Genomic DNA, 72,089 nt, shown 5'->3' with positions numbered 1-72,089 from the left:
TAGGTTTCTCTATTCACACATGACACCTACACTTTTTCACAATCCTTTAGATGTTGGGCCCTATACCCGGGTCTGTGTGAGCCATAGGGAGTGAAGGTTGATTTGTGTTCACTCATGCATGATGCTGACACATAGTTGCTCATGCCATGCATTTTCCTAAAAAAACAAAAAAAAGAACAAAAAGAAAGTCATGAAGCGTGAAAGTTTACACCACATTCTTAGTTACATGTGTTTGGTACCATGATGATAGCTATAAACAGACCATGTTGGGATTATACTCCCATTTCTCTTGAAAAATGATTGAAAATCACGTGAACATGGTACCTAACGCATTGTTAACTGGGAAAGGATAGTTCTTCGGGTGTCTCATGTCAATCTCATAATTATATTTGTCATGCATAACATAAGTATGCCCTAATCATTCATCTCTATGATAGGTTGTCGAAGTATTGACAATCAAAATTTCTATTCCTTGGATTATGGGGTCGAACCAAGCACGTGCTTTTAAGAAAAGGTTTTCATCAAGTCAAGGTCAAATATGAAAGTAACCAGCTTGCAAAAGTTGGGGCAGAAGATATATGGATCGAGTTTACATAGCTTCTTTGGCTATTGCCAACACATGATTGAGCTAAATTATTTACAAAATTAGGGGCTGTTGATGTCCATGTTTTATTTCCAGTGGCACTTTGACTCTGACAAGTTGTAAGGAACGATGTTGTTTTAATGAAAATCTGAATTGATTCGACCCTATGTTCTATTGAAGTCCAATGTAAAATTTGCAATACTTCAACAATGTATCATTCACATACATCCGTGCTTATTTTCACATTGGTTGCATTGCTCGTTGCATTCTTTCCTTGAAGTCGAACTGCAATCATTGTAATCAAAAGGAAAGAACGCGCTTTATGGTGCCCTTATCAAATGTCTGCCAAAGCTAGAGTGATGAGTGAAATAGAGGAGGTATAGGAATAGATGAAGGCTGACATGGAGGCCATGAAAGAGCAAATGACCACAATGATGGAAGCCATGATGAGTATGAGAAGAATCATGAAGGTCAACATGGCTACAGTCGTTGCCGCAAGTACTGCCACTAAGGTGGACCTAACTCACCCATCTGGCCTTAATCAAGTAAATCGTCCAGCCTCGAATATGGTAGGTCAGGGAGGCGAAGCATTGGGAAGTACGGGCGGCCCCTATTTTGTGTAGGTCCAAAGCAACCATTCTTTCCCACCATATGGCTTGCCTCCCAACTATACATAACCCAATGTTGAACACACTTTCGATGAGAATGTCGATAACTCTGCTCCTATACCCATTGAGAGCCAACATCCCCAATCTAGTCATGCACAGGTCCCTCAACCCATGGGGGAGACACATGAAGTACCCTGATACCCCACTCTAGCCGACTTCAAGCCTCACCTCGGATATGCCACTGAGGGGCGAGCATTTGGTGGCATACCCCTGCCAAACACTTTAGGGGGCCCTCTGCCTCCTACTATAGTGGAAAGGGAGAAATTTGATCATATTGAGGAAAGGGTGAGGGTCATTGAAGGGGGCGGAAATTATGTCTTTGCTGACATGGTAGAGTTGCGCCTAGTTCCCAACGTGGTCATTCCTCCAAAGTTCAAGGTACCGGATTTTGATAAGTACAAGGGGACTACTTGCCCCAAAAATCACTTGAAGATGTATTGCAGGAAAATGGGGGCATATGCGAAAGATGAAAAATTATTGATGCATTTCTTCCAGGAAAGTCTTACTGGGGTAGTTGTTACTGGGTATACTAATCTGGAACCTTCCCGGGTCCGTTCCCGGAAGGACCTAATGGTTGCCTTCATTAGGCAATATCAGTACAATCTGATATAGCTCTGGATAGAATGTAGCTACAGAACATGTGTAAGAGGGAGCATGAATCTTTCAAAGAATACGCCCAAAGGTGGAGGCATCTGGCAGCTCAAGTAGCTCCCCCAATGATGGAGAGAGAGATGATAACAATGATAGTAGACACATTACCGGTGTTCTACTATGAGAAGATGGTGGGTTACACGCCTTCAAGCTTTGCAGATTTAGTGTTTGCTTGTGAGAGGATCGAAGTGGGTCTGAGAAGAGGAAAATTTGATCATTTTGCTTTAATGAATAGGAAGCCTGGGGCAAATAAAGAGAATAAGAAGGAGGGAGAAACCCATGTTGTGATTGTTGTTCCTACATGGCCAAATTTCTCACTAGCTCAACAATATCAATACTCAGCCAATATTAATCCTTCTCATTACCCACCACCCTATCAGCCAAGAACACCCAATCATCCACAAAGGCCACCCCTAAATCAGCCATAAAACCTGCCTGCTACACATATGAGGCTAGACACCACCCTTAATATGAACCAAAACATCAACCAGGGAAGGAATTTTCCAGAAAAGAAGCTTGTAGAATTCACCCCAATTCCGGTGTCGTATGCTAACTTACTCCCATATCTACTCAATAATGCAATGGTAGCCATAATCTCAGCAAAGATTCCTCAACCTCCATTTTCCCGAGGATACAACTCGAATGCAACATGAGCTTATCATGGAGGAGTTCCGGGGCATTCCATTGAGCATTGTATGACCCTGAAACATAAGGTGCAAAGTCTAATTGGTGCAGGCTGGCCAAAATTCAAGGAGGACGATTGCTTGTGAATTCTGACATTGTCGAGCGATACTATGCACGATACTTGGGGCAATTTGTAGGTTGTTGTTAGATGTCTCCAAGGACTCATTAGGATTTTCAAGTTTATGCCATTACTGTAAACAACAGTTACAATGTTAATAATGCAGATAAATTTGATGTCCTTGTCTCTCATTCTCTCACAACTACATCTTTTCATATTTATTGAACATTCACTGGAATGCGAATGTATGTCGTTGGCTTGTTTTCTCAAATGACTTGCACTCCTGAGTTGATCTTCAAGTCTATTCAACTAGAAATTGATCGTTCTACATGTTTGGTGGGGGTGCCATAAACGATGAGTAAAGTTCGAAAAAAAAAGAGAAAAACGTGACTATGTTTCAAATAAAAAATAAGAAGTACAAACATTCATGTGACCTCATTTTATCATTCTTAAAAGTTGTCTTTTGAGAGAAAAGTGAGTTATCAAGAGCAAGAGTCTTTCGACTTAATCTGTCAATTGAAAATCCTTTAAACATTTCAATTGATTGATTAAATGTCAAATGTTCCACTGCCGACATCCAAATTTTTCAAGTGATTAAATCAAAACATACACTCTAAGGGAGTCCCCGAAGAGATTTGCAAAAGATAGGATGAGGTTGCATGAGTTGTCACGTTTTTTAGAAAGAGACAGTCAATCTGTGTTTTTTTCACACAAAAAAAAAGAGGGGAAGAAAAAAGAAAACAAAATTAAGATCACCAAAAGAGGAAAGAATGTCAAAAACATTGCATAATTTTTCATTGCATTGCATTGTTGCATGCAAAACCTGCATTCATCTCATTTTAGGGCAAAATTTGCATGTCCATACATTCCAAAACCCATGTTTCACATCAAGCTACGAGTCCATAGATTTCTCATTATATACCAATTGCCAATATTCAATTGCATGATTCATAGGACTCAACGTCCTTTGCTTTATATTTCAAAAGACTATAATGTCTTTTGCTTTACGCTTTCAGAAACTACAATGTCTTCAGTCATTTGCGCTTTCGAAGACTACAATGTCTTTTGCATTATGACTTCAAAGACCACAATGCCTTCAGTCATTTATGCTTTCAAAGACTACAATGTCTTTAGTCATTTACACTTTCAAAGACTACAATGTCTTTAGTCATTTACGCTTTCAAAGACTACAATGTCTTTTGCTTTATGATCTCACAGACTACAATGTCTTCAGTCATTTACGCTTTCAAAGACTACAATGTCTTTTGCTTTATGATCTCAAAGACTACAATGTCTTGAGTCTTTTACGCTTTCAGAGACTACAATGTCTTCAGTCATTTACGCTTTCAAAGACTACAATGTCTTCAGTCATTTACGCTTTCAAAGACTACAATGTCTTCAATCATTTACGCTTTCAGAGACTACAATGTCTTCAGTCATTTACGCTTCCAGAGACTACAATATGTCCAGTCATTTACGCTTTCAGAGACTAAAATGTCTTCAATCATTTACGCTTTCAGAGACTACAATGTCTTCAGTCATTTACGCTTTCAAAGACTACAATGTCTTCAGTCATTTACGCTTTTAGAAACTACAATGTCTTCAGTCATTTACATTTTAAAGACTTCAATGTCTTCAGTCTTTTTACATTTTCAAAGACTTCAATGTCTTCAGTCTTTTACATTTACAATAATTCAATGTTTTTTGTCTTTTACATTTACAAGACTTCAATGTCTTTAGTCTGTTTCATTTACAAGACTTCAATGTCTTCAGTCTTTTATATTTCAAAGACTTCAATGTCTTCTTTCTTTTACTTTTATTTACAAGACTTCAATGTCTTCAGCCTTTTACAAGGACTTCAATGTCTCCAGTCACATGTTTTACAAGACTACGTCATCTTTTGCTTGATGATTTCAATGTCAATGTCCTTTTGCTTTTTTTCAGTTCCACTTCCTCTATTTCCTTTTGCATCCGGTTTCGAATAGCAAGATTGCTCAGATGAAATTAGTGTCCTTATCTTTACTTACCTTTTCATTTTCAATAAAAGATATGTAAAGAGGGGCAACTGTCAGACCCTAATTTCATCCAGGGACTATTATTCGCTGATATTGATTCTTGCTAGTCGAATTACAGTGTTTGACACTAGTTACAGCACGAAGCAAGGGATCACTCAGTGTTTTAATCAAGAAAACAAAAGGATACCACGGAAGGGGGCAAAAGGGTCTTTTTTTTGGATTTTTCTAGACCTTAGCTCGCCCAAGCTAGGATCTGGCTCACCTAGGCCATGAAATTGCTTCATGCCTAAGCAACTAGCTCGCCTGGGCGAGCTCATTCCTTCAAGGCTAAGCATCAGCTCGCCTGGGTGAGCTTCAACTACCCCTAAATGGCCTTTTCCCTATAAATAGCCATGTTGGGGGGGTTTAAGGGGTTCCAATGTTCAGAAGTGGGAAAAAGAAAAGAAAAGAGAGAAAGAAGAAGAAGAAAATAAGAAAAGTGAAGCCGAGGCGCTACCGAATCGCAACCGTGATCATTCCCTACATCGTTCTCTTATTCTGTGTCCCTCGTGCAATAGCCAGTTAGTTTTTTTTTTCAAGGATTGAATGTAATCTATGCACCCTTAGGGGTCCCCTCTTTTATTATGTGCATATTAATCTTCTCCATTTAGCATCGGTGATCTCTTTTTCATTTGTACTGTTTAATCCTAACCGATCACTAGTGCTGTAAAATTGTCTTTAAAAAGATTGAAAGTTCATAAACAAAACCAAAATAAAGAAATCAACTCATAACCAAAATTCTTTTTATCAAATATCACTTGAGATTGTTTCAAGGTCCAACGCCTTAACGACTCCTTCCGCTTTTCAAAATTTAAAACATCGTTTCAAGGTTCAACGCCTTAACAACTCTTTGTTCGCAATTAAAATAAATTTTTCCAAAAACAAAAAATTAATTTAACACATAAACATTCAAACTTAAAGAACTGTGTTGGTCTGAATTCTTCATCACACTTGAGGATATATAGGAGCAAGGGCAGCCCCCTTGTCGACCCCAAAAAAATAAAAAATAAAAATATAAAAAGGGAAAATAAATAATTTTGAAGTCACATTGTGCACACTCGATTAAAGGCTGCCTTCCCTTGTGATGGGCGCGTGGGGTGCTAATATCTTCCCTATGCGTAAACAACCCTCGAATCCTTATTTTCAAAATTTGCAGGCCTCTTTTTGGTTTTTCTAATGTTTTCCTTAAATAAATGTTGGTGGTGACTCCCATGCGTTTTCTTTTTAGAAGACGCACTTTTTCTTTACGCTCACACACCCATCATAGGGTAGGTTACGAGAACTACTAGAAAATAGACTTTTAATATTGGTTAATAAGGACTTCCAACATCGGTTATTAATCGATGTTTAAACTACTGATGTTAAAGTATCAATGTTAACATCGGATTTTGAAAAACCGATGTTAGTTTATGCTCACCAACATCGTTTTTTGAAAACCGCTGTTAGTAAACCACAACATCGGTTTTTAGAAAAAACAAATCTTTTGTACTGATTATATACAGTGCTGAGTTACTCACCAAACTGCAACAAGTCACTTTGTACTCATTCAGCAAGACATTAAAAGTGATTGAGTTAGGAATTTGGTGGTACAAGAAGTGTCATTTAGGATAAGCTTTTAGTTTAGAGATGCTTTTGAAGATGGCCAAGAAGAAAACACTCTGTCCAAAATGCGTCATGGTCACTTGATGATTTCCTGTGAGTTCATAGAAATCTCTAAGTTCTATCCATCCAGCCACTATAGTTGAGTTCACCAGATCTTGGTTGTATGTAACAGAGTGCATGTTGTCATTACTGTCTAGCAGATGCCAAGTATGCTCTAGTTGAGTTTTCCATCTTACAGAAAAGGTCTTACTCACTTCACCATAAGGCTACATTTAAAGTAAACTAATATGATTAATATTGATGTGTTATATCATGTCATGTTTATTTGAGAATAGTCTTGAAATTCCTAACTTGATCCTTAATATGAACTTTGTTGAACATTTCTTATGGTTTTCTGTTAATCTTCATCATTGTCTTAGCCATTTCATTTCAATTCTTTTGATCTTCATTCATCGTTTCTGTTACATTTTCTATTAGTTGTATCTATGTATCTATGTAAGCAAAGCTTGCAAAATTTCCAATATGAACAGAGGATACACATTCCTCATGTTTGCTAAATCAAAATCTTTTTACACTGGCAAAGGAGACAAGAGTTAAGTTACCTTTGCTATTGTTACTACTTACTATGTTTGGTACAACACAATGGCCCTCAAATCCCAAAATAAAGGCTAACCGTGCAAGCAACCCCAACCTAAACATCGTTGGCTAACACTACTGTAGGTAGCAGGCAAGTAACCAACCAATCTAACTATGCCCCTTACTCCTCATCACAACATCAAGAAGTATGTTTGTTTATCAAAAAGCATATTGCAAGTTTTAAGGCATATTGCCTTCCATTAGGGATATCTTCAGCATAGTTTGCACTAAAATATAGAAAAGACCAAAGTATACAATAAGTGAATCAAGCCACAAGCACTCCAAGTTGAGCCCACAACAATTAATTGCAAGTTAAAATCAATCATTATATACAAAATATCATTCATTCAATATTAGCATATATATATCATTTGCTCGTGTAAGTGTGCATAACTTATATGTAGTCAGTTATCAATCCCGTAGCACAACTAACATAGCCTCTGGAGTGACAGAAAACCATTAACTAACACCAAAGCACTAAAAATTAACAGTGCAAGAATGAAGAGTGCGACAATGAAGAGTGCAAGAACAAGAATAGGAACCCTAACATAGCATTGAAATGGAATTCATAAACTCCTAACATAGTGTTCATTTAAATTGCCAAAGGTAAGAGAAATGGAACATACCTCGTCGCTGATACCGACAAAGGTATGTGACCTTCAGACGAGTCACTGTGAGTGGGAGTGAGAGTAGGAGTAAGAGAGTGGGGGGGAAAAGGGAGGAGTTGGAGCGCTGCAGAGCTCAGAACTTTAAATCGAGAATGGGAGTGACATTGGGCGTGAGAAGCAATTATATATCATCACTTTTATTACAATTATGCCACCGCCTTTTCCTTAACATTGGTTTTTGATAAAACCGATGTTAAAGTGCCAATGTTAAATGTCTTTTTTTTAATAGTGTTTAAGTGGACAAGAGCACTTTTCAAAATCATTTATCACCTCAAATCCAACCACTAAATCATTACAAGACATTCCATATTAAATAAATTTTTTTTGAGGGTCAGACACTCCTCGACCCAATCCCAAAGCACGACAATTCATAATCAATATCATAATAAACATATTCATTACATGCAACATGTCTTGCCAAGTGGTCACACTCACTTTGTCTTACAATATATTCAACATAACAATTTTCCAAAATTCCACATAAATAAATCTCAAAGTAACCAATTCAATCCAAAGCTCACGTCATTTATTTCATGCACTTCTACACATTTATGACATTTTCTCATTTGGAATTACACATGATTACCTGCTTTTAGAATCAACTTTCTCATTGATCTAGAAATCCAATTAGGACAAAACATATATGTTTTTCAAGGTTTTTAAATGCAAGGAATTCATTTTTGGACTAAAAAATTCTTAAATTCACTCCCATTTGACCCTAACATGAAACTTCCCTGCAGTTATTCAACAGAGTTCACAAAACTTGTTTTCTAATTTTTAAGATTTATAGAAATCCATATCATGCAAATTTTATATCAAACCCCATGTTTTCAAACATGAGGAACTCATTTCCATGATCAAAATCTACAGAAACCAAGCCCATGTGTGCAGTTCATTCAAAACAGAGCACATTTATGGAAAAAGCTTAAAACTTGAAATTGTGATTCCAAGAGTTATATTAACTCAAATGGAGTGTATTTTATGTATAACCATAGGATTTTGGACCTTGTGAGTTCAATTTTGAGGTTCACAACAACAAATTCCAGCTCCAGTTTCAAAAATTTTGAAAACAGACCAATTATACACATATATCTTGCCCTAACTTAAAAATTTAACTCCAAAGGCTATACAACTCCAAATGAGACATATCATATATGCTTTCCTAGGTTTTTTGGGTTAAGTAATCCATTTTTGAACCCATAATTCACAAATTCAACTTGTAGCAAACATAGGGTCACAGTCACAGATTTACTAGTTTCATGCAAAACACACCAAATCACAACATAAATGTAATATAGCTTCAAAACATCAAGCATGAATCATAAGAGATTAAGCACTCCTCTCTTACCTCTTTTTTTTATACAATGAAGCAAAGAAATGAGTGTGGGTTGACTTGGGTCCTTGAGCTTGGTTAAGCCCTTAGTTAATCCCTAATTAATTCTCACTTCTAAATTGATTCTAGAGTAATAGATTCATTTATTAATATCTTATATTAGTCTTTAGTAAAATGATTAAAGTAAATGAGAAATTATTTCTCCTCCTCCTTAATTATTTAAACTAATAGTTTCTCACATCTAGGTACATTAATGCTCTAAAATTCCATGAATTAGTCTAAATCTCTCATATTAGCCTAAAAATCTTTAATTACTAAACTATCATTAAGGAAGGATTCCCTTACTTTGACTTTCTAAACTATAGTTAATTTTTGTTGACTGATGGTTTGACTAAGCATTTCTACATTTAAAACACTTATTCCAAGACTTAGAACTTAAATCTAGGTCACTTAACTGTCTAATGATGGTTATATCTCTTATATGCATGATTTCACTAAGGATAATGCTACCACACTACATATCAAACAAACATAGATTATTGTTACACAAAACTTCCCAATTTAATAAAATTGGGATGTTACAAATTTGGTTGCTACTGCACCATAGGAAGGTGACAAATAGTCGACTTACGGGTTATTTTCGATAGTGCACGGTCCTATAAACAATAGTTTTGACTTGAATGAGTTTCCTTGGTTAAGTAAGTATAGATCATTTTAAGGGATTAAAAGTAAGGACAAGAAAAAAAGTTAAGGACTAAAACTAAGTGGATAAAAAAGCTAAAGGACTAAAAAGATAATAAACTTTAAATTATAAGATATAAAATTTGGGCCTGTTGAGATATTGGCAAGTGTACCAAATCGCTCTAAGTAGTAATCCTCGAAAGTCTGAGTATCGTTTCCACAGGGATTTTATTGCACTTTATCGAATACTCTTCAATTCGTAAGTAAGAAGTAAATAGTAATAACATGAATAGGCACAAGAATAGATTGCTACTACTAGATCAAATAGTTTAGACAATTAATTGATAGAAATGCCAAGACCGGACAAACCCAATTGGCCTACGATGCATGTAAATATGATATTCATTACCAAGGCAGTTGTATTAGTTCTACCCACATCTATTAATTTTACTTGCCCCTGATGCCTCACGATGACAAGCCTATTTTAACTATCTATCTCCCAAATGTCTTTGCGAAGATTCAATAATTAAAATGCATTAAGGTTCAATTCTAGATGTTGCTAAATGCATGGGCATTGAGTTATCATTCTATGCCTAGCAATGCTAACCCGATGATCCTTTTCTTAAGATGTTCTATTAGGTGTTACCCTTTCCCAAGCGTATAACCCCTAAAACTGATGCATGCATTAATTCTTAAACCCTTATTAGGAAATACCCTCTCCCAAGCGAATAAAAACCCAAAAGAAATTCAAGAAATAAATGCAAGATTAAAAGGAAAGAATTAGAACATAAAAACCTGGAATGAATCCTTTTTGCATTGATAACTCTTGAAGTACACCATATATCGTTGGCTTTTTAGGCCTGCCAGGCCCTAGCTAGGGGATTAGCCACTCATGGCCATTGAGGGCTTTACAATTGGGGGTGAAAGAAAGAAAAGGGGTAATGAAAACAAAGAATATAGAGAGAGAAGGGAGAGCTCAGGCTTGAAATGCTGAGAGAAGTGCTCTGAGGCGAGGTGTGTCGTTTCCCTTGGACTGGCTCTCTATTTATAGTTGCTGAAGTGGGCTTTGGGCTTTCGTAAGCGCGCTTAGCGCGACACCTCGCGCTTAGCGCGTTCAGATTGTTCGCTTAGCGCGTGCTGCAGGCTTAGCATGTGTTTCTGTTGGATCGCGTGCTTAGCATGTGGCTCGCGCTTAGCGCGCGTAACGGATTCTGCATTTTCGAGCATAACGCCTCGCTTAGTGCCTGTGCTGCTTTGCTCGCTTAGCGCGTGACGCGCGCTTAGTGCGCGTGTTGGGCTGTGCCTGCTTCAGACTCCTTCTTTTTCTTCGCTTTCTGTTGCCTTTTTGCTTAATGTAACTTCAATTTTCGTATCTGCAACCAAAAATTCAATTTAATTAATTTTCTAACTTTTAATCACAAATAACTGCTAAATAATTAATTTTAGGCCAAAATTTGACTAATTCTTTACTATTAATTCACAATTATTTAGCAGTTATCAAAATCCCCCAAATTAAACTTTGCTTGTCCCCAAGCAAACCAAAAATAAAACAAGTAAATTCTCAAGCAAGTTCTTAAATATTCCAACACTATCAATGGCTTAAGTTCCTCCTTCTTTCACTGGTCCTTTCCGCATCTGTCAACATCTAAAATGAAAGCATCAAAACAAAAGAGTTGAATTAGTTAGTCATCTGGAACTCAATCAAATTTGGTTTGCCTTACTTTCCTCACAAGGCTGGTGTTTCCCTTTGCTCACAAGTGTCTGGTTTAGTGTCTGCAATTTGATAACAACCTGCAAGTAAGACTCCAAAGTTTTGCATTTCATCTCAGTTAAAGTTATCTTTAGTTACCTTTGGTGGATCACTAAGGACTTTATTGGCTTGTATCGGGGCCTGGCTTACAAAAAATCATGGTTTTTCTTGGGAATTCAAACTTAGGATTAAGAGAGCAAAAATTTCCAATTCTGCCTAGGCCTTTTTACTTAGCCCTTTTATTTCCCCACAACACTTTTCTTTGTGACACCTCTCTTGCTCTTTTGTTTCTGCCCTTTATTAAATTCTTTTCATTTTTTTTCGAAATTGGGCCTACAGTTTGTAAAGGGTGTCTTACTTTGTGTGTTGTATTATTGTCTTGGCTACCTATTTCCCAAAATCCCCCAAATTAAGACCTTAATAACCCATTTTTGCTCTCTTAAAATCCTAAAAGGTCAGGATTCTCATTTCATTGGCTCAAGGGTTAATTCAAAATAATTAGTTGGCTCAATCATGGGTGCAAGGGGTAAAATTATGTTGGGTCGGCTTTTTGGCTAAGTAGGTAAACAAAACAAACATGGCCTTGATCATATCCACCTTAAGTAACTATTCTAATAGTCTAAGAATGATGCAAAACTAGGAATTTAAAAATAGGCGTTTTCTCCGTCAATTAAGTTCACACTCTCACCGGGACTTAAGCAAGTATTCGGCGTACCAGTTATGACCTTGTTCCATCAAGCTAACCTTTTCCACTATGTGTTATTCATGTTGCATTTCTTGACCTGACTTGTGCTTCCAGAACCAGAGTTTCTCCAAGGATCATTGGCATCTCAAGTGTTGAACCTTTCAGAACTAGCTAAAGAATTATGACTGCTCAAATTACCATGCAATTATTACTTAGAAAACACATACTGAAATACTAATATTATTACTACTACTCTCTTTTTTTTAATTACCAATAGACTACATAAAACATAAAAACATAAAAGAAAACATAAAACATAAAAGAGAACACAAAACATAACATAAAAGAAAACATCAAAACATAAAATCAGCTGCCTCTGCCCAAGTCAGCCCACGGGCCCCAATCAGTGCCAGCCAAATCAGCCATGAGGTCTTCATCAACTGTAGGATCCTTAGTAACGGTGGCTCCAGAAGGCTCTTCCCCCTATCATTGGAGGGCTAGTCTCTTGGCCAAGCAACCTGTTGACGATAAGCCTCTAGAGTGATAAGCGGTGGATCCATCTGCAGGTGCAAGGATAGCCTGTGCATGTTCTCCATAATGAGTTGTTGTCCTATGTGAATGGTCCTCAGCATCTGACCATGCATGTCTAGGGGTGCTGAGGTGGATGCAGGTGGAGGGCGCGGTCTCTGGGAAGAAGGCTGAGAAGGAGGCTGGGATGGAAGAGGAGCCTCTGATGCGGACGTCGAAGCTCTGGTGCGTGTGCGGCGGGTCCCTGGAAATGTGATGGATCATAGGACTGAGTGATTCAAAAATCAGGGTATCAGAGACAACCCCCTGAATCTCACACAGTGTTGTGATCAACGATGGGAACCCAAGCCTGAAAATGCTGGACTGGGCAATCTGACTGATCTGAAGAGAAATGACGTTGCCCACGTCCAGGTCCATCTTCATCACCAAACCATAGATGAGTCAGGCCTTGTCAACATTAATATCAGAAGTGTGAGAAGTAGGAGCAAGGTTAAAATAAGAAAGGACACTCCATGTCTGAGCAAGTGTCGTCAGATCCTTCCGCAGCTGCTTCCAGGGGGCACCATCAACATTCAGCCCAAATCGTCCCCCTGGAGTACACAAAGCGGAGAGGATGGCGTCATGATCTGGAGGCGTGTGGAGGTACTGAAAGTATGCTGGGTAATCCTCTCCATCTGCCAGGACTACCAGGGTGTCAAGGAAATCATTAATCGTCTCAGCATCGAATCTGACTACCTGTCCTCGAACCCTGCAAAACTTCAGACTGTGGTCCCCTGGATCATATAGGTTGGAGTAAAACTTCTTCACCAGAGCAACACCAATCCGCTTCTCTGGAAGTCAGGTCAGAACCTGGTCCCATTTGCGCCTCTGGAGCTCCTGAAGGAACTCATCAAACATCCCTGGTCCAAGCTCGATATTCCTCTCTGGAAGGATGTTCCGATGCTAAATGTTGTCCTAATATATGTGCCATGCGATCTCTGAAGTGAAACAGGAAGAGTCCCAGTTGGACGCTTCCCCGGGTGTGGGCACAACTCGGTGTTTGCGGGAGGCCATCTGAAAAACAAAAACAAAAGAAACAGACTGAAGTTAGCAATCAGGGGGGTGCAAATAGAAAGCAGAATAAGGGTGCAGTCAGCAAAGATGGGGGTGCAGAAAGAAATTCAGAAGGGAGTGTGGTCAGTAGAAAAAGGGGGTGTAGAAAGTAAGGCGGGAGGGCTGATGGGCCCTAAGGCCCAGCCCCGCGCTTAGCACCCCCTTCATGCTGCTGCTAGCACGCGCTTAGCGCCACGGGTGGGCGCTTAGCGCGTTTGCTCAGATGCATGAGCGCGCTTAGCGCGGGTTGCCGGCTAAGCGCGTGCTTGCTTTTTCTTGTCTTGTTCTGCGGAGGCTTAGCACGCTCTTGCTTCCTCCTTTCCATGTTGGTTGTTCTCGCTAAGCCTCTGCATAGGCTTAGCGTGATGCTACCTGCAAAATATTATAGCAACAAACCCAGATTCCAATCTCACCTTTTTAGTGAAGACTGCGTGAAAAAGGAACAGAGAAGCAAGTAAGCTTTAGAAGAAATGCACAGAAAGAGGTATATAGGAAGTGGGAGTGCGCAGAAGAGAAGAAAAGAAGTGAAATGGTTAGATTTAAAATAAAACAAGGGGAAGCTGAAGGGCTGGACAGTTTCGAAAACTGTCCAGCAATTTATGGCACGCGCTCTTAGTACGCAGGTGCTGCTAAGCGCACCAAGGGCAGCGTCCCTTGGTTTTTCCCAATAATTTAAAATTCAAAACTTTGAAAAATACCTGGGTGCTTAGTGCGCGGACGCGCGCTAAGCGCGTAACCTTGTGCAGCCCACTTCTCTTTTGCTATTGGCACCCCTCCTAATGCTGACTTCACCTGTTGGGCCTTTACTTTTTGCACCTCCTATTTTCTATTTGCACCTGTTGGGCCTTTTTTTTACATAGAATAAAAATAACTACATTTTTACAAAATATGTTGGGTTGTCTCCCAACCAGCGCTTAGTTTATTGTCTTTAGCTAGACAGTAAGCCTTCTCAAGGGTCATTTAAGTAGATGATGGTCGTCAATCGCTCTAGTTGTCCTCCGTTATAAGGCTTCAAGCGTTGTCCATTGATGATCCATTTCTTCTCAAAGTTCTCTTCTCTAGGATCCACCAATTCTACTGCTCCGTGAGGTCTGACTTCTTTGATTATGAATGGCCCTGACCACTTGGACTTCAGCTTACCTGGGAATAGCCTTAGCCTCGAGTTAAAGAGTAATAGTTGCTGCCCTGGCTGGAATTCTTTCCTTTGTAGCTTTCTGTCATGATATGCCTTTTTCTTTTGCTTGTAAATTCTGGATGACTCGTAGGCATTCAGTCTCATCTCTTCTAATTCCAGCAGTTGTAGCTTCCTCTTTTCGCCACATGCGTTGTTGTCAAAGTTGAGCAACTTGAGAGCCCAATATGCTTTGTGCTCCAGCTCCACTGGTAAATGACATGCCTTCCCATACACTAGTTGAAATGGTGATAAGCCGATGGGGGTCTTGAACGCTATCCTATAGGCCCAGAGAGTATCATCGAGCTTCAAGGCCCAATCCTTTCTTGATGATGCAACTGTCTTCTCCAGGATTCACTTGAGCTCCCTATTAGAAATTTCTACATGGCCATTCGTCTGAGGGTGATAAGGTGTGGCCACCTTGTGTTGGACATTATAGTGCTCCAGGTCTTTCTTCAACTGATTGTTGCAGAAGTGCGTTCCCCCATCACTAATCAAGGCTTGTAGGACTCCGAAATGGGAAAAGATGTTCTTCTTCAGAAATTTGATCACTACCCTGGCATCGTCCTTCGGCGTGGCTATGGCTTCCACCCATTTGGAGACGTAATCCACAGCTACCAAGATGTAGACATTCCCGTATGACGAAGGAAGGGGCCCCATGAAGTCTATGCCCCCAACAGTTAAAGATCTCTACTTCCATGATATTCTGCAAAGGCATCTCATTTCTTCGAGATATCCCCCTTGTTCTCTGGCATTTATCACAACACACAAACTCATAAGCATCTTTAAAAATAGAGGGCCAAAAAAAACTTGATTGTAGCACTTTTGCTGTTGTTCTGTCCCCACTGTGGTGACCGCCATAGGGTGAACTGTGGCAATGCCAAAGAATGCTTTGTGCTTCCTCCTTTGTGACGCATCTCCTTAATAAATTATCCGCTCCTGCCTTGAACAAATGAGGATCATCCCACACATAGAAGCGTGCATCGTGCAAGAATTTCTTACTTTGACTCCAATTAAGCTCCTCTGGAATGACTCTCATGGCTTTGTAATTAGCCATGTTTGCAAACCAAGGTCTAGCGGTAACCTGCAAAAGAAACTCATCAGGAAATTCACCTTTTACCTCTGGTTTTTCCTTGGTGACATCTTTATTCTTTAATCGAGACAGATGATCGGCTACCACATTCTGGAATCCTTTCTTGTCCTTGATGATGATGTCAAACTCTTGTAACAGCAGGACCCATCTGATCAACCCCGACTTTGGGTCTGTTTTGGCGAGCAGGTGCTTGATGGCAGCATGATCCGTGAAGATGGTGACCCTCGACCCTATCAAGTATGACCTGAATTTCTCCAAGGCAAAGACAATGGCTAGCATCTCCTTTTCTGTGGTTGCATAATTCAATTGTGTTTCATTCAGGACCTTGCTAGCATAATAGATGGTGTGAAATACCTTGTTGTGCCTCTATCCCAGAACTGCTCCTACTGCATAATCACTGGCATCACACATTAGTTCAAAATCTTTATTCCATTCGGGTGCAATCATTACCGGTGCAGTGGTGAGCTTATTCTTCAGTGTCTGGAATGTTGCTGAACATTCTTCATCAAACTTGAAAACCACGTCTTTATTTGGCAGATTGCTTAAGGGCCTGGCAATCTTCAAGAAGTCCTTGATAAACCTCTTGTAGATGTAGAAGCAAAGCTTCAAGAAAGACTTCATGGTGAATGTGATTCAAAGGTGTTTTGATGATAACAATGATGACAACAAAAGATGATGACAAAGGTGACGAACAAAAAGCTCAAAGATCAAAGAACATCTCAAGTGAATCAAGAACAAGTCAAGAGTTCAAGAATCAAGAAGAATTCAAGACTCAAGAAGAAAGCCTAGAATCAAGAATCATCAAGATTCAAGATCTCAAGAATCAAGATCAAGATTCAAGACTCAAGATTCAAGAATAAAGAAAAGACTCAATCAAGATAAGTATTAAAAAGTTTTTTTTTCAAAACTTTGAATAGCACATGAGTTTTTGACAAAACCTTTACCAAAGAGTTTTTACTCTCTGGTAATCGATTACCATATTGTTGTAATCGATTACCAGTAGCAAAATGAGTTTGAAAAAGTTTTCAAAACTGAATTTACAACGTTCCAATTATTTTCAAAAGGCCGTAATCGATTACAATGTTTTGGTAATCGATTACCAGTGCCCTTGAACGTTGAAATTCAAATTTAAATGTGAAGAGTCACATCCTTTCACTCAAAAGCTTTGTGTAATCAATTACACTTATTTGGTAATCGATTACCAGTGACTGTTTCTGAAAAAAATCAAAAGATGTAACTCTTCAAAAAGGTTTTGACTTTTTCAAATGGGTTTTAAGTTTTTCTAAAAGTTATAACTCTTCTGAATGGTCTTCTTGACCAGACATGGAGAGTCTATAAAAGCAAGGCTTTGTTTTACATTTCAACAATCTTGAATACTTTTTCTTTTCCAATCAATCCTTTACAAGCCTTGAAATCTCTTTGAACTTTTTCTTCTTCTTCTTTGTACCAAAAGCTTTCTGAAGTTTTCTGGTTTTCCAAACCTTGAAAACTTGTGCTATTCATCTTTTCATTCTCTTCTCCCTTTGCCAAAAAGAATTCGCCAAGGACTAACCGCCTGAATTCTTTTTGTGTCTCTCTTCTCCCTTTTCCAAAAGAACAAAGGACTAACCACCTGAATTCTTTTGTGTCTCCCTTCTCCCTTGTCAAAGAATTCAAAACGACACAGTCTGAGAATTCTTTTGATTCTTCCCTTTCCCTAATACAAAAGTGTTCAAAGGACTAACCGCCTGAGAATTCTTTTGTATCCCCATTCACAAAGTATCAAAGGTTTAACAGCCTGAGATCTTTGTCTCAACACATTGGAGGGTACATCCTTTGTGGTACAAGTAGAGGGTACATCTACTTGGGTTTGACTGAGAACAAGAGAGGGTACATCTCTTGTGGATCAGTTCTAGTGGAGGGTACATCCACTAGGTTCAAAGAGAACAAGGGAGGGTACATCCCTTGTGGATCTTTGCTTGTAAAAGGATTTTTACAAGGTTGAAAGAAATCTCAAGGACCGCAGGTCGCTTGGGGACTGGATGTAGGCACAGGTTATTGCCGAACCAGTATAAAAACTCTTGTGTGTTTGTTTCCTTCTTCCCTACTCTTTTACTTTCCGTTGTGCATTTAATTTCCGCTTTTACTTTCTGTTAAGTTTCTCTTATACTCCTCATTCTCTTAACAATTTAGTAAAAGCCTTAGAAGAGTAATTCTTTAATTAGTAAAGGTTTAGGAATAATTAATTCAACCCCCCTTCTTAATTATTCTGAGGCCACTCGATCCAACAGTAGAAACCTGCATGCCCTAAGAAACTTCTAACCCCTTTAACATTCAGTGGTGGTGGCAGCTTCTCGATGACATCTATCTTCGCCCGATCAACCTCAATCCCTCTTGTTGAGATCTTGTGGCCTAGGACTATGCCCTCTCGAACCATGAAATGACACTTTTCCCAGTTTAGTACCAAGTTAGTTTCTATGCACCTCTGAAGTACCATCTCTAGGTTCCTCAAGCAGTTGTCAAATGAGGGTCCAAAAACCGAGAAGTCGTCCATAAATACCTCGATGCTTTTCTCCACCATGTCTGAAAAAATGGCCAGCATGCACCTCTAAAATGTGGCTGGTGCATTACATAACCCGAATGGCATCCTTCTGTAAGCAAAGACGCCAAAGGGGCATGTAAAGGTCGTCTTCTCCTGATCTCTAGGGTCTACCGCGATCTGATTGTATCCCGAGTATCCATCCAAGAAACAGTAATATGCCTGCCCTGCAAGTCTCTCCAGCATCTGATCCATGAAAGGTAAGGGGAAATGGTCCTTCCACGTGGCTTCATTCAACTTGCGATAGTCAATACACATTCGCCAGCCAGTGACAGTTCTTGTTGGTATCAAGTCATTCTTCTCATTTCGTACTATTGTCATTCCGCCTTTCTTGAGAACCACCTGTACTGGGCTTACCCAAGCGCTGCCAGAGATAGGGTATATGAGCCCAGCCTCTAAGAGCTCGAGTACCTCCTTTCTTACCTCTTCCTTCATTGTTGGATTCAGCCGCCTCTAGGGTTGTCGAACTGGCTTGTAGTCCTCTTCCATCATTATCCTGTGCATGCAGTAAGCAGGGCTAATTCCCTTAAGATCCGATATGTGCCATCTAATTACTTCCATGTGTTTCTTGAGGACATCTACCAACCTGTTTTCCTCTTCTGTTGTGAGTGCATTACTAATCACTACAGATTTATCTTCCTCCAAGAACACATACTTCAGATGATCAGACAATATCTTCAACTCTATCTTCTTCTTCTCGGACGGAACTTCCTTCTCTAACGTCTCAAATATGGCTTCTCCCTCAGGAATATTGGCTTGTCTATCCAAGTCTTCCAAGCAAGCCTTCAGATCTTGTTCCTCTTCACTGGTTATACAGTCTAAAGCATTTAGCATTGCTTTCTCCCGTGAAGATTGTGGTGTCTTGAGAATACTGACATCTTCCTTATCAATCTCCTTCATTCTGAAGCATTTCCAACCCTTCTATGGGTACTTCATTGCCTTGAAAAGGTCAAAGGTGATCTTCTGATTGTCAATACTCAACTCCAAGTTCTCATTCCCCATATCCACCACACAGTTGGCAGTCAGCATGAAGGGTCTGCCTAAGATAAGGGGAATGTTCGTGTCTTCTTCGATATACATGATAACAAAGTCCACCGGAAAAGTGAAGTGGCGTACCTTGACCAGGACATCTTCCACCACCCCGTATGGTCTTGTGATCGAGCGGTCTGCCAGTTGAAGCGTCATCTTGGTGGGATCTATCTTCAAATTCCCGATTCTTCTGCACATTGATAAGGGCATTAGATTGATACTTGCTCCTAGATCAATGAGGGCCTTGTTTACCGCTTCCTTTCCTATGGTGCACGGGATGGTAACACTTCCGGGGTCCTTACACTTCTTGGGTAGCTTCCTCTGTATTATTGCACTGCAGTTGCCCCCTACCACAATATTCTCATTGTCAATGTACTTCCCCTTCTTGGTGAGGATGTCTTTCATAAATTTGGAGTAGAGGGGCATCTGTTGTAAGGCTTCCCCGAATGGCATAGTGATTTCCAGCCCTTTGAATATTTCCAAGAAACGTCTGAAGTAACTCTCCTTGTTCTTCTTGGTGGGTACCATAGGATATGGGAGATCCTGTGGTAGGGTTGGTGGTTCTTCCTTCTAGGCTTCCCTTGCTCTCTGGCTCTTGTTCTTAGGTGGTGATGCCACCTTCTCTTCTTCTTCTGTCCTTTCTTCTTCTTGCGTCTCTATCCTCTCTTCCTCTGGCCGGTCTTCTTCTTCAACCTTACCCTTCTCCTATGCTCTTCTCTGCCCTCGAGTCAGCACTGCCTTGCATTCTTCCTTCGGGTTTTTCTCCGTGTTAGCCCCGAAAGTTATAGTGGGTCGTTCGGCTTTGTCTTGTGCCAATTGGCCCATTTGAACTTCCAGATTTCGTATGGCTGCATCCGTGCTCTTTTGATGTGATCTTGTCTCCTGGATGAATTGCAGCAGCAGTTCCTCTATGTTGGTGGGCTTTTCTTGCTGATTTGGACCTTGACTAGGGTGTTGGTATGGTGGCTGGTATGGTGGTTGGTTCCTTTGCTCCTTATATTGATTTCCCTGATTCCTCCATCCTGAGCCTTGCGTGAAGTTTCTTCCTTGATTAAATCCCGGTGGCCCATGATTGAATCCTGCTGCCCCTTGATGGAATCTGGATGAATTTCCCTGGTTGTAGCCCTGGAATCTATGACGATTCGGTATGCCCATATAGTTTACTTCTCGAGAGGTGTCTTGTTGGCTTACACATTGTCTAGCCTCATGGGTTCCTCCGCATGTGGGGCATCCTTCTACCTACAAAACAAAAGAGTGGGAAGAACTTACCGTTTGTAATTGTTGAGGCAGCTTGCTGAGGGTTTCGATAAGGGCTTCTATTTGCCTCATCAACAGCTTGTTTTGTGTCAAAGTTGCGTCTTACGTGCTGATTTCCAAGAGGCTTCTTTTCGTGGGAACATAGGTACGACCACAAAGGATTGCTTGATCGCTAGCCGCCATGTTCTCGATGAGCTCCATCGCTTCTTCTGGAGTCTTCGGTTTAATCTTCCCTCCTGCGGATGCATCTAGTAGTTGTTTCGATTGAGGCCGCAAGCCATCGATGAATATGTTTAGCTGTACTGGCCGCTATATCCGTGTGTCGGTGTTTTTCTTAACAATCCGTGGAAACGGTCTAGTGCTTCGCTAAGGGATTCATCCGGGAATTGATGGAAAGAAGAAATCTCCATCTTTCCTTCGACGGTCTTTGACTCTGGGAACTACTTCTTTAAGAATTTTTCCACTACCTCTTCCTAGGTTCTTAAGTTGTTACCTTTAAAGGAATGCAACCATCGTTTTGCCTCTCCTGCTAGGGAAAAGGAGAAGAGGTTGAGGCGTATCACATCTCCTGAGACTCGGCGATTTTAACGGTGTTGCATATTTCTATATATGAAGCTAGATGAACATATGGATCTTCGCTTGGAAGACCATGGAAGAGGTTCCCTTGGATTAACTGAATAAGAGAGTGTGGGTAGGAGATATTGGCTGCTTGAACCTCCGGCCTTGCAATACTTGTGAAGAACTAAGGAGTTGCGGTGTTAGAGAAGTCCTCTAGGGTGACTCTTCGTGCCGGTTCCCCGTCCATCTCTGTGTGATTTGGAGAAAGAGGAGGTGAGGTGTAAATGCTTCCTTCTGTGTCTTGCTCCCTTCTTCTTCTTGCAGCGTTGTTACGCTGACAAGTAGCTTCAATTTCTAAGTTAATAGGGACAACGTCTCCAGATGCAGTTCTAAGTCGCATAAAAACAAAAAGGCACTACCCGTGCAATTTATGGGAGAAAGAAAGAATACTAAAAGAATAAGTCAAGAAAAAAAGAGTTGGGCTTACAAACTGATATAGTATGGCAATTAAGTGCAAAAATAAAATCCTCGGCAACGGCGCCAAAAACTTGTTGAGATATTGGCAAGTGTACCAAATCGCTCTAAGTAGTAATACTCGAAAGTCCGAGTATCATTTCCACAGGGATTTTATTGCACTTTATCGAATACTTTTCAATTTGTAAGTAAGAAGTAATTAGTAAACATAGGAATAGGCGCAAGAATAGATTCCTACTACTAGATCAAATAGTTTAGACAATTAATTGATAGAAATGCCAAGACCGAACAAACCCAATTGGCCTACGATGCATGTAAATATGATATTCATTACCAATGTAGTTGTATTAGTTCTACCCACATCTATTAATTTTACTTGCCCCTGATGCCTCACAATGACAAGCCTATTTTAACTATCTATCTCCCAAATGCCTTTGCGAAGATTCAATAATTAAAATGCATTAAGGTTAAATTCTAGATGTTGCTAAATGCACGGGCATTGAGTTATCATTCTATGCCTAGCAATGCTAACCCGATGATCCTTTTCTTAAGATGTTCTATTAGGTGTTACCCTTTTCATAGCGTATAACCCCTAAAACTGATGCATGAATTAATTCTTAAACCCTTATTAGGAAAGACCCTCTCCCGAGCGAATAAAAACACAAAAGAAATTCAAGAAATAAATGCAAGATTAAAAGGAAAGAATTAGAACATAAAAACCTGGAATGAATCCTCTTTGTATTGATAACTCTTGAAGTACACCATACATCATTGGCTTTTTAGGCCTGCCAGACCCTAGTTAGGGGATTAGCCACTCATGACCATTGAGGGCTTTACAACTGAGGGTGACGGAAATAAAGGGGGTGATAAAAACAAAGAATATAGAGAGAGAAGGGAGAGCTCAAGCTTGAAATGCTGAGAGAAGTGCTCTAAGGTGAGGTGTGTCGTTTCCCTTGGACTAGCTCTCTATTTATAGCTACTGAAGTGAGCTTTGGGCCTTCGAAAGCGCGCTTAGCGCGACACCTCGCGCTTAACGCGTTCAGATCGTGAGCTTAGCGCGTGTTGTAGGCTTAGTGTGTGTTTTTGTTGGATCGCACGCTTAGCATGTGGCTCGCGCTTAGCGCGCGTAACGGATTCTGCATCTTCGAGCTTAACATCTCGCTTAGCGCCTATGCTGCTTTGCTCGCTTAGCGCGCGTGTTGGGCTGGGCCTGCTTTAAACTCCTTCTTTTTCTTCCCTTTCTGTTGCCTTTTTGCTTAATGTAACTTCAATTTTCGTATCTGCAACCAAAAATTCAATTTAATTAATTATCTAACTTTTAATCACAAATAACTGCTAAATAATTAATTTCAGGCCAAAATTTGACTAATTTTTTACTACTAATTCACAATTATTTAGCAGTTATCAGGGTCACATGATAATCTTTTTAGATAAATATAATTTTTAAAGAAATTATAGATTAATAACTATAAAATATAACAGTTAATGAAATTATAAATTAAATAATAATGTTCATAACAATAATAATAAAAATAATCATAATGATAGTAATAATAGTAGACAAAGTTAATTTGTTTAAATTAAGTGGTAATGAAGTTAAAAATACAAAACTTCAACGATATCTCATTATTAAAACTAATATTTTTAAATGATTAGAATATCATTTGAAAATAAAAGTTTAATTTTTGCGATAAAAATATTTAGAAAATTATTAATTACAAACACACAAAATTTAAGTACATTTAAACATAATATTTACAATAACAAAAATAAATACTCAAATTTAAATAATTATAAATTTATAGCAAAACTAATTAACCACATTCATTAGATGTAGATCAAATATAGAAATCTACCCAATGCGAGACAATAGACATTTAAAGATGAGACCTATATAAACAAGAACCTTTGAAGTTTTGAAGAATCAATTTTGTGTGAAAAAACATTCATTATTCTTTCTAAGCTTTTTTTATATTCTTGTAAAGTTAGAAAAAACTCTCAAAACACCTTGAATATATTGAGAGAAAAAGACTAAATAGTTTGTAAACTGATTCTAGATTTAGACTCTGTGAAACAAACTCAAACTACAAATCTCTTCTGATTTGTTTAGAGTCAACAATAACTTGGTAGAACAAAGAATACTGGATATTATTCAATTTGGGGGTAGAACTTGATTTGTAGAGGTAAAAGTGGACATGACACATTGCTTGTAACTTGTGAGAAGGTTGTAAAACTTGTGTTTTGCAAAGAAATTGGACATAGTTTTCGTGGTAGAGTCGACGAACCAGCATAACTAACTCTCTATGTCTGATATTTTTTTTTTATTTCCCTTCTACTTTCAGTTAACCCAAGGTCTGAATTTGTTTTTAGACATTTGAAAACATCTTGTACTTCATATGTTTGTTTTTCATCATCTGATTGTGTTTTTTTCCCAAAGATCTAATATCTATTTTTGCAAACATTCTTCTTCAAACAAAAAACATTGATTGATTGCAAAAAGATTTTAAAATCTCTAAAATCACAATTCAATTTTTCTTCTTATGATATTTGTCTTTATAAACCTTGTGCATCACACAAGTTTAAAATCTATTATCTATTTATTCTCTCTCTATATATAATATGTAAATGACGCTTGAAGTTTTATCAACCATTGGATCGAACTTCTAATTTGACAACGGTCTTTAAAAAAGCATATTGTTTTTCTAATTTCCATTGTATATTTGTTATTAGAAGAAGTAAAGGCTTTGTGCTTCGTGCATTTTTTTTACTCCTCCATTTTCTATTTCATAGGTTCACCAACATTATATCTCATTAACTGATTTAAAACTAAAAATAATTTTTTTATAAATAAAGTATTTTTTTTAAGAAGCATATATGGTTTTCTTTTAGAAAAAAGAAGAAAAATGCTTATTTCAAGTAAAATCGGTTTACACAAATACATTAAAAAAAATAAAAATATGTTTATTTTATCAAAAAATATTTTTTAAAAAATAAATTTCAACAAGTTGATCCATTATTTTATCAAAATTATAATAAATTAAACTTTTCAATACAATAACATAAATTTTCATGTAACTTTATATGATATATAATTGAATAGTTTAAAAAATTAAATGTCAATTATATATAAACATTCAAAAATAATATATTAAAAAAATTACTAAACTCATGCAATGCACAAGTTTAAAATCTAGTTATATAATAAACTTCAAATAAACAAATAATGACAATTGATAAAGATTCAATTTTATAAATTTTTTTTATTGCAACATATGTATTTAATGAAGAATTAAGCTACTCAATTAATACTATTAATATTCAATTTTGATAAATTGAAAATTAGTTTTGTTACTTTATATTAAGTAATAGCATGTTATTTCCTATACAATTTCAAAAATTAAATGTTAACTTTTATAATTTTCATATTAGTAGTAATATTAAATATTATATTACTAATCATGCACATTTTTCAAAATTAGTTATTTTAAAAAAATAATAATTTTATAAATACATAGTTAAATTTAAAATAATTCATATTTAAAGTAACTAAGGACATATTGTTTTAAAAAGTATTATGTATATATACTTTATAATTTTTACCTAAAAATGTACTTTATTTTAAATTTTTTATTTGAATACATATAATAATATTTATATTGAATATTATACTAAACTTATTCTCAACTTTATTTATTTTTTTATAACTCAGTTACATTAAAATATTTTTCACAACTAAAAATAACCATTAAAACTAATGATTTTGTAAATATGTGGGTAAATTTAAATATTTCTTAATATTTTATTTTAATCAACAATTAAGTATATAACTTTATAAATATAATGTACATAAAAATAATTTACCGTAAAATATCCTTTATCATATTTTGTTTTAAATTAATATTTAATTTTTTAAAAAATATATGTAAATATATAAGTACACTTTGTTTTTTAATTTTATTTTATTCAAATCATAAATACTGTTATAGATGCTATAATATATTTATAAAAAAATAGACAAAACTTATGTGTTGCTTAAAAGTATTCAATTTAAGCCATAACGTAATTAACCAATTGAAAATTTCAACAATAAAAATATTTAAAGACAAAATTATATTTTAAAAATAAAAAATATTTAAAAATTTTAATTATAAATGCACAAAATTCAAATACATGTGAAAATAGTATTCACAATAAAAATAAATATTCAAATTAAATAATTAATTTGTTTTAATTTATATATTTCACATATATATTAAATCATTATTATTATTTGGAGAAAAAATAAATCAAAATAAATTTTAATAGGTCTAATATTTTTTAACACGACATCTCCCCAATTAAAAATATAATTAAATATCTTTCTTAATTTTAATATAATTGTATTTAATATGGTATCAAATATTTTTCAAATTATATAAATAAGGTACATATACTTTTTTTATAAATACTATATATTTAATATAATTTAATCGAATTTGTGCATAGCCTCTAGTTTAAAATCTAGTCTATATAAGTTTTACATGAAATTTTTAGAACTGCCGGATCAAAACTTTAATTTTGTAACAACTATTAATTTCACAAAAGCCGTAAGAAACATCTTAAAGGATTATGATTTTTTCAAAAAATTAGTTATCATCATCATCATCATCATCATCATCATCATCATCATCATCATCATCATCATCATCATCATCATCATCATCATCATCATCATCATCATCATCATCATCAAATAGAAAAAATAAATTAAATAAGAGATAATTGAATTAGAGATAATGTAGTATTAATTTTAAAATTATTTTGTTAAAATAATATTTAATTTTAGAATATTATTTTTAAAATAATTGTTTATTTTTAAGAATAATAAGTTAATAATTATGTAAAATATTTAATGTAATGTATGTTTATTAATAATTTATGCACATATTTATATAAATTACAATAACCTACCTTTTTAATTTTCTAAAATAATTTAATTTAATTTTTGGTTATTGATCAATTGGCAAGTGCACCAACGTGTACAAGGAGTAAAGTTAAAATGAAAGTTCGAGTGTCGAGTCCACGAAAACTTTGTTTGTACTTAAGTAGCTGAATATATAATTCTTAAGCAATATATAAATTGGTTTAAAAGGTTGTGAAAAGAGCAGTAAAATAAATTGACATAAAATTAAATTAAAATAAACAAGAGAAAAAAATAAACATAAAATTAAATTAATTAATTAAGAGAGACAAGATGAGAGAAGCAAATATTAGAAACAAAAGTTAATTTAGAAAATGAAATTGTTAGGAACTTAGCCTACCAGAGCTATTATTGATATAATGTTAAGGATTTCTTCCTATGTAAGGTTATTCCAATTATCACTTGCATCTACTCATATATTCTAGTAATGATCTCTTAAGTGAAAGAGTCTAATTTATCTATTTTCTCTCCTAAATCCCTTTAGGAGATAAAATAGTTAAATTGCATTAAAAATAAAGATGTATAACAGACTAAATAAACTCATTCTATCTTGAGAGATGAATTATTTAGATGTGTTTTTCCAGTTTTTTTTTAAAGATGAACATTTCCCAACTCTACCCTTAAAATTTACCATAAATATGGGTGATCAAACCACAATCAATCAAATTAAGCACATAAAAGAGACAATGAAATTAAAATAACATTAAATAGATAAAAAGAATAATTACATCAAAAGCAGTTGGTTGTTGGTTGCTAAACTCCCAACAAAAGGGGTTTTAGCCTCTCATTATCATGAGAGATTTTACAATTGCAAGAGGGTAATGAGTAGTGAAGAGGGTAAGTAAGAAAAGGAATGGATGAAAGGAATGACTCCTAATGGTTGACTCTCCCGCTTCTAGCCTTTGCCTTCTGTAAGAAATTATATTCTCTTGAATACTCTATGTGTAGTTGTGTGTCTTTCCTCTTTCTCCTCTTCCTCTTTTTATAAGTGCAGTTCAGTTTAGATTTTACGCAATCTTCGCGCTAAGCGTGATTTCTGCGCTTAACGAGTATGACAGTAATCTCGTGCTCAACAAGTGACTTTTTGCACAACAAAAGCTAAAATGAGGTTAAAATTCCAATTATTCACATAAAAAGGAGGAGATAAGAGAGGAAAATTAACAATTCCTATATGATTCAATCCCAAAATATATCTATACACAACACTTATCATTGGTCAAAAATTAAATTTATATATATAAGTAACCATTATGGAGGATTATGGATTTTATAATAATGATTTATTATTATTATTATTATTATTATTATTATTATTATTATTATTATTATTATTATATATTTATAAAAATAGAAATAGAAAAAATCAATTAAATTAGAGATAATGTAGTATTAGTTTTAAATTTTTTTAAAATAATTATTTAATTTTACAAAATAATAATTTAGCAATTATTTAATATATGTATATTAATAATTTATCCACTTATTTAATATATTTTATATCTATATACTATGTAATTTACAATAATATATATTTTGTTTTTGATTTTTTTAAATACTTTAATTTTTCTTTTTCAAAAATAAAAGTGTTCATGTCACGATTTCAAGGATACAAAACTTTAACGACTAGGACTTCATAGCTTCTTGTTGAGTATATCTACATATAAACGCAAGCAATCAAACGCCAAGATAATTCGGTTAAAATAATAATAAAAAAGATATCAAAACTTATGCTAACGTTACCGTAATATTATTTTACTTTTTTGGTTAATTGCCCATATTATTTTTCATATAAGACTTATTTTATTATGCTATTGACAAAGTTATCTAAATATTATTTTATTTGATAAAAAGTAGGAACTTTTCTTTTTGTATACTTTTTTATGTAGAGATATTGAAAGTTTTACTTCATTAATATTCTCTTTTTAAGGACCAATTAGCAAATGTAATCTTCTATTCGTTGTCTTTGTATTTGCTTAGTATTTTTTTTTTCCTTAATGAGTATTTATTTTTACTACTACAGTTTGAGATAATGTGAATGTCACTCATACTTTCTTACTTAATTTGCTTGCAACATTGACGCTTTATACAAATAAAAGATAAGAAGCATGTGAAGGGAAGATTGAGACCAAATACTATATAATATAATAACTTATTTATTTATTTATTTATTTATTTATTATTATTATTATATGTTCTCCCCACATATGCAACTTGATGCATTTTTTTCTTTTCATTTCTTATTTTACTATTGTGTTTATTTATGTTTTGATCATTATTGTTCAACTATTTCATATATTTTTTATTTTTTCTTTTTTGCTATATTATAGATAAATTATATGTACATTTTTACCCTTTCTCATTTTTAACAACTTAAAATCAATAATTAATTTGACTTTCACTTTTTATCTTCAACTTATCATATTTTTTTTTTAACATGACATGAAGAGTCCTTATTATAGATTATATTTAGAGCAGTAGTGCAGTAGTAGGTTCACTTAAGCGTGTTTAATCATTATTTTCTCCGTTTATAAATATAACACTTTAAAAAATGACAGTTAAATTGATGCAAAAAATTCACCGGTATTTTAAAGGAAAAATTATGTTAAATATAATTTACAACACTAATTTTAATATATAAGTAATAATCAAATAAGATAATAATAATAAAATATTACTCTTTATATTTATGATACGTAATGAATATTTATTATTCTTTAATATCTAAATTTACCTGAAAAAAAATCCTGATATTTTATAATTGATCATTATGAAAATATTTACTGTTATTATTATTAAAAAAACTATTATAATACGTGTAAAGTATTCGATAATAGAATAATTATAATTATTAAATAACACCGTCTTTCCAAATTCATTAAAAGTGAGAAAAATAACATTTAAAAAGTAAAATATAATATATAAAAAATTAGGACTACATAAAAATTTTAATAGATAAATAATAATTCTTATATAGATAAATAATTAAATAGTAATTAAATTAAAACATATAAATTCTTAAATATATAAAAATTCTTATAGTTAAGTAACCTTAAAAAGTAATAAGTAGTGAAATTAAAATCAAAGAATAAGTAGTGGTAGTAGTATTAATAACTAACATCACATAATGGAAACTAATATTTTCAAAATGATTAAAACATCAATTTAAAGTAATTTTTTTTATTTTTACAATAAAATAATTTTTAAAAAAACTTAATTAAAAGTAAAAAAAAAATTGAATGCATGAAAACATAGCATTTACAACAACAAAAATGAATACTTAAATTTAAATAATTATCAATATATATATATATATATATATATATATATATATATATATATATTTATTATATACTTTTAATTTATATATTTCATATAAGTATTACGTTATTATTATTACTTGAAGAACTAAAAATCAAAATAAATTTGAATAGATCGACTTAATATTTTTTAAAACAATATCTCCTCAATTAAAATATAATTAATTATCATCCTCAATTCTAATATAATTATATTTAATATCTTTAAAAACTAATTTACTAATATGCATATATTTTTTTATATAAATACTATATATATAATTTAATCGAATCCGCGCATCGCACGGGTTTAAAATTTACTATATATACAAGTAAACTTCACTTGAAGTTTTTAGAGTCATTGGATCAAAACTTCATCTACAATTCCAATTTGCAATTCAATTTGCCTTTCAACAATATATTGAGACATAAGTGTTGCTCCATGCTTTATTGTAGATTGGATATGCTATGCTCTTTTTTTCTTATCCTCAGAGTGAGCAATGAAATATTTTTAGCACCACTTCTTCAAGGGCAGACTCACTATATATGTCCTTCATGGTAGTCTCTTCAGTAGCCTTCATCTACACCTCCTCGGTAGACAAAGTCTTTAGGGATTCCTGAACTACATCATCTGGAATGTCTTTAGATTCCTTACCTGCTAAGGCAACAAGTCTTGCATCCTTAACTAGCTTCTTCTTGTGCTCTTCAACAGATAGAGCCTTAACAGGGGCGATGATACCTTGTTCCATCTCTAAAGCTTCCTTCATTTCCCAGGTCTAATCAAGTTTGGCCTTCTTTCTTGATTCAACCAATGACTTCTTCTTGGTGGGGCTGAAGTTGGTTTAGGTGGAGGGTGAGGTTTAGGTGAAGGTTGAGAGGGTTAGAGAAGGCAAAGGTTGGGAGGTAGGAATTTCAAGAATAACAACATCAGATTTTGCTCCTTTGGTGGTGAGGCTGGTTGAGGTTGTGATGACTCAAGAATCTAATATGCAAATTCTTGTTGTTTGGGAGGTGAGGATGGGGTAGATTGAGGTTGGGTTTAAGGATGTTTAATTTTAATGGTTGGTCTTTTAGGTGCAAGTTCAGATTCAGGTTCAGACTTAGAGTCTGGAGCCTTCCTCTTTTGAGTAGGTTTGGGTCATAAGGTTTGGAATCAGGCGGAGGTTGCCTTTTGGGTTTCTTCGCTAGGTGTGAAGGTGGTGGAGGTAGGTCTTTTCTTTTGGTTAGAAGTTTAGATATAGTTTGACTAGGCTTGGTATAAGGTGGTTTGGGATTAGGTTGGGTTTGCTCCCCCTAAGTCAATAGAAACGAAGCACCCATCATTTGTCCTACCATAGATTGTGGTTCTTCTTTGGGCTCATCCGTGACCTTTCTCTTGATGTGCTTTTGAGCATATTATGGGAAATTATCAATAATTCCCATTTTCATAAAGGTAATCCCTTTAAGCTATGTTGTCCTCTAGGTGGTGCTATACCAAACACATCAACACAAGCTTCTTTCATGATTTAGGTGAAGAGCAAACCATAAGGAACTAGGTTTTTCTTCACCTTGGGGTTGATTCTATCCTTGAACGCTTGCAACCAATAATTGAAGATAACTTTTGGAAAGTTTATATTTTCACCCACCATCACCTTATACAAGTAGAATATGTCCCTTTCACTGACATAGTCTTTGGACCCAAGTCTGGGCATTACCATGTTGAATAAAAAACTGTGTATGATTTTGCACATGTAGGAGAAATTTGTGGTCCTCAAGAATCATGAGCTCTATTCTATCTTATGTAACTAGTCGAGAACGACCATAAATATCCACAGTTTCCTGGGTGATCTCCTTCTCTAGTCCTTGTCAAAAACCAGCCTTTCTTCCAAACTCCCAGATGTAGCGGCGATGGTTGTTGGAGAGATGGTGAATTCTTTTCCTTGGTCAATGCCTCTGATGTTGACTCTGTCTTGTCATGCAATTGCCCAAAACAAAGCATATGAACCATGATACAAAGCACTAAACTTTTCAAGAAAGTTCGCCTATTAAGTCAAAAGACATTTGTGTCTTAAGATAAATCTGGTCTCCTAATTATTTTGATTATATACAAATAAATACAAATGTTAAAAGATGTGTCTTATGTGATATCAAAACATGCTTTGTGAGTCTACGTCTGAAGTTTCAAATGATAGTTAGCTAAAACTATGATCTGATACAACATTTAAGAAATAACATTTAAGACTTTATTTAATACTCTGTGTTTGAGATTCATTTTCCAAAGAGATTCTTCTAGGATTTGTCGAAACCTATGAAGAATAAATGAAGTTCAAGGTCTGAAAGTCACCATCTTTATCAAAACGTGCACTCTGTTGTGCATACCTACTTTGACCAAAGGAAAGTGGTTTTTGCTGAAGTATTCTACATGAATGCCAATCAGAGTGATTTCACTACATGAGAAAGGGCGTGCATTTAATGAAAGCATTGAAAGTTCAAACAACCATAAGTATCACACGAAAGCTTAAGTGAAGAAATTCATCTATTGTAAGACAACAGACACTTCAAACAACCATAAGTATCACACGATAGCTTAAGTGAAGAAATTCATCTATTGTAAGACAACAAACATTTGAAGATGAAGTTCTATAAATACTAGAATTTAACTAGAAGATGAAGAATTTTGTGCATGTGTTCTGCATTCGCATTGCACAAATTTACACAAGGAGATGCAAGAACAATGTCATAAAAAAACTAACTATCAATATGGGTGAGTGTCGAACTTCTTTCTCATCATATTAAATATTAATTCATTTTGTATTATTGACTACAATATTGAAATTGTATGTTTATAACTACTTTGCATATGCAAGGACAAAACTTACATTCAATCGCCACTACAACATTATGACGGAGGAACCAAATGTTGACCGAGCAATTAATTGGCTCAACGAGATTCCATGAGATAAATGAACTCTTGCATGGTATGATGGCCGACAATGGGGCACATGACAACCAATCTTGCCCAGTCAATTATTTCGGCACAAGAAATCTGCCAATAGGTGCCCTAATAAAATCAAGATATCTATGATGTAATGCATTGTTCAACAAAAGAGGGAGAGAAGTTGCAACAATACTTGCATCTGGCCAAGTTTATATGCAAGCACTAAACAAGGGCATCGAAGACGCACAGAGAGAGGCAAACACTCACACTATTATTGAGTTCAATCAACGTGACACACAGTTCTTGGTCCAGGAGACAATAAACTCGAGAGAGGTTTGGCCTATTGGAGATTTCACAGTCAGACAGGATGAAAGGTGGTGTGGCTATGACAAATTCCAGAAATTGTACATGTCTTATTCTCATGTTGTTGCTACTTGTAAGCAAGCTCATCATGAGTATAGGAACTACATACATTCTGTGTATACATTGGAAAGTATGTCTAACATATACAAAGGATTGTTGAAGAATTGCGCAATGAAGTGTATATTGGCCACTATGTTACGAGCCAATGATTTGTCTCGACCCAAACAAGAAAAGAAATTCTAAGGGTCATCTTGTCTCCTCTCGTATCCATACTAAAATAGATATTTGAGAACCAGGTCAACCAAAACAATGTTTTGTGTGTCACATCTTAAGTTATTCAAAGAAAAATTGCCCCCATCGTGTAGACTCAAGCCAACAACATTGAATTTACGTCATATTATTTGTATTTTAAATTTTTTGTTGTATTGTTTCAAATTTAAATATTTTAGTTCAATTTAACTTGTTACTGTATTTTTTTTATCTTCTTTTGCTCATTTAATTCTCTAACTACAACAAATTAAAATTAATAAGTGAGAAAATATATGGTCACTAAAAATATATGCATTTTTTGTGAAAAATATATTAAATAAGTAACAAAATTAAGAAAAATATGATGTAAATCATAACAAAGAAAATATTTCACTAAATTTAAATACAATATAAATAATGAAATTATATATTTTTATAAATATTTAACAAAATTATATTTATATTGAATATTTAAATATATGCATTTTTCTTAAATGCTATTCTAGATAAATTACATTTTTTTTATAAATTAATATATATAAAACAAATTAAAACAAAAAAAAGTTATTTTTAAAAAAAATTGTAAGAAAAATAGAAAATAATTTAAAAAATAAAAAAGTAAAAGAAATAACATAAACAATTAAAAACAAAAAAAAAAAAACAATTCACATTCTCAACTGCGTTGAAAAAAAACACCTAGGGAACCGATTGCATAAGGTCATTTAGAAAAAAAAAGACAACATTATGAAATTGTTTCCTAGGGAATCAATTTCCTAACGTGAGAAAAAAAATTGTAGGTGAGAAATCGGTCTAGGGGGAACCGATTTCTCACCATGCATAATGTTTTTATCATTTGTGTAAATAATATTTGGGTTGTATTATTTGGGCAATCATTTTCTTTTTGGACTATTTGTGTGAAAAAATCAAAGTTTTTACACATGAATTTAATCTAGCCCCAATGGTTGACCTTTTTTTGACTTATCTATTTACTTCTTTCTTGTAAGAGATCTTTCTTGCTTTCATATTTCGATATTTTCCACATAATTGTCAAAAAAAGGAAATATGGTGCTAAGTTTTGTAGAAAAATAGTAAATCCCACTTGCAAGAGACAGTCATTGACAGTGAAGATTCCCCCCAAGCCTATGGATAATGGATCAAGTGACAATGAGCTATATGACTATATGTGTTATGATTGCTCATGTAGTTTTTAGATTATTGTCATGACTTGCCATCGCAGAATGATTTAAATAAGCTCTAGGGACATCCTTTGTTATCACTAAAGGGATATATGTTTGATGGAACCCTAATTTGCGAATCTAACTTTTAGCATCAACAAATTGGGGAACCTATTCGAGACTCCCCGAAATTGGAGAAAATAAGAAGGAAAAAAGTGGAATTAGAGAAGGATATGAAAGAACAATGCCACAATCTTGACAGATTAATAAATTGAGGATAATTCATCACAAAAAATAAAATTCTTTGATAAGAACATAAGATTTTACACAAGAACCGAGAAAGACACTCTCTTACCGTGTCTAATATGAAATTTCATCAAAAACTAGCAAAGTGTAAGAATCTATTTATACTCCTACTAATAATCCTAAATTAGGCCTAGGATCGAATTGTAACATCCTATTTTTTTAGTAAATAAATTAAAGACTTTTTAGTAAAAATAAATAAATAAATAAAGTTTTAGAGAAGGATGAGGTTTTTATAATTAAATAAATAAAGAAAAATAGTTGTAATAAAATAATGCTTTGAAAAAAAAAATATATTTGATTTATTCATTTGATAGAAAATAAAATAGAGTACCGACGTCGATATCGGGTTCGTGTCAGACACCCGGACACGGCAAGAGACTGATGTATCCGTACTTCATAGACACAAACAAGTTTGATGAAGATGATCCTCAAATTACTTAACTCCTACTGTTCCACATAAAGATCATCCTCAAATTACTTAACTCCTGACAAATGTACTTAACTCTTACTGCTCCATGTGAAGGTTAAAAGTTAGGGGTTAAGAAATCACAGAAATTTCATTATCTTTTTTTGAAGAAATGCATTTTGGACAGTTATGTTATGTAATTAAGATCTAAATCATTTTAATTTGTAATAAATTTAACAATTAGTCTGTATGTCACACGAGTCACTAATCTAGACGTAACGAAAAAGTGTGGCTTTGATAGTGGTTTTTTTAATGTTTTGAAATTTTATAAGTTGCCTCAAGGGGCAGTAATATATTTAATAATATGAAGGAAAAGGAATGTTCAATTTGAGAGTCATCAACTTCCAGTTTAAAGATGTTGCATATCCTTCAACTCCAAAAGCAATTGGTGTCGGTTATTAGGCTAATGTAGAAGCACAGACTGACAAAGAAATTGAAGAATGGCAAAGACATATTGAAATCTTGATACTGTTCCTTTTACGAAAAGGATGTCAACACTGTTGGATATTAAATTTATTTTAAATGAGTTTTGCAATTTTTTTATTCATTTTGTTTTGTAATCATTTTGATTGGCTGCTTATAATTTATGTAATATATTTTCTGTTTTCATTGACTAAAGTATAAGCATAATAAAAAATGTTTCAAAATGATATTAATTTATCTACTCTTAATATTTGGAACTTTTGATTAAATATTGATGTTGGACTTTATATGTAAAGAAAAGTCTAACATTTGTTAATGGAAATCAAAAGAAAGGAGTAAAATGAAATTTAAAAATAAAATAAAAAAATCAAAATGAAACTTTTAAAAACATAAATGATCAAAATGAAAACTTTCAAAAATATAAAAAATTAAAATGAGATTTTTAAAAATATAATAGACCAAAATAAAATAAAACTAAAATAGAATAGATCACAAATAACATTTAGTCTTAATTTTAAGAAGGTATATCATCATATTTTTATCATGCCATATCAACCATCCTAATTTTTGCTTACAACATTTTGGAACTTGTGCTAATTTGCCTTAAAAACACTATCTGCACACTTATTTTGCAAGATCTCTACCATTGCACCAGGCCATATATACCTTTTCCCACAGGAACTCAAATTGAGGTTATCCATCACGTTAGTGGCTTTTGTGATCAAACTTATCATTAAATCCGCACCTTTCTTATTCTTTGCAAGTTGAATTTTTTGTTTCAAAAGCATGCCATGTTGGGTATGTTTGAACTTTCCTATCATGCTGCTATTTTCTGGTGTAGCATGGGGATCACCATTGACTTGTTTAAATGTATGATAATCCTCCGCATAGGACCCAATAATCGTACTTGCATTTCCATAAGTTATGTTGTATGGACAGGACATGTCTTCCTTGTAGCCGGAAATTCGTGTGGATGTGCAAAACTCAGTGAATGAATTTATTGATCTACCTGTAACATGCACTGCACAACAGCAAAAAAATTAATAACAAATCATCAACATTCCAATATATAATAAAAGATTTGACATGAGGGGAGGCAGAGAAGTTAGTAAATCTTTAAGTCCTCCATTTCAGAATTTGGCATGCTTGGTTTGTTCTCTCTAACATTGCTTCATCTTGTTCTTTAACGTGTGTCATCCATCTATCCATAACATTGGTTTTCTTTTTTCACCTTTTTGAAATTTGCATACACCCTTCCTTCAAATGGTGGCCAAATCAATGAGCCCTTTGATGCTACTTGCAAAACCTTCTACAACATCACTCAAGTCTGTATCATGAAGAGAAACAAAAAATTATCACATATTCATATCATAATTAAATACCTCCAAAATTAATATAAAAAAACTGAAAAAGACAATTGCATGTGAAATAAAAATAAACAAACCCTTCAACTTGAGTAAGCTGTCATTTCCTTATTAATCAAATTTGTAGGAATGCCAAAGTTTCTTCCAAGGACTGTAGTCTCTTCCTCCGCATGCCATGAAGGTCCATCTCCACTACTCTATCTATTTTAAAAACATGTACAACTACACAACAGCAAGCAAATTAGAACTAAATACATTGGTATAAAACATTATTCTGTTTACACAGTTTTTATCTCGTAAACATATTTATATTTTCATACGACTAACTTTATGAGGTTTCAGAGAAAGAAAGAAAGTATATGAATATAAAATCGAATTAGCTAAAATAGTTTAAAATTAATTCGATTTGATTTTTTTGTGGAACTAGTTTTTACACACTCCTACTGGTGGACAGTTATCTTTGTATTAATTTAACATTGTATTTTCATTTTTTTCAAGTTTATCCTTTAATTGGTGCACATATCAAATTTTATCTAAAATGTTAACTTAAAAAGAAAATTCTGTTTTTGGGTCAGGCTTAGTCAAAGAGCCTAAAAAACGTAAGGATGAAATTGAAACCTTAGTTGTGTCCGTGTGTTTGAGTGCACCATCTTCGATGAGGTTGCATGGGGGTGTTTCATTTCCATCTTCAGATCACCGAAAGAGCTAGGACTAGCTAGGAACCGTAGAAGAAAAAGAAGGACCTAACCAAGAGCTTCTCTCCTCCTCCTCCTTCTTGCGGTGGCCGGTGCAGCGTGGCGCGGGAGGTGGCAGACGACGCAATAATGTCTTCCCATGGTGGGACCACCACTACGCCACCACCCTTAAATGTCACCATGGTGGCTGTAGAGAAAGACAAGAACAGTGGCTATGCCTTCCGTTGGACAATTGAACACATTGATAACCCAGTCATCATTGCAGTCCATGTCAAGCACAAAAACATTCCTCATCGTAGGTACCCTCATATTTTTACATGTCTAATTAATTTCATAGAGCCCCTTTGAATACAAGGCTAAAAGTCCGTTTGACAGTTTTTTTTGAGAGTTTCTCTATTAGAAAAGATTCTATATTTTTAACAGAGAAACTCTCCAAAAATACTTATGCCTTGTATTCAAATAGACTTATATTACATTATAAGTTTTATAATTTTACGTTAAGTTGTGTCGTGATATATATGATCATTTTTGTTTGTTTTTTTTGTGTTACTTATGTTTATATGATAATAATTATGCATGCAGATGAGGGTACCAATGTTTTTCCTCCCGACGAAGACGATATAGCCCATGTTTTCAAGCCCTTACGTCACATGTGTCATGGAAAAGTTGTATGTAATTGATATTTGAGCTGAAATTAAATTTTAGTTTAATTAACCAATTTGAAGAAGATTTTAATAACATACTACTCAGACATTGTAAATTTATATTGTCATCCCTACACTTAAAAAATTATCCGTCTTACTTTTTAACTGTTTTTGTTTCTACACATATTTTTCAATCTGTTTTTAGTTTCTACAGTTTTGAATGGTATGAATTAAAATATATTAAAAAGTGTACGTGTGGAGATTGAAACGCGTCATTTATAAGTTTAGTGAATAAAATCTAAGAATTGTGTAAGTATATATAAGACACAAATTAATAATTAAACTTTAAATAAGTATTATAAAAGCTAATAAATCTATCGTTTATGATAATGTGATTGAATAGTAGTCTAAAAATTCTTTACATTCTTGGTGAACACACTATTTATTTATAAAAATAAATTATTTATTTTTCAATTGCACTCTCATTTCTGTCGTATTCAATCAAATGGTGTTGGTGGTGATACGTGAAACTTTCAACTGGCTAATGATATTTCAGGTTATGTTGAAAGAAGCCGTAATCGATGATAGTGATATTGTGAAAGGAATTGTGGAATATGCACAGAGAAATCGCGTCAATACTATAGTCGTTGGTGCACCCCACTCGTCCAGGAATACTTTGGCACGAACTCTGAACCTGAGGAGCGGAAGCAAGTTAAGTGTTGGGACATAATCGCATATCAATGCTACATTATATTAATTTTTTTAATATATCCTCAGTCCTCTTAAAATTTGGCCATTGCATGACAATTTTATGTTTCATTTGCATGTACATATGTATTATGTAATGTGTTAAAGTTTCTTAATGTGGTGGTGGCTGTCTCAGAAAATTTAAAGGCCATCACGATGTGTCAACAGGCGTAATGAAATCAGCTCCAGATTATAGTTCAGTGTACGTAATTTCAAAAGGGAAGATAGTGGGAGCTCGACCAGCAATACGCCCAATGATAAACGTGGTTCCATCACAAAAGGAAAATGGAGTAAGGTGCCACACAATTAAACTTAAGAGTAGCTTACAAATTTCCATAATGAGTAAATAGTGTATATAATATGTAAAGGTTTTTTATAATCGAATATGTATGATAAATTTATTAACTTTTATAATAATTATCTTAAAAATTATATTAACAATTATTTTTGAAATCATACTAATGATGAATTTTTATTGATTGACAATTACATTGTGAATAAAAATTAAACTCAAAAGTAAAAAGGGTCTTTAATCTTTTTCATATTTTGGTTTGGCTACAATGAAAACAGGACATATTCACATAGAAGAGGGAGCACCAATGGAAGATCAGAAAGATCAGCTCTACTTGAAATGCCAAGGTGTTCTTCAGCTGGTCAGACAATGAATCAGAGGTCACTATTTAGCCATACCTCAGGTTATAGTGACTCTTCAGGGTCGCATAAGTTTGAGTCAGCAGATGGAAATAAACAAGATTGTGATTTAGGCTCTACATCAGATTCCCAATTCTTAGTATGTGTCCATAAAAACGAGTTTATCATAAACTGGATTGTCTTTGTTGTAGAACTAGAACCACTATGTGGTCAAATTAATATAGTAATTTGAGTGGTAAAATTTTTAACTATGGAACATTTACTAATTTACTTCCTTCCAGGGAGATATGGAAGCTGAGATGAGAATGTTGAGGCTTAAACTGAAGCAAACTATGGACATGTACAACTCAACATGCAAAGATGTAATCTTAGCACAAACCAAGGTGATGTAAATTATTTGATTACTGTAAGAAGAAACCTCTAGTCCTGTCCTCATTCACCACATCATGTTTAGAAAAAAAAAAAAAAAACTTACCCTTTATTAGAGTATTGTAAGGAGCTACAGTTATTCAACTGCAGACTCACCTAGCTATTAGTAAAGTTAGTTATCTAACAGCTGATGACAACTCTTAATCAATTAGTAGTTAGTTAGATGGCAGCTGTTAGTCTCTCTAACAGAACTGCCTATAAATACTCTTTGTAATCTTCAGTGACTTGGATTAATGAATAACATTTTACTCCTCAGTTTCATCTCTCTTTATCCTCTTAGGTTAGGAATTTTATGATGGTATCTAGACCTTAGCTGATCATCAATGGCGAAAAACTCTGTTCCTTTTTCTTCCACTTTTGCTTTTCCTAGTTCAATCTCACAGAAACTTTATGATTCAAACTTCTTACTATGGAGACCACAAATTGAGCATGTCATCAGATCCCTCAAACTTCAAAGGTTTGTTGCGAATCCACAAATTCCATTAAGGTTCCTCACTGAAGCATATCGCGATGCAGGGATTGAGAATCCTGCATATGAAGCATGGGAGCAGTAGGATCAGGTTCTTCTCACTTGGTTGCAGTCGACATTGTCTACGTCAATTATATCTCAAATCATTGGATGTGTCCATTCGTATGAGGTCTGGGAACGAATCCATGATTATTTTCACAAACAAACACGAGCCAAAGCAAGGCAACTTCAAACTGAATAGTGTGCAACGATGCTTGAAGACAAGTCGATGCGTGAGTTTTTGCTTAGAATCAAAGCCATTTCTGACTCACTTGCCTTTGTCAGAAGTCCAATTTCTCTTCAGGAACACATTGATGCTATACTTGAAGGTCTTCCACAAGATTACCATTCAGTAATCTCGATTATTGAAAGCAAATTCCAACCTCTTCCTATTGAAAAAGTTGAGGCATTACTTTTACCTCACGAAGCTCAATTGCTAAAGTTTCAAAAACACATCTTTGATTCGCCTTTGATCAATCTTACTCAGGTGAACCCTAATTCATCTTCATCGTTTGGTTTCGATGCTTATGTAGTATCGAACAAATCTTCAAAACAGTATGACTCAGATACTTTTTGTGGTAGCTTTGGTCGCAATGGAAGTTTTAACAGAGGCGACTGTCGTGGTGGTGGTGGCGGTGATTGTGGCCGTGGTGGAGGACACTTTGCAAACTTCCAATGCCAAGTGTGTTACAAATATGGGCATACAACGTCTGTTTCTCACTATCGCTTTGATCAGAATTATCAACCAAATCCCTCACTCACACTACATAATCCTTCAAGTCAAGGAAATGTTCAGAGTAATTCCCTTTGGTCAAAATCAATACTCTCAAGGAAATTCTAATAACTTTGGTCAGAGTAACTATGGACAAAACAGTGGTTTTAGATCATCAAATTGATGAATTCAAGGAACAAATCAGAATAGGTAAATGCAGAATAACTAGAGTCAATAGCCTCCAAGTGCAATGATTGCAAACTCCGACTTTCAATTTAGATCTTCTTCAACCGGGATACCAGATTCATGTGCCTCTTTTCATGTGACAAAAGAATCATAGAACATTCAACAACTCAGTCCTTTTGAAGGTCCAGACCAAATCTACGTTGTTAATGGACAAGGTTTGCCCATTAATTCCACTAGTTCTTCTACTTTTCTCTATCCTATTAATCCTAAAGTGTATTTGTCCTTGAATCATGTGACGCCCTCTACCCTTCACATATATGTACTAATAATAAAAGAAATAAGAAATCATAATTAATTTAAAGTTCTTAAAGCACATTTAAATAAAATCCTTTCAAAGGGATAAAAGGCTCACATTCACTTAATTATTACCAGGTAAACTTGTCAAAAACATTTTTTGCTCAAAACATCATGTAATTAAACAAAACTCATGCCCCAATGTCACATCCTATCAGAGCATTGTGTCTTGACATTCTTCAGCACAAGGTTCCTTAAAGCAATTCATCTAGTCATCTGCTCCCACGAACACAAAGTTCGAGATCATCATAGGATCCAAAGACAAACAACACACGTGGAGTGAGTTATCACATTCCTAACTAATGGAGAGAAACAAGACAACATGTAGGTATAAATATCATATAAACAAAATAAAACTTATTTAAATATAGCTCATGTTATTTCACCACTTTGTCGCCTAATATCACATCACAACACAACACATCTCATTCATTTTCACAACATTCACGTACTCAAGGATCAAAACACAATATCACCAAGTCAATCAATACCGATCAATACACAAGCATTATGCAACATGTACACTAAGACTAAATCCTATATGCAATGTGGTACCATGTCAGTGAAAAACCTCGTCGGGCGCCTAGGAGTACATGACAAGACAAATCACACACTAGTAAGTCAGGTCACTCTCACTAGGTAAAATCATAGGGAGACCAGTCAGGGTCACGCTATTTTGCGAGAATGTTCCAACCATGTGGGATCGGCACATGCTTAAAGGAACACTCAAATTGGGTGTATTTTCCCCCAAGGCCTACACTCTAAAAAGTTCGTCAAGGCCTCTCCCTCCTGATTGAGGTCCAACCCAAAAAACATTTTAGTACACAAACTCTATCTATGAACTGTACAAAACACACGATTCCTCAATTGTTCTCAAAATAATTTTATATCGTCGCGCTTGTGATTAAACTCGTTGGGTCCCCACAGTGGTTCCCATCACAATACTCGTCGCGTATTAACTTGTCGCCCTTAAAGGGTCTTATAACCATGTGATTGTACAATTCATAACTCACAACTCAATGCACACAACATCTCAATGCACATATATATTACGAGTCAATACATACTCAATTTATCACATATATTCGGTCTCAATCACAATGGTATAATCCCAAAGTAGCATGTTATCACACCTTATGAATCATATACACTTTACCTATGAACTATGCAATACACACAACTACTCAATTGTTTTCAAAATCATTTTAACTCGTCGAGCTTGTGATTAAACTCATTGGGTTCCTATAGTAGATCTCATCACAATACTTGTCACCCTTAAAGGGTCTTACAATTGTATGATTGCACAGTTCATAGCTCACAACTCAATACACACATCTTAATACACATGTCTTTCACCTTTCATCACAGGTTCAATTTATCACATACTCACAATTTGAATCACAATTTCATAATCTTAATATAACAATTTATATAAAAGGTTTATTACAACATGGGAAGTAAAACCCCTCCAATAATTTAGCACAATTATATCAAAATCAATTAATCAAAATCATAGGTATGAAAAAAGAAAACACCAAGAATACTTAATTTTATCAACCAATTCGCATCAGAACATCAATATTGTATTTATAATCATAAAGGAGAAATTCAATAAACATCCCAAAATAAACCCAATTTAATCCTCTAAGGATCCCTACACATGTTCATTCTAACCCCAATTGCGATAAACTCATCCCTTACCTCTAAGCGGTCTCACGTGTGTATTGTGACAGCGATAGCAACATCTCATGTGGTTTCCTGAAATTCCTCAAGTTTTTCCTTTGATTGCTCTGATAGGGTTTCCAAGCGTTAGAGAGAAGAGATGGGATTGAAGTCTCCATTCCACTGTCCACAAGCGATGTGTATTTCTCCCTCCATAGAAATTATTTTGCAAATCCCAACGGTTAAGAGGTGCGTAAATGAATTTCAAACCACTTATCAAAATTTCATGACAATTCAACGATTAACAAATCCGGGATTGTAGTTTTACTAAGATAGTTTTGGGTTTCTACGGGAAAGAAAAAGCTACCATGCAAAGAGTATTTCTCTCAGCTCCGACATGTTTTCTTAATTCCCAACAGTGAGAATGTTCGGAAATGAGTTCCGAATATGGTGCTCAAATTTCACGATAATTCAATGGTGAATGAGTCCGAGATCGTCCTTTTCTGAGACAGGTTTGGTGGTATGCGGGAAAATAGAAGGTTTTGGGAGGAGGAGAAGGGAAAACGAAATTGAGAGGAAGAGGAGGCGTAGAGAGTATTGTCAATATGAAAACTGACCTAAGATGCCTCTATTTATAGCTAGAGTACTTACAACCTATTATTTACTCTATTTTTCTTTGTTTATTATTTTATAAACAAATACTTTATTTTATTTCCTATCAAGTGAATAAATAAAATACCATTTTTATTATCCTTTGAATCATTATTTTAATACATTTATTTCTCCTTATTTTTTTAATTATAAAATCTCACCATTTTCTAAAACTCTATTTTTTTATACTAAAAAACCTTTTTAATTTATTTACGAAAAATGAGATGTTACAAATCACCTTTTACATGTGCCTACTATAACTAAAAATTTAACCAGTGTTAGTAAATTTGCACTAGATAATGCTGTATTTTTTGAGTTACATCCTAATCATTGTCTTATGAAATCATAGGAAGCCAATGAGATCTTACTTCAAGGCTCACTTGGATCTGATAGATTATATGTGTTTCCAAATATTCAACTCCAAGACTCAATTGCTGCTAGTTCAGCTTCTTGTTTTGTTTCAGATTCTGTAAATAATTTCAATTCTGATGTAAAAACTACTTCTTCTACAAGTGCATGTACTAGCACAAGTTCTCAAACTCTTTGGCACCTTAGATTGGGCCATCCTAGTTCTAATGTCTCGAGACTTGTTCTTAATCATTGTAAGATACCAGTTTCAAATAAAAATGTCATTGAGTTTTGTGCAGTTTGTTGTGTTGGTAAATCACATAGATTACTTGCCCCTTTATCTAAAACTGTTTATAATCAACCCTTAGAATTGATATACAGTGATCTATGGTGTCCTGCACATATTCCTTCTAAAAATGGTTTTCACTATTATATCACCTTTGTTGATGCCTATTCTAGGTTCACATGGATTTACTTGCTTAAAAATAAATCTAAAACTTTCCCTATTTTCCAATAGTTCAAGTTAATGATTGAACTTCAGTTAAATTCCAAAATGAAGTGTGCAAACAAATTGGGGAGGGGAGTCCTGACCTCTAACAAATTTTTTAGCAAGCCATGGAATCATTCATAGACTAATCTGACCTCACACACATCACCAAAAGGGTGTAGTGGAGAGGAAACACAGACATGTTGTAGAATTAGGTCTTACTCTTCTCAAGCAAGCCTCCCTACCTCTCAAATTCTGGGTGTTGGTTCTTATCCTTTGTTCAGCTACCAAAAGAACCTGCAAGATCAAAAAGAAAAATAGAAAACACAGCAAAGCAACAAGCAAGAGTCTACACCATGAGTTTACGTGGTTCGGCAATGTGCCTACATCCACGGGAAATGCAGCTCATCATCATCACATTGATCATGAAACATTACAAGTCCAATACAAGCAGCAACTGATCTCTCTTGGTTTCCCTTATTTCAAAATCTCTCTCAATCTCCTAACTCTCTTTCTCTATTGAACTCTCTATTTTTCTGCAACAGCTTTGATTTTTCAGCCTCTCTCAAAGTCACTCCTTTAGCATTACATGATCAAGATTATATATACACTCTAGTTATGCTTTTGGTGCCAAAACCAATTCAGTTATTATAACTGAATTCAGTTATGACAGCACCTCTTAGAGCCTTCTCACTTGTGCCATTTGTGATTTTGAGTCACACACCACACTGGGATTTTGCTTTCACAACAACAGTTTAGTTGATCAATAAGTTATCTACCATCTCCCCAAACTTTAAAGTTCCCTACACTTTTTTGTCCAATAAACCCCAGATTATACTTTTCTTAAATCCTTTGGATTCTCTTGTTTTCCTTTTCTTGGACCTACAATAGACACAAACTAGAATATAGGCCTAATGAGTATGTTTTTCTAGGATATACCACATCTCATAAGGGCTATAAGTGTCTCTCTCCTACTAGAAAACTCTTCATATCCAAGGATGTTTTTAATGAAGTTAAATTTCCATATCCAAGTTTGAGTCATCTCTTATTTACAATACTCCTCTCATTGCTTCCATACCCATTGTTCCTCAACCCAATTCTTTTCAGTCCTCTTCCAGCAACTCTACTGCTGGTTCTTCTTCTATAAACCCCACTATTGATTTGACTACTTATTGTAGTCCTAATATTAATGTTGATTCTAGTCCTAACATAGAAACTGAATTTTCTAGTCCTAATGTTGAAGCTGAATCTACATCTGTATACAAGTGAATTTTCCTCAATCATCAGATCTGTCTCATTCTGCTACTTCACACAGTGTAGCATCAGAAAATGTTCCTACAGTATCCCCACCTGCTAGACCAGTTAATTCTCATCCAATGCAAACTAGATCAAAGTCTGGAATTCATTTACCTAAAATTAACCCAACTTTGTTACTTGCTCACTGGGAACCAAAGTCATTAAAGCAAGCATTGGATAATCCACAGTGGTTCACTGCAATGAAACAAGAATATGAGGCACTCATACATAACAAGACCTAGGATTTAGTTTCCCTTCCTTCTAATATAAAAGTAGTGGGCTGCAAGTGGGTATTCAGGGTCAAGGAAAATGCAGATGGAACTTTCGACAGGTATAAAGCTAGACTAGTAGTAAAAGTGTTTCATTAAGTGGCTGGTTGTGATTTTAATGAAACTTTTTCTCCTATTGTAAAACCTATTACTGTAAGGTTGATTCTTACCTTGGCTCTAACTAATAATTGAGAAATGTTTCAACTTGATGTCAACAATGCTTTCTTAAAGGGTTTTCTAGAGGAAACCATTTATATGCAGCAACCTCCAGGTTTTGAAAACCCCATTACTTCTCTAGTTTGTAAACTACACAAAGCTCTGTATGGGTTTAAGTAAACACCAAGACAGTGGTTTGATAGTCCACTATGTTGCATCTTGGCTTCTCTGCAAGCAAATGTGATCCATCTCTCTTTATTTTCAAAGATGCTTCTCATATTATTTATCTCTTGGTGTATGCTGATGATATCATAATAGTTGGAAGTTTTGTCACCTTAGTCCAACAATTTACTATCAAGCTTCATTCTAATTTTTCTCTTAAACAACTTCAGAAGCTAGATTACTTCTTGGGTATTGAAGTTAAGTCTATGGATGATGGCTCTATTCTTCTAACTCAAAGCAAATACATAACAGATCTTCTACAAAAAACTAAAATGGCTAAGGTTCAACCTATATCTTCTCCCATGGTTTCTAGATGTGAGCTCACTAAAACAGGAACAAATATATTATCAGATCCTACTCTCTATAGATCAATGGTTGGAGCATTACAATACTCCACCATAACCAGACCTGAGCGTAGTTTTGTTGTGAACAAAGTATGCCAATTCTTGGCTAATCCTCTTGAAACACACTGGACAACTGTAAAAAGAATCCTCAGATTTCTAAAAAGCTCTTTGCATCATAGCTTACTTCTCAAAGCTGCTACTCCAAGAGTTCCTATTCCATTAAAGCACTCTATGATGCAGATTAGGCATCTAACCCTGATGATAGAAGGTTTACATCAGAGGTTGCTATTTATTTTGGTCCAAATCTCATATCTTGGCGGTCTAAGAAACAACAAATTGTAGCTAGGTCAAGTACTAAAGCTGAGTATAGAAGCCTAGTTCAAGGTACAACTGAAGTGATGTGGATTCAAACCCTACTGATTGAACTTTCTGTTCCTTTAACTTTTCCAACAATATTCTATGATAATCAAAATGTTGTTTCCATCACTCACTATCTAGTTCTTTACGACAAAACACATGGAGATTGATATTTTCTTTGTTAGGGAGAAGGTTTTAGCTAAGAAGCTGCAAGTTTATCACATTACTGCCATTGATCAATGGGCAAATGCTTTAACAAAATCTTTGTCTCCAACTAGGTTTCTTTTCTTAAGGTTCAAACTCAATGCCATTGAGTCTCACTTAAAGACTCAACCCCATTGAGTTTGAGTTTGAAGGGGGGGGGGGGGATTAGACTATTGTAAGGAGTTGCAGTTATTCAACTGCAGACTCACCTAGCTATTAGTAAAGTTAGTTATCTAACTGCTGTTGACAACTGTTAGTTAGTTAGTAGTTAGTTAGATGGCAGCTGTTAGTCTCTCTAACAAAACTGTCTATAAATACTCTTTTGTAATCTTTAGTGACTTGGGTTAATGAATAATATTTACTCCTCCTTTCATCTCTCTCTCATCTCTATTCTCTTAGGTTAGGAATTTTATGACCCTTCTCTGTAAAGAAACCACACCTACACCTATTTACTCCTTCTCTGTAAAATGGTAATGATAACTACTGTTTGATATGAATAACAAGGGAAAAATATGTTTTTATTCCTCAAAATATTTTTATATGTTGGTTTAGCCTCTATAAAAATTTAATATGTTCTTAGTTCATATATTTATCCAAAAACATGTTTTTTAGTTCTTGGTGAAGTAATAAAATTTCACTTTTTGATAAATGCAGGGACCAAAAATGTATTAAATTTCTATAGGGACTAAATCAAACATTTTAAAATATTTTTGAGGAACCAAAAACATATTTTCCTAAAAATAATAAAATTAGGGTAGTGAATAAATGAGCTTGAGTATTATACTTTGATGAAATGAATGAAGTGTTAAATGATTGATGAAATAAATGAAGTGTTAAATGAAATAATTCAATGGGTGTTGTGTAATAAATATTGGCAGGCTAAGGAGATTAACCAATGGAAGGAGGAACGTATAGCTGAGGAAGCTACTAAGTTGCCTAAAGAGGCAGCTCTAGAACTGGCAGAAAAGGAGAAAGTTAAAGCTCAAGCTGCCTTGGAAGCATATGAGGAAGCCATTAAGATGGTTGAAAAGGAAGCACAAAGAAGAATTCAGGCAGAGGTGAAGGCTAGGAGAGAGGCGCAAGAAAAGGATCGAGCATTAAATCTGTTGATTATCAACGATACTCGGTACAGAAAATACAGTATAAAGGATATTGAAGAGGCCACTCAGAAGTTTTCCCCATCATTGAAAGTAGGTGAAGGTGGATATGGACCTGTGTTTAGAGGCCAACTTGATCACACCCCGGTTGCAATCAAAATTTTAAACCCTGATGCTTCCCATGGAAGGAGGCAGTTCCAACAAGAGGTATAACACATGTTAGAGTCCATGGTTCAGAGGGGAGAAAAGTGGAAAAAGTAATAAAATTGAAAGTGAATTTTACTCAAATGAGAAAATCAGTTTTTCAACATAGATATGTATGCAATTGGTTGATGGAATAAAAATCTTTATACTGACCATGAAAATTAATCTCTTTTTAGTAACTTGCTCACTTAGAATTCTTTTCTAAGCTACCCTATACATGAAGCTAGTTTGTAACTTCACATATTCTAACAATTATGCTTTACAAACAAAATTCCAAGTGCCTTAGAAGAATAACATGTATAAATATAATTACTGACTTTTCTTTCGCAAAACAGTGATTGTCTTTCATTACTTTTGTAAGAAACTTCTGAATTCGGCAAGATTATGCTTAGAATTAAATTAGAATGTATTGATAGTATTACGTTTTTATACAAGAGTAGAATTTATGTGCACGGTCAGTGTAAAAGTCATTTTTACAATGTTATTCAATCATGCTTTAGCATGTATAGTAAAATTATTGACTTTTGTAATATTTAAAACTCATATCCGAGGATACTTTTTAATTGATGGATAGAATAAAAATATTTACACTTATAGTGTATGAAAATCAAACTCTTGTGTTTATGCAATCTTCACAAAAATATATTTTTCCTTCTCGCATGTGTAGGTTGAGATATTATGCAGCATAAGGCATCCTAACATGGTCCTCCTCCTTGGTGCGTGTCCCGAGTACGGATGCCTAGTGTATGAGTACTTGGAGAATGGTAGCTTAGAAGATAGATTGTTGATGAAAAATGACAGCCCTCCGATTCCATGGTGGAAACGTTTTGAAATAGCTGCTGAGATTGCAACTGCACTCCTTTTCCTTCACCAAACAAAGCCAGAGCCAATTGTGCACCGGGACCTTAAACCCGCAAACATTCTCTTGGACAAGAACTTTGTGAGCAAAATAAGTGATGTTGGTCTTGCAAGACTAGTGCCACCATCTGTGGCTGACTCTGTCACACAGTATCACTTGACTGCAGCTGCTGGAACCTTTTGTTACATTGATCCTGAGTACCAACAAACAGGAAAGTTAACAAAAAAATCAGATATCTATTCCTTGGGGATAATGCTACTACAAATCATCACTGCCAAGCCTCCAATGGGGCTTGCACACCATGTTAGGATGGCAATTGAGAAGGAAACATTTTCAGAAATGCTTGATATTATGATCAGTGATGTGCCACTGGAAGAGGCTCTAGCATTTGTCAAACTCTCATTGAGTTGTACAGAGCTCAGCAAAAAGGACAGGCCTGATCTTGCAACAGTGGTGGTGCCAGAGCTTAACCGTTTAAGGGACTTTGGATTGGCATTTCAGAACCGTAGCCACCCTCCACACCTTCCCACGCCTACGCGAAGTCCACGATCAAGTACTTAAAATAGGTTCCATGTTGGTATGTTGACTCACCTGCCATGTTGATTTGTGTATAATCATTTACTCCAACTAACTTCTTTGCGGCACGCATTGTTGTGTTGTGAATGCAAGTTTCCAACAGTTTTCTTGTAATGGAAGAGTTCCTTTTAATCCAATTAGATGCCTGGTAGTCTAAGATTGGAAAGTAAAATTGTGATGCGAAATATAAGAAACATAACTTGTAAACAACATTAATCTTACATGACTATATGTGATTTATAAGAAACATAACTTGTAAACAACATTAATCTTACATGGCTAAACCAATCAGAAATCATAATATTACTTTTATAGTAGTTACTAGTTACTTTTTAATGTTAACAAACTTGTCTTACATGACTCTATGTGATTGAATAATAGTATAAAACCTTTTTATATTATCAATGCTTAAACTATTCACTCTAAAACTTATCTATGCTAGTGTAGACTTGAGTTGTATATGGGAGGGTAGTCAAGTTTTCACATAAGATTTTAAGTAGCTAACACAGTCCCACAAAGTTGATATTAATTTATCGTAAAGAGACACTATAGTTAGAGAATATTTTGTGATACTTATTAAAAGGTGGAATGCTTTGGCACTGTTTGTAATGAGAACAATAGACACAATCCGTCATAGATATTCACAGCAAGTTATGTTTCATTGATGTGGTGTATGTGGTGGCCATAGTGTCATAGCTCCCATCAAACTTGATTGCCAGTTTGTTTAAACTTAATAAAAGGAATTGTGAAAAGAACACTTTTAGAAAAAGTACTTTCTTAAGAAATAGATAGAATTTGTTTCTTAAAAAACATGGTTTTCTACTCTCTTTTTTAAAGTAAAAATAGTTTAAACAAACACACTGAAAAACAAAAAAAATTACTTATTTTATTAAAAATACACCTATTTTAACAAAAAAGTTTTAACAAAACAGCCCATTGTAGAAGGACTTGGCCGGAAAACTCACAAGCGAAGAGGTGGCTCAGAATCCTTAGTTAGCTTGCAAAGTAAAGTATAAACTAATCAGCACATACTAAAAGTAATAATTTGAAACCAGAACTGAACCAGGTACAGATAGATTGCGTTTGGAGAAAGGTATAGAAAAAAAGAAAAAGATTGTAAAAAGAAGCTTTGCTTCGGACATGAAAATGAAGTGCATATTTACAGCATCTAAAATTCAAGGAAATAATAATTTTAGTAGTGACTGGTGCATGGTGTTCCATTGTTCCGTTGTTATTTTATCCCGTGGTTGAGTCCCCTAATTCTATCATCATAGTATATAAACATCATATTAAAATAACTTCAAAATGTAACAAGAAGGTTCAATCATATAGAAGGAAAATTACTTTAGTTTTTTAACATATATGTTTTCTTTGATGGAAAAGATTAAAAAAAAAACATTAAAGTTTCGGACTCATTAGTGGATTTATGATGTATATATGATTGGCAAGACCCTTGTATTATTAAATTGTACAAGTGTAATTACTTCATTGTCTTTTGCAACACTCGGTTCTAAACTTTTGTTATCATGTTAACTAATCAATCGGTAACACTACAAGAAAAATTACGGAGGCTTTTGCCTACAGACATAAATTATTGTAGGTAAACGTCAAAAAATACTTATATCTATAATTGTTTGTCATAGATAAAATTTAAAGATTTCTATCTATTATTATTTGGTGTAACTAAAACTTAAAATAATTTCTACTTACAAATGTTTAGTGTCGATGAAATTTCAAAAAACATATACCTACTATTACTTAGTATTGATAAAATCTTATAAAATTTACACTTATAGTTCATTGATGTAGATAAAATTTAAAAATTTTTTGCCTACGAATACATAATGTAGGTAAAATCTCATAAAACAAAATTTTAATTTATTCAAGCTATTTTTCTAAGAAAACACTTCTTCCAAAGTCTTAGAATATGCTTGGCTCTCCATTTTTTTTTCTTTCTAACTAAATTATAATAATTGATTAGCTCCTTTTAATCATATTTTATTTTTTCACACTAATTTTCCGAATAAGAACAACAAACAGTTCAATTTTTTTCGGCAAAAAGTGAAAGAAAAAGAAAAATCAATCATCAAATTACGCTTATTATCAATAATAGTAAAATCGACATTTTTGTGAACATGCAGGGATTTCGAAAATTATGCACAAATGGGAATTCGTGAATGAACACTTCAAGCGAGGGCAGAAGGAGCTTCTCTCGGAGATCAAACGCCTTAAGACCGTGCCTCAATCGTCGACACATCCCCCAGATGCTGGAAAACCTGGTGCTGACGAAAACTCTCTGTCAAACCCCGGTGGCGACGACACGGGCTCAACCTCAACCTCGTCCTCCAGTTTCAAGTACCAGGGATCGGTGGAAACAAACACAACACCTTCTCACCAGTTATCAAGCGAGAACAAGAAACTGAAGAAGGATAACGAAACGCTGAGTTGCGAGCTGGCACGTGCGAGTAAGCAGTGCCAATTATCATGCATTTTATCCATGATTATGAGAAGAATGGAGGATATACTGATAATATGGTAGCTAGGAACTAAGATGTAGATTTCACTTTCACAAGATGCTACCTGAGCATTTTTAGAATTTAAGTTTTATGCATTGAGATCTTTCTTTCTCAATCTGCTGTTAAGATTCCCTATTCTAGGGGGTGAGTGGCAGAAAATGGAAAATCCTAATTTGCGAATGGCAATGGGCATTAAACCTGATCAGAAAGGTGTGCGCATTAGAAGAATTGATCCTACTGCTCCAGAATCTAAGGTTTTGAAGTCATCAGATGTTATCCATAGTTTTGATGGGTTGATATTGCCAATGATGGAACAGGTGATCGAGTGGTTTTGTTTTGGTTTCTTTATACATTATGCCCAGCATATAGCTTACATTTGTTTAGGTGTACTTTGTTTAGCTACTAAAAACTAAAAAAGTCTTGAGTATATGACCTTAGTATATTCATTGGTAAATAACAATGTATAATAAGGGTATAAATTTGATAAACTTAATTAAGAGTCAAAATAAAGTAAGAGAATTAATACTTTCCACCAAGGATCACACCCCATCCTTAAGGAAGCATCGAAGAATATAACTCAAAATTCTAAGTTCCAAAAAGCCAAAAGCACGCTAGAGGGAAAATTCACCTATTCTCCCATTATTTCTATCTATATAATAAAAAAACCAACTTTCTGATACATGGTTCACTAGAACATGCACATACCTTCCTTGCTCCTCCAAGCTCAACCCACTTTAGCTCAAATGGGTCATGGCAAGAATCAAGGATTTACACAAAAAAGTTGGTTTCCATGGATCAAAAAAGTTGGCTTCATGGTGCTGGCCTTGTGTGCCTGCATGGCGATATCAAAGGAAAAAATTGAAGACCCTTTAAGTGGTTCATTGTGCATTAGTGAATGTGCCACATATCCTACAATATGTTCAACACCCCCTCCATCACTTACAACAACATTTTCAAACCATCCACCTCCTTCTTCACCTCTATCACTAGAAACATGCATTCCCCCTCCTCCACAACACCTAATAACACCACTATCATCATCAATTCCACCCCTTCCTCCTCTCTTAGTATCATACCCTTCACCTCCTTCTACAATCTTAACATCGAATCCACCCCCTCCTCCACTCTTAACATCATATGATCCACCACCTTATCCACTCCTAACATACCCTCCACCATCACTTGCACAAGGCCTTCACAAACTCCTCTATTAGGAGCTCCTCCTCCTCCTCCTCCACCTTTGAAATCCAACAACCCTTCTTCCTCTAGTTCAGGACAGCCTATAGTGATTTCTGGACCTAATAACTATCCCTATTACTATTATTATGCCTCAGCTACATCTTCTTTATATAAGTCTAGTTCAGCCCATTAGCATATTTAAAAGCTTGTTTTCATATTAAAAAATATAAAAAATTATTGTATAATAATAAAATTATTATGCGTTGAAAATATTAGAGTGTGAAACAATGACTTGGTGTGATTTTTATGCTACCCAAAATTGGATGCATTGCATTCTTTTTTTTTTCTTTAACAATGTCAAAGATTTCAATAATAAGATAATTTTAAACCACAAGATGTGGCCAAAACTTGTCTACAAACATCACAATGACATGTTATCAAAGCCTTTTAAGCCCCATCAAGAGAAAAAAAAGACATTTATTCCTATTACCCATATATATGCTTATAGGAACTAACCTATCTCAAACATTAAAATGATTCAAATCATTAAAGCCACTAAAATAATTTTATAATTTCTTTAAAATAATTATAATATTATATATCATATTAATAATAATAGTTTTATTAAAAAAATATTATTGCTAAATATATCAATCCATCAAGCTTAATAAACTTTTTTAAGACCTATGACTTGATCTATTTAACAAAAAAATTGAGTCGAAAAAGTTGAGTTGAACCAATACTTAATCGGGTTGTGCCTAGGCCTCTCACAGACAACTTGACCTACTTTCACTCCTAACAGAAAGTAAATACCTAATTAATGTTAAGAAACACTTATTGGTTTCATTTTAGTATGGAAACAGATAAAACACTTTTGAGTTTTTTCCATTACTTTGGTGTATGCTAAGAATAACCAACATGAGTGTGAATTCTATAATGTTTAGTCATATAATGATACATACCTTACCTTTTTTATATGACACCCAATAATCATGTTCCCTTAATCTTGGTTAACAGACCAGTGTTGAATCACTTGTGCCAACAAGACAATAACTCTTGGTCACATGACTTTGTCACATCAAATAATCAAGTTTTTTTTTTCTTTTGACAATTAAAGACATGGACCGTGTAGCAAATTTAATATTTTTAATTTTAATTTAATGTTTTCTAAAAAGACACTTCAATCCCTAATCTTCCTAATTTTAATCCCTAGCCTTTCCTCTGTTCTCTCACTACGTCTACCTCTCACTATCACTGACTGTCACATTCATTGCGTGTCTACCTCTCACTATCACTGACTATCTCATTCATTGTGCGGCTTTTGCATTGTGCCTCTTACCTCGGCACCGACCACTGTAGTTAGCATGGTGCCTTTGCTTGTTCACGCATATTGTGCAATGATGCATCAATCATGCGTGAGGGTGAATATGAAGGGAATGGAGAGAGGTGTAGGGGTGTCTTCGAGTTCATTAGCTTCATCACCAACATTTTTTTCTTTTACTTCTAATTCTCTTTCGTTATCTAGTGCTTTAATTTCAAATCCGTTGAATTGTATCCCTCCAATGATCCACAAACAGTCCCATGGTGTGCCATCTGGAGGTTTGAGAAACCAGCATATTCTCTAGTGAACTTGTTTGAAATCATCTGCAAAGAACTTGTTGTTAGCACGCATTAAAAAACAAACAAGTAATTCAAATATGTGGGTAGCTGTGATACCCTCTGGTATATAAAATTAAGTATTTTCATGGATAATAGGTTCACATTCACTTCATAGAACTAGCCCAAATAAGAAAATTGAATTGTCTTGGTTCAAAACACGGTCAACCAAGTTTATGAAAAGGAATTCAACTAACAGTGGAAATCATAAAACAATTACACTGTTTATGAAATTATATCACGTGAAATAAAAATCCCATGCCCCGATGTCATATCTATTAGAGCATTTCTTTGAGAAAGGCTAAGCCTTTCCATCTCCAGCATGATCATCATCATAAGCTGACTCAACTTCCTGATTCAGGTTCAACCCCTAAAACAACTTTTGCATGCAAACACTGCTCATTAATTATACAATACTCATGACCTCACACTTATTTTCAAAAACGTTTAACACAATGCGCTACAATTTAACACTTCAAGTTCCTAACTTGGAACCCTACACTTTCCTTTTAACACCTCACGCATAAACATTTTTTTTCAAGGTAAACACAAGTCGGATTATTGTATAATTCACAACTCGCAACACAAGTTATATCACATCAAGTATTAACAACACACTTATTCACAACCATATCTTGTTGGATCAAGTGACCTCGGAATAATTAAGAAGGGGGGTTGAATTAATTATTAATGTGTCTTGACTAATTAAAAATTATCCTTCTTAATATTACTAGATTCAACTAGGCTTTTACTACAAAGTTAAGAAAATAAAGAACAGAAACAGAAACTTAACCAAAAGTAAAAGCGACAATTAAAAGTACACAGCAGAAATTAAAGAGTGTAGGGAAGAAGAAGACAAACACAAGATTTATACTCGTTCGGCCACAATCCGTGCCTACATTCAGTCCCCAAGCAACCAACAGTTCTTGAGATTTTTTTCAACCTTGTAAAATCCTTTACAAACCAAAGATCCACAAGGGATGTACCCTCCCTTGTTCTCTTTGAACAACCAAGTGGATGTACCACTACTACAAAAAGGATTTTTTAAGTCGGTTCTACAGTACATTTTACGATGGTTTTGAACCGTCGTAAAACGCAGTGTCATAAAATAGGTCAATAGATACAACGACGGTTGAGGAACCATCTTCGTATAATGGGGTTTCTAAGACGGTTATTTTGAAATAACTGTCTTAGAATATGCAGAGTATCAAAGACGGTTATTTCAAAAACCGTTTTAGTATGTTTAACTTACTACGATGGTTATACGCATAACCGTCTTAGAAAGTTAGACATACAAAGATGGTTTTTGAAATAACCGTCTTAATATTCCATTTGTGTCGAAAACTTTCTATGACGGTTATGCGTATAACCGTCGTAGATTCCCATGTCAACCAATGACATACTAAGACTGTTCTTCCAATAATCGTCTTAGAATAGTTTTTTTTAAAAAAAAAATATTTTTGGTGCGGTTTTATTAATTGTAATTTTTTATTTCATTTTTTCTAAACATTGATTTGAAGCAAAAGTGTACTTATCATTTTCAACAATTGTAAAATAATTTAATTACATAATACAAGAATTTACATAATTAATGATAGTCTACAATTTTGCAAGAATTTAAATTACTATATAATATCTAACATTGCTATGAATAAAATGTTGTTTTACATGCAGACCACATCTCTTTGTATTTCATGGCAAAATAAAATTCAAAATTTGTAAGATCGCCACCAATACTATAGTCTAAATAAAGAAAACATGCCTAAGGCAAATTCAAGCCATCATGTTGAGATACAAACATGGCCAAAGCAAACCATTAATTTTAGTCTTCATCCATGCCACCAGCTGGTTTTGCCATAATAATATGAAAAACGAAAATGAAAATCAATTTCCACAATGCTGAGAAAATTAGACAAAAATATTTCCCCAAAGAAAAAATTTGAGTTACATGGAGATCCTAATTTCTGAGCTTGTATGACAGTGGGAGTTTTAAAGGCCATCACTTTGCAAACGATCTAATTCCTTCATAACTATATTTATTAACCATAAAGAAACTTTTGTTTGAGATCGTTCCCCAAAAGAAAAATGTGTTCGAGGTACATATTAAGATGACAAACAAAAATAGACTGGAAAACAGAAATTAATTGATTACCTAGTCCACACGTAATACAGTGCATGCAGCATCTGTAGCATATTTAAGAGCAAATAACCTGAACAGAAAAAAAAACAATAAGATGAAACTAATTTTCCAGGAGATATAAAGATAAATTCCGATTCAACATAGAATAAAATTATTTCAAATCTTAACAGTCGAAGAAAGCATCAGCTCCATCAATTACAAGAACCCTTAATTATTGTCTATATATTTTTTATATGGGAAGGGTTTTTAGAGAAATCTCTAATTCTCCACAACAGCAATGAAAGGCCACTTCATTATTTGCTCAAACTACGGGTTGCCACCATATAAAACAAGCTTGTGTTAGATCATGGCTTACTTAGTCACATGGAGATCCCAAATGCACAAGGTTGAGACATCCTTATATACGCCTTCTTCCAAATCAATGCCAACTTTGGCATTTCCAGATGCATGTTCTGCATACAGAGAAGATATGATCTCCATTGCATTGAACCCAGCATTCTCAGCCAAAGTTCTAGGAATCATTTGAAAACTTTTAGCAAATTTTGCTATAACATATTGATCCAACCTGCAGGGCCATTGAAAATGTTTAGTCCATCCCATTCCCGTGTCAAATACCAAATAAGCATTGAACAAAATAAATTAAGTCCAATGAATAGAGACAATAAGTATTTCCAAATAATACACAGTAATGGTGCCGGGTTAAAAAGCATCTAGTGAATAGAGATAGTAACTATTTCCAAATATTACACAGTAATGGTGTTGGGTTCAAAATGAAAGACTTGCAACTGGAAGACTTAAAAATCGATATAGAGTTCTCAGCCAAAAATCTTAGGTATGTAATTATAGAGTTCATGAACAATCTTTGTTATACAATAGAATTGAGTATTAATTAGTAGTTAGTACCTTCATAGGAGTGACATTATACGTAGAAACACCTGTTATTGGAGTAGAACTTTTGTTTTCGACCGTATAAAATGGGAGGGCACTTTGACCGGACTTGACCCTAACGTGGTAGAATAAATGAATAATTTCACATTACATTTTTAACTTTTTCATATGGATTAAACAGAATATTAGATAAAGAGATAGTCATTCACCATTTCACTCAGCTGATCCTTTTTTTTTTTTCCTTGTGAAATATATGCTATATGGCTTGGCATCAACTGTGCTGGTCAATATAGAGAAGGGGGAAAGGAAATGGATTGTCCCTTATCAACTAAGCAACATATAATGGTGACCCAAAGTTACAACTCTCCGCGCTTTAGTTGTGACTAAATCATGGATTAATTGGATAGAAAAAACAAAAGAAGTTGTAAGATTTTGTAAGGACAGACTCCTTTCTTTTCTGATAAAATGTGCATACCTGTCATAACGAGAAGAATATTTGACATGATCATACCTGTCATAACAAGAAAAAACTATCAGAGAAACGTAAATATCTATCAATTAGTAGGCTCTGCAGCAAAGAAGAGTTTGCATCACAAACATTATTTGGAGGATCTTTCCAGTCATGAGAAAATTCACAATGCTTCCCTTTTAGACAGGCTCCATAAGCAAAGAACTTGCAAAGAAACCTACATGATTTCGGGAGATAAGAAATTACAAAAATTAAAATAATCTTCAAGTTGCATAAGAAATTAGAGAACAAATTAACAGAGAAAGAAAAGGTCCACACAACACTTGTCCTAAGTATCAAAAACCAAGGTCCCCAATTAAAACCTTTTATCCATATTTCCACAAACCAAAACAAATGGCTCAATTTAAATGATTTCATAGTTAAATCACGTCAAGTGTCAAGTACAACCCACAAACAAGATATCAATGCCAAATTTCGCTCTTCTACCTACTACAGAATTCAACATTGTTATAACCTCCAGGAATGATTTATTGCCTGTCATGACCATAGAAGTCTCTGGGAAGAATAATACGTTAAAAATCATATCGTGATTGAGTTTCCACTAACAAAACCTATCTAAATAAAATAAAGATTTTCCGAAATCGACAACAACATTTTCTCGGTTCAAAGAAAGCAGGATTATAAGAACAATAAATAACACAAACATATAAATAAAAAAGTCAATAATCAACAAAAATTGGAGAAAGTGAAGAACGCAAGACAGAAAACCTACATCTAGAAAAAGTTAATAATCCAATACAAAACACAGAAAAATAATTTTTTAACATAATTTCAACAAAAAGTAATTATTTAAATTTATAATATAAAATTAATTAATCAAATACAAACTAAAATTCATTTAATAGGTGGAATTTATTCATTATAAATAATTTTATTGAATATTTACGAGATTTAGGTTGAATTATCATTCCTAAGTAGAACTAAAATAAATACTAAGTTAGAAAAATTCAAATTTTAGAAAAGGTTTAAATTATATTTTATTAGGATATTTACCAAACTAGCTAGTGAAGTTTTTCTTGGTAAGCGTCTAACGATTATGGGATGACTTGAATTGGAATGAAGAGAGAGAAAATAAGTAAAAAGAAAAATATAAAAAGTGACAAATAATGCAATAAAAAAGGAATAAAGAGTAAGAAAAAATAAAATGAAAGTATATATGATTAGATAACATATTTTTATGTGACTACTTGAGAATTCAAAAGTTCGGCCGATTTCCAAATGGAGTAACATAATTCTTTTTCATTATTTTGAAATTCTTAAATAAACTCATGAAAAGGTTTTAAAATTAAAATGATTCTTTACAAAAATTATAAGAAACAAGCCTATGAAAGAAATAAACAAAGTAAATGATCAAGAATGTTTAATACTAGTTAAAAAAGATAAAATTTAATAATAAAAAAATCATTTTATTAGTTCCTTTTTAACAAAAAACTATTTGTTTTTAGTTTTTTATTTTTACGTTATATTTTTTAATTGTTTATGAAACTAAAAGTAGAGATATCTTCTACCCCCACTTTGTTTTTCTAATAAGGACAAACATTTTTTCTTGTCAGTGGTGAGTCTATTCACACTTTGATATATACATAACTATCTTCAGTATTTACATATATAATTGTATATATATTTCTTAAGATATGTTAATTTCTAGATAAAATTTGTAACATAATCTTTATCAATACTATTATATTTTTGAAAAATTATATTAAACAAAAAATAAGTTTGTCTATTATTTATGCTTGAAAAGCCATTCTGCAGAGTACTTTCCTTTTGGCACTTCATTCACACTTAGCTGAATTAAGTAACCAAAACCACTGTCAATATCTTTGCCATGTGTCAATGTTGTATCCAGTTCAGTAACATTCACAGGCCTACCCTAAACTAAGTCTATGCCCACGATTTAACAAACAAGCCATCAAGCAATAAGTAAATAAGGACACAAATGAAAGGGAAAATATTCAAACAATCAGCCATGTAATGAACACATCACAAATGACTTTGTTTTTAGAAAATTAAAAAGGAAAAGTGTTTTGGAAACCTTTCAGCTATCTTGTGTCACAATTTACAATAACTACATTGTAATGTTCTAATTTTCTGTAGTAACTTAACCCTTCCATTTAGAGGATATATATCCTCTGCTAATTGTACTTTCCCATTTTACATAAAATAAAATTTCAATTTTCTTAAAAAATCTCAACTATAGATTCCTATCCATGTACCTTAGTAACTTTTTTAATTTATAGATTCTTTAAAAAAAATTAATAGTTAGTGGGGTTCTGCTAAATGTTGTCATGACAAGAGTATATTCATTAGACATCAAAATGGAAGTTATAGTCCCCTTGAGCTAGCAGCATTATTTTTCCCTGATATTTCTCTTTGATCTTTATAAATTGACAAATCTAAATGTGTTAAGCACTTACGGGGATCAAGAACTCTCTCTATATCAAGCTAGTAATGAAATTGATTTCCAGCTGGAAATTCATGTTTCTCATAGCTCAATATTAAAGAATCTTTTGCAAGAAATTCAGTTACCTGTAAGCCGTATCTTGGTCCAGAAGATGCTGCTTTTCGTTCTCCCAAATATCTGACAAAACTCCTAGAAAAAAAACCCCAAAAGAGAAGGAAAAATAAATGAGGAACCAAAAAAAAAAACACATCATAACCAATTATTCATTATTCATTCCCTCACAGACACCCAACGGGATTGAAGGAGGACAACAATGCTTTTTACACCACCCCCAACCCAACCTCCAAATTTAAATTCTGTCATTGCTTGGATGGTTTCACAAGCCAGGCAGGGATTACAAATGCCCTCCACCAATAAGGTCTTTCCCTGAAAATAAATTAATAAAATGCAGGTAAATGGGGAAAAGGGGGGTCATGTCATATTTATTTTAAACACCCTTTTCCCCAGTGCCCAAATCATGACAAGGTAAAGAAACTAGATGGATACCAGTAGTAATGCAAAATATCTCCACAAAATATGATGGAGAAAGGTTTATATTTGTAACATCTAATATTAAATTGCCTTCAGTGATTTTTTTGAGTTTTTGTTCTCATTTTGAATGCCCTGTAGAATGTTAAGCCCATAGTTAATGCTGCACCAGTGAAATGAAAAACATTAGAGTCACTCTGTGAAAAACAACTATTATTCCTTTGGACTTGGAGGCTCAAGCTTCTATCATCTTCATTGTTGCTAGTTGAAGCAGATTTTCAATTTTTCCTTGATTTAGCATTCCTCGATGTTTTTGGGACCTACATAATAAAATCATGATCATAATTCAACATAAGTAAACAACATAACTCAAACATTCTAGCAAGTATAAAAGAAAAGATAACAAAAGAAGCATATAGAAAAAGAGAATATGAAATTGACCTCCAGTAAAAATCTTGGAAGAAGGACCTGTATTTTGTATTTACATCGGTGCCTGAATCCTCCCAATAGACAGGGGATTTGATTGAGATAACACCCTCCAACGTCAAAGGCACCTCTCCACCAGCTTTCTCATAAGGTTGATTGAACGCCCTATCCCACAACTTCTTGGTTTCTTCAAACTCCTTTTCCTTCACCTTTTCAAACAGAGTTGCCACCTTCTCCAGATCACCTTCTATAGCTAATGCGAAGAGAAGTCACGTGCGAACCTCAGCAGCATAAACAAGAAAGCCTTGTATCGTTGTCTCGCAGCTATCAAGTAGACCACCTCGAACCTGTATGGCTCTACAAACATGGAACACAGCAACACCCTCTGCTTTTCAAGTTCCTTAAACAGACTCTCCTTCAAATAGCCCCTAACAACAACCACAATATCCAAATCCTGCGAATCCGAACTCGCCTCGTTTCAAACAACTCCAACGAGTATCTACTGCTCCAAATCTCCCTACACCGCATCAACGCGTACTCTCTGTTCTCTTCATCAAAGATTCCCGCTTTCCCAATCAGCTTTGAGAATCTTGTTTCACAATATTCCCTGTAACTTACCTATAAATAAATAAACAACATTAAATATTGAATAAATTTTACTTTTATATTTTTCAAGGATAACTAACAAACTTACGGGGTTTAAAGTGTGACAGAACCAAACCCAGTGGATGTCAAGGGGAGGAAGAATCGTGGGAGGGGAAGAGTTGGGCAGCATGAGATCAGCAATCAACGACATCCAGAAATCATATGAGATTACTGTACCAAGAAAACACATGAGGGAAACGCTATTAGTGTAAAGAGTTGACCTTCTCACGGCTTCCACCATAATGGGGGTGTGGTGAAGCATCGGGAATGAAGGCATTAGGAGCGCTGAAACGTCATGAGCGAAGGCATTGGGAGCGTCGGGAGCAGGGTGGAGGGCACGCGGAAACCCTACCGTGCAGAAATAGATTCATAAGCTCTAGAACCCTAGGGTATGAGGGAGACAGTGCCTGAGGGGGTTAGAATGTTTCCATGAGACTGTGAGAGGGAGACAGTGCCTGAGGGGGTTAGGATGTTTCCATGAGACTGTGAGAGGAAGACAATGCCTGAGGAAGATGCGTAAGACAACGGCAGAGAGGGAGGAGAAACAAAAGAACGTGCGTCGTGGGCTAGGGTAGATATACAAAGATGGTCATTAGTAAAACCCGTCCTTGTCTTGGTTCCACGTAATTACAATATTGCCACCAAAGGACATTCTAAGACGGTCGTCTACAACCGCCTTAGAATGTGCGACGTTAAATACAAAAGTTATTTTGTTTATGACAAAATTGCCACCGCTCCATATTCTAAGATGGTTATTGACAACCGTCTTAGAACACGCGTCGTAAAAAATCACTTTTGTAGTAGTGTACCCTCCACTTGAACTGATCCACAAGAGATGTACCCTCTCTTGTTCTCAGTACAACAACCCAAGTAGATGTACCCTCTACTTGTACCACAAAGGATGTACCCTCCAATGTGTTAAGACAAAGAATTCTCAGGCGGTTAGTCCTTTGAAATCTTTTGTTTAAGGGGAAGGGAAGAATCAAAAGAATTCTCAAGCGATTAGTCCTTTGAATTCTCTTGGAAGAGAGAAGGGAGACACAAAAGAACTCAGGCGGTTAGTCCTTCGATTCTTTTGGCAAGAGGGAGAAGGGAGACACAAAAGAACTCAGGTGGTTAGTCCTTCTATTCTTTTGGCAAAAGGAGAAGTGAATGAGGAAGAAGAATAACACAAGTTTTTGAACAATGAACTTTTCTTGGAAGAGAAAGTATTGAACAAAAACTCTTAGAAAGAAGTTGAGAAATGAATCAGATATTTCTGTAAAAAACTTGTTATGAAATTCATGCCATGGTCACATTTATAATCATTTGATGATTCAAGTTAAAGTTTGTGACTCTTGGCAATTTCTTTAAAACTAGTCACCTTTTAAAAATTGTGACTCTTTTGAAAACTAGTCACTTAAAAAGTTGTGACTTTTGAAAAATCTTCAGAAACAAGTCACTTTAAGAATTGTGACTTTTGGAAATTTATTTTTCGAAATCAGTCACTGGTAATCGATTACCAAGGTGTAATCGATTACACATCAACAGATGTGACTTTTCATGTTTAAATTTGAAAATCAAAACGTTTAGAAAATCTGGTAATCGATTACAAGTATTGTGTAATCGATTACACAAGTTTGAAATGATTTGAAAAAGTTTTATCACTAATTGTGACTCTTGAAATTTGAAATCTAACGTTTCAAAGCATTGCTAATCGATTACATAATTATGGTAATCGATTACAACTTTGTAAATCAGTTTTGAAAACAATGCTGACTATTGGTAATCGATTACTACATTCTGGTAATCGATTACCAGAGAGTAAAACTCTTTGGTAAAAGATTTTGTGAAAAACTCTTGTGCTACTCAATGTTTTGAAAAACTTTTTTAGTACTTATCTTGATTGAGTCTTCTCTTGATTCTTGAATCTTGATCTTGATTGTTCTTGAAACTTGATTTTTGAATCTTTAGAATTTTGCTTAACTCTTGATTCTTTGGCATCATCAAAATAATCTTGGAAGTCATTACTTCCACATATCTCATGTTCATAATTTAACATCTCATAAATTAACTAACTACAAAATATACTTAACAAATAAATAAATATGTATTATAATAATAAAATATATCAGACTTCAAAACTTTTAAATATATTTACATATAACAAATATATATAACACGTCACTATACAAATACATGTTATATTATATTATATTATATTATATATATATTATATATATACACACACACACACACACACACATAATAACAACAAATAACCAAAAATATCATTAGATAAACATATTTAATTGATAATAATAACTAATAACATATTAAATATATATATTAATATAAAATCACAAACATATATATATATATATATATATATATTTATATTTATATGGAAAACATATATACATATATCCTAAATTGTTAAATATGAGTATGTTTTGGGGTTAAATTATATAGGAATTTGTAATTTTTCTCTCTTAATTCTTTCTTTTTGAGCAAATAGTTGTTAAATTAACATCATTTGAGTTTTTGTGTAGAGAATATTAAAAGTGATAAATTTATGATGCTTAGTGAGTAAAATAAAACCTAAGAAAGTAAGAATAATTAAGAAAAGCGAACTAATTAAGGAAAGCAAAGCTAATTAAGGAAAGAAGACTAATTAAGAAAAACAGTTAAATTAAGGAAAGCATGTTTAATCAAGGAAAGTAAAGACGGACTTAATGCAAGAAGCCCACTATTTGCACCTATAAAAGAAGAAGAGAGAGAAGGAAAAGACACATAGAAAAAGAGACTACAATTCTTTAAAGAATGCAAAGGCTAGAAGAAGGAGAAGCAAGCATTGCGAGTCATTCCTTCCCTCCATTCGCATCTAGCAATTGTAAAGCCTCCATGACAATGAGAGGCTAAACCCCCTTTATTGGGAATTTGATAGCCAACTACTCTTGATGTAATTTTTCTTCCTATCTATTTATGAATATTAAATTTGCATTATCTTTTCATGTGCTTAATATTATTGCTTGTGGCTTGATCACCCATTTGCATGATAAGTTTTAGGGGTAGCATTGGGAAACATTATTTTCTAACAGAAGTGGGAAAGAATATCTAAATAAAGTCATCACTAGGGATATGTTGATATTTGTTTAGCCTGTTATACATCTCTATTCTTAATGTAATTTATTATTTTAGCTCTGCAAAGGGATTTGGGAGAGAAAATAGATAAATTAGACTCTTTCATGCGGGGACCAATGTTAGAGTATACAAGTAGATACAGGTGTAAATTGGAATAATTATAAATAGAAAAAAAAATCATTAGCATTACATCAAAGCGTAGCTCTACTAGGCTAAGTTCCGAACATTCTCATCTTTTGAATTTCCTTCTACAATAATATTGGATTTTCTCATCTTTTCTGTCTTTAATTAATTAATTAATTTAAATTCTTGTTTAATTTTTCCTCTTGTTTGATTTAATTTTCTGTCAATTTAAATTATTATTTTTCTCATAACCTTTTCAAATAAATTTTCTTTAACTTCTTTTATTAATAAAATATTCATCTACTTAAGTACAAACAAACAAACAAAGTCTCTGTGAATTCGACACTTAGACTTTCATTTTAACTTTACTACTTGGGGTGCATTGGTGCACTTGTCAATTCATCAACATAAATATATTTCAACGAAGCCATGATAATCTAGTAAAGGCCTAATTACATAATGTGAATAAAGCTTTAGTCAATTCAAATAGCTTTATTCAATTCAAGTATCTAATAACTACTACACCTATGCATTTCATGATAAATCACGTACGCGGAAGAAAAAAAAAATAAAGCTTGTGAAATAAAAGTGTCTATATGTGTACATGTATATAGTGCGTTGTCTAAAATTTTAGAAAAAAAGAAAAATAAAATCAACAAGATTGAAAGGCCAATATATCAAATATAAAAAAATATATATGTAAATTTAAAAATCAAAAGGATTTGGAAAGAGGAAAAATAAAAATTCTACTCAGATTTACGCAAACAAGAGAAACTTTAGCAATTCACGCTAATTAGAAAAAATCTCAATTTCTAAGGTTCACACTCAACATAAGAGCCTATCAATTTCACAACAATTTCGCATCGGGACATCAATTGGTCTGTCAAACACAGTCAATTTGTGAATAAAAACATAAGAACAAAATTGAATTTCATAAAACAATCTAAAATAACCCAAAAGTTGATCCTCTAGGGATCTCTACCCATATTCATTCTAATCTCCAAGCGTGAGTAGCTCATCTCTTTCCTCGGTGTAATCGCTCAAGTGTCATTAGCAATGGTGGCGTTTCTGGTACTTTCTAGAGTTCGTCCTCTAGTTGCTTTGTTAGGGTTCTTAAGTGTCAGAGAAAAATGAACAAAAAATGTTTTGTAGAATTGCTATAGATTAAAAGTTTCTTTGCCTAGTGAGAAAACTAATAACTTAATTCTTATTCTTATTTTTATTTTATTTTTAAAAAAAGACCAAAGGAAACAGGATGTTACAGTAATGAAATCATTATATTGAATATTTTAAAGGATTAAACAAACAGCTAAAAATGCTACTTCACACTTCATACATATTATCCATGCAAATAAATTTAGCAATTGTTCTTCGCAATAAAAAAAAAAAAGAAAGAAAAAGAACTTGCTACCAATAGGAAAAATAGTAGCAAAAAATATCAAAGAACAAATAACATGCAATGCTAAGCCCTTGCCCTCTTTCAAATGATTAATCAAAAGAACATTAAGCCATCTATCTACTCATTCATAATGTCCAATTTAAATTTCAAAAGCAAGTTGGGATAGATGGATTCAGGGCTTATTTCTAAAACAAAGGCTACATATTCTGAACATTTCAATTACCATGCATAAATAAAATCAGCGTTAATAGACATGCATTGCTTATCACCTTGTGATATGGATCATGCTCGCTAGAGGGTGAGATCGATGTTAGATTGTGATGAAGTGCGTGGAATTGGGGGATCTATGATCCCCTACAAAGCAAGAAAATCTAATTTTCCTCCTCTGTAAGCACTTTTCTATCATTGCAACTTCTCTGATCTCTTATTTTTCACCATCGTGTTTAGGTCCTAGGGTTGCAAAACAACGGCACACATACACACTCGCATTAGCCATTAAGGTTGCAAAATAGCAGCAGTGCGACGCATTTGAATAGCTATCACTTAGGCCTCGTTCAAGGTGGTTGTAAGTTTCTGATTTTCAGTTTTCAAATGCAATTTTTAAAACAAAATGTGTTTGACAAAATTGGACCTAAATTGATTTTGAACTCAATTTCAAAATAATTTTACATTCATTATCAAAACCAAGAAAAGAGGTTTTTTAAATTTTGTTTTTGGTTTTAAAAAACACATTCTAACCATAATCACCTTACCACAGCTAACGCCTCTGCCACCGCCATTGCCCTTGCCCTTGCCACTGCCATCGTTTTTGTTGTTGCCTCCATCACCACCATTCCACCATAATCACCAACATTGCCACCACCACGCTCTACCTTTTTTGCCTCCACCATTACCATTTTCGTCCCCACCATTCGGGCGCCTTCATTGTCATTGTCAACAACGTTATTACTATTCCACCCCACCGAGACCAAATCTTTATAAAATGAAATGTAAGTTAAATCATTTACACCATTTGATTTGAAACTGCATGACACTGTAGTCCTTTTTGAACCGCAATAGTTTCCATATAATGAGTCATAATTGAAGTTAATTTATATTTTGGGTTCTTTTGTGTAGACATATTTTAATTTGGTCCCAATATAAAGGGAAAATGCTATCAAATTTGAAACGTGTATATAGAAGAATTAACATATTTCAACCAATAATAACTTCATAAATGCACTAATATGACTGAGCAGTCGAACTATACTAAAATAAATCACCAAACTAAACTACATTGAGTCACAAAAGTGCATAGTGACCATCGAAATGCAAATTTAGTATAACCATTATGCCAATAAACAAAATGAAGCATACATTTCCCATTTCCAAGTAGACAGCAACGCGGTTAGTGAGATACAAAATATAATCAGCATCCAACTCCAAAGCCTTTTTTTGCTTCGCATCCTTCTCCTCCTTCGACAATTCCATGGGTTCAGGCTCAACCTCTGCAACTCTCTTCCACTCAGGAGTCGTGGAGGGCAACAACAAATCAGACATACCAGTGTCAGCCTTGGTGGGAGGGGTTTGAATCTTGATGTAAGGCTTGCATGATTCTTTGGCCCTTCAAGTGCAAGTTGAGGTTATTAGGATCTCTTTGGAGATCACCAATTATCTTCACAAAATCAGACTGTTGGAGGTAGGACCTAGTGGTGGGGTCCACAGTGAGCCTAGCCCATCTCTGAAGGGGTTAGTAGCCAAAGAATGAGGCCTGGAGACCACAACCTAGGCTTTCTGCACATCGACTAAGTTGGTCTTAAGGGGTTCCTTATTGGGGTTGATTTTTGTAAGTGGAAATGGTGTCATCGTGTTAGGAAAGACTAAGATCCATCATGCCAAGACCGCTAAGGCATCAGTGTGTAGTTTTGGAGAGAAGTGAATGCAAGGATGGGTTGGAATAGATGACGTGGTTGGTGGGGGTCAGCTAGGGTGATGGCATTGAAGAAATGGCGGAGGAAAAAGTTATGTTGTCTTTGGATTTGACTTCGATGACCATGGTTTGATTTTAGGAGAGGGAGGGAAAGGAATTAGTTTGATTTAATGGAGTGGAAAGAATAGGAGAGGAGGAGAGACTCATAAGAAACTAGCAAAAACAAAGGCCCCACCGGCCCTATATACTACACTATCCGCATATTTATTTTAGTTTAATATACTTTGTAATATATACACAATTTTACTTCTTATGTCTCTTTATTTGTTATGATAACATGATAAATTAATATATTATGTTTGTAAATACATGTCTATCTATACACAATTGATCAAACCATTTGTTGTACATACTTGAATATCATTCTATTTGATAAATGCATTTATGAAACATTGAAATGGTAACATTATTATGTCACATGTTGAATTTTTTCTTCTTATTTTTATCTTTAATTATCTTTGCTCTTAGGGTGTATACAACTCAATTCTAAGGATTTTTTGATATATTTCAAAGATACATGGTGAAGAGAAAAATAAGAGAAACTGAGAAATATATAAAGTAAATATAAAAAATGTGTAAAATTAAAGATTATTTGAACATTTTTCCAACTGTAATTGAAAACAACAACAACAAAAAATCATTCAAGTCATGTTCCCTTTGATAGTGTTCTTTAATATAACACATCCATTACACCTGGAAAAAAAAGTGAATGACCAAATCGGTTGAGTTTTCGTGGCTAGAAGAAATATGATTGTTACAAGGGTTATATTATTTATCCTAGCATTCCAATACTCAAACACAGGAAAAAAAACAAAAAATCAAAACCCAAAACTCAATCTTTAACCAATTTCAGTACCCTACTTGAAAGTAGTCACAAAATTCCACCTCTAAACATGGTGTTACTGCCAAAAGAATACTCACATAGAGGAACCAAGCACACATGTTCATAAAACTTAGAGAATTCAAGGGTTCCAATTTTAGTGATTCATAGCCAGGGAAAAGGGTCTGTAGAAGCAACCAGAGGAAGTACATATCCAAAGTGGTTCGAGCAGTGCAAAGTTGCAGCGGTGTTGCAATGGGACAACACAATGATATTGAGTAGAGGGGCAGTGCAATGGGATGGTGCAACAACAAGCAGAGGGACAATGGTGAGTGCATTGTATAAGGGAGGGTGTGGGATGTGGGATGTGAGGTGTGTGTTAGGGTTGGTGAAGAGAGAAGAGAAGTGAAAACACACTGGTAAATTGTGGGAGTTGTAAACAATATAAACTACTTTCAAGCACAAAAGCATGAATGACCACGTTGGAGCAGTTACATCTTCAAGTGTGAAATAAGAAGAAAATAATGTGTAAAGGAATTGCGTAGCAAATGATGGTAGAATCGTGGAAGAGTTGAAAAAATGGAGAGGAAAAGATGGATATGCCCTTTCCTCTTCATGTGTTTGATTACATCCATATTTGATAATAATATTTTGTTAATTAAGGGCATAATGGTCTAATAAAAGTGGAGACCAAAAGGTGGTTACCAAAAGGGGTATTCTCTATGTCTATTCGT

General features: G+C 34.3%; 3 protein-coding genes across 3 annotated transcripts; 1 reads left to right on the top strand and 2 right to left on the bottom strand.

The window, feature by feature from the left end:
* Positions 1–14,622: 14,622 nt before the first annotated feature.
* Positions 14,623–16,216, bottom strand: LOC102668270 (uncharacterized). Its single transcript, XM_006596598.1, has 3 exons — positions 15,655–16,216; positions 15,203–15,509; positions 14,623–15,124 (listed from the first exon to the last, which is right to left on the bottom strand). Exons 1-3 carry the CDS (start codon positions 16,214–16,216, stop codon positions 14,623–14,625), a joined length of 1,371 nt encoding a protein of 456 aa, XP_006596661.1.
* Positions 16,217–19,436: 3,220 nt separating this feature from the next.
* LOC102667870 (uncharacterized) lies at positions 19,437–20,072 on the bottom strand. Its single transcript, XM_006596597.2, has one exon. It carries the CDS (start codon positions 20,070–20,072, stop codon positions 19,437–19,439), a length of 636 nt encoding a protein of 211 aa, XP_006596660.2.
* An 18,023-nt stretch (positions 20,073–38,095) lies between these two features.
* LOC100786386 (U-box domain-containing protein 51) lies at positions 38,096–51,017 on the top strand. The gene is made up of 8 exons (XM_014766631.2): positions 38,096–38,342; positions 38,630–38,715; positions 39,248–39,402; positions 39,575–39,733; positions 40,009–40,228; positions 40,371–40,472; positions 49,153–49,578; positions 50,243–51,017. The coding sequence occupies exons 1-8, from the start codon at positions 38,177–38,179 to the stop codon at positions 50,993–50,995; spliced, it is 2,067 nt and encodes a 688-aa protein (XP_014622117.1). The 5' UTR covers positions 38,096–38,176; the 3' UTR covers positions 50,996–51,017.
* The last annotated feature ends 21,072 nt before the right edge of the window (positions 51,018–72,089 follow it).

The sequence above is a fragment of the Glycine max genome, chromosome 14, assembly GCF_000004515.6.
Source record: "Glycine max cultivar Williams 82 chromosome 14, Glycine_max_v4.0, whole genome shotgun sequence".
NCBI classification, from domain to species: Eukaryota; Viridiplantae; Streptophyta; class Magnoliopsida; order Fabales; family Fabaceae; genus Glycine; species Glycine max.
This window is presented reverse-complemented; position numbering and strand designations above follow the sequence as displayed.

Bases quoted from the DNA above. Each gene is read 5' to 3' on its own strand.
- LOC102667870 (XM_006596597.2), bottom strand. From the start codon at position 20,072: ATGGTACCCACCAAGAAGAACAAGGAGAGTTACTTCAGACGTTTCTTG.
- LOC102668270 (XM_006596598.1), bottom strand. From the start codon at position 16,216: ATGCTAGCCATTGTCTTTGCCTTGGAGAAATTCAGGTCATACTTGATA. The intron at 15,510-15,654 runs GTTTTTTTTGGC...TTGGGGGCATAG, and splicing joins AGCAAAAGTGCTACAATCAA to ACTTCATGGGGCCCCTTCCT. The intron at 15,125-15,202 runs GTGAATCCTGGA...CTGGGCCTATAG, and splicing joins ATTTCTAATAGGGAGCTCAA to GATAGCGTTCAAGACCCCCA.
- LOC100786386 (XM_014766631.2), top strand. From the start codon at position 38,177: ATGTCTTCCCATGGTGGGACCACCACTACGCCACCACCCTTAAATGTC. The intron at 39,403-39,574 runs GTTAAGTGTTGG...TGGCTGTCTCAG, and splicing joins AACCTGAGGAGCGGAAGCAA to AAAATTTAAAGGCCATCACG. The intron at 39,734-40,008 runs GTGCCACACAAT...CAATGAAAACAG, and splicing joins CAAAAGGAAAATGGAGTAAG to GACATATTCACATAGAAGAG.